This window comes from Peromyscus eremicus, chromosome 5, assembly GCF_949786415.1.
Source record: "Peromyscus eremicus chromosome 5, PerEre_H2_v1, whole genome shotgun sequence".
NCBI lineage: Eukaryota > Metazoa > Chordata > Mammalia > Rodentia > Cricetidae > Peromyscus > Peromyscus eremicus.
In genome coordinates this window covers 129,534,318-129,605,748 of record NC_081420.1, presented here as the reverse complement: position 1 = coordinate 129,605,748, position 71,431 = coordinate 129,534,318, and the positions used below count along the sequence as shown (strand labels likewise).

The 71,431-nt window shown below is 45.9% G+C and overlaps 1 protein-coding gene across 2 annotated transcripts; it reads left to right on the top strand.

Moving 5' to 3' along the window:
• Positions 1-36,741: 36,741 nt before the first annotated feature.
• On the top strand, positions 36,742-71,149 carry Brd7 (bromodomain containing 7). Of its 2 annotated transcripts, XM_059264521.1 has the most exons (17): positions 36,742-36,890; positions 37,082-37,290; positions 41,769-41,898; positions 42,175-42,232; positions 45,899-46,043; positions 50,269-50,379; positions 58,292-58,476; positions 59,216-59,339; positions 60,036-60,111; positions 61,424-61,531; positions 62,097-62,232; positions 64,507-64,618; positions 66,796-66,855; positions 69,170-69,281; positions 69,535-69,678; positions 70,425-70,568; positions 70,916-71,149. In XM_059264521.1, the coding sequence occupies exons 1-17, from the start codon at positions 36,842-36,844 to the stop codon at positions 70,969-70,971; spliced, it is 1,959 nt and encodes a 652-aa protein (XP_059120504.1). In that variant the 5' UTR covers positions 36,742-36,841; the 3' UTR covers positions 70,972-71,149. The 2 variants fall into 2 exon arrangements, with proteins under 2 accessions (XP_059120504.1, XP_059120505.1); XM_059264522.1 differs by lacking the exons at positions 36,742-36,890; positions 37,082-37,290 and adding an exon at positions 38,439-38,527.
• Positions 71,150-71,431: the final 282 nt, after the last annotated feature.

Genomic DNA, 71,431 nt, shown 5'->3' with positions numbered 1-71,431 from the left:
CATGTGAGGAAGAGGAAATCTCCTTCTTCCCTACCCCTCAGTGTTGGTGGGAGCCCAGGAAGGGCTAAAAGCACAAGCATAGGGCCGGGCACAGAACCAGGGTAGTGACAGCTGTTCAAATGCCCTGAGTATACAGAACCTTACATTTCACTGGGAGGTGTCTCAACCAGACAGCCTCGTGATGAGAAAAGTCATATTCAGAGACTGAAAGAGAAAGAGGCAGAGAGCGAACAGGGGCCCTTTGTGGGTCTCTGCCCTCTGCATCAATAATGCGGGGAGAAAGGCACTCATGGCACTGCTAGCAGACTATGTGAGCACTCTGTGACTGATGGACGGTATTCAGTGATGCTGGGTACCCGGTGAGTCAGTACAGGGGCCCAAAGACCTGCAGGTGCGTCTTTTCTCTTTGTAAATAAAGTTTTTATTGGAACAAGCTATGCATATTCGTTCGCACGTAACCTATGGCTGCCACTATGCAACAACCGCAAATCTAAGAAGTTGTCACCGAAGTTGTATGGTCCATGAAACCAGCAATATTTTACAGAAAGTGTGCTGGGGCTGGAAAGTTGGCTCAGCGGTTAAGAACATTTGCTATTCTCACAGCGGGCCCAGGTTCAATTCCCAGTACCCAAATGGCAGATCACAACCATCTGTAACTCCAGTCCCAGGGGATCTGAAGCCGTTTTCTGACCTTCATGGGAATTAGGCATAGTACACATACATATACACAGGCAAAACATTCATACACATAGATAGATAGATAGATAGATAGATAGATAGATAGATAGATAGATAATAAATGAGAGAAAAAGAAAAGAACAAAAGAAATAGAGACAAAGGAAGGAAGGAAGGAAGGAAGGAAGAAAGAAAGAAAGAAAGAAAGAAAGAAAGAAAGAAAGAAAGAAAGAAAGAAAGAAAGAAAGAAAGAAAGAAAGTGTTGATCTTTAATCCGGGACATGCTTCCAGGAGAGAATTCCTTCCACTGGCCTGCAAAAGGGGTGCTTGTGGCTGCATTGTGGACAAGTCATTAGTGTTTGGGGGATCAGTAACTTCAATGTAAGCAACGCATCCCGTGGGATACAGTTTGTGGCCCAGAACCAGCTGCACACATAGCAAGCAGCACGTGTGGCTGGACAGCACTGGGCTGACAGAGCAAAAGGAACTGCTGGAGTGGGCGGAGCCTTCACTCCATGCCAGTCAGTCCTCTGAAGACTGTTCAAGTGTTAACTCTGTGTTACTTACCTTCCTCATTGTACAGCCTGAGGGAAGAAAGATTTCCTGTGGCTCATGGCTGGAATCCAGATTGGAAGGCCTGGTGGTTCTGCCTTCGGTGGTAGGAGCATGTGCCAGTGACTGTTCACAAACCAGCATACCAGGAAGCAGCAGGCAGACAGAACCAGAAGCCCTTTAAGGGTCCTGCCTAGCGGCTGCTTCTGCCAACTAAGCCCTGCTCATAATGGCGCCACAGCAGCCTAAAACAGTGTCAACTTCTGGGGAGAGGTGTCGGACAATCATTCAAAACAGGAAGATTCCAATCATAACCAACTCACTTAGGCTTCTCATTTAGCCAACTCTATGAAGTAAGAAAAAAATTTCCCCCAAAACATGGGGAAACTGAGGCACCAAGCCTAAGTAACTTCTAGCAAGTGGCAGAGCTGGAGTTTTGACCTCAGATGAGACCTCAACCTGTGTAACCTCTTAACTGTTATCCCCAACACAATCCAGTTGATGGGCTCCAGGGTCCCCTGCAGATACTGAGCTCCAGAACCTTGCACTTATAGCTCTTGCATATCCTCCCATGGGCTTCGAATGATCTTTGGATTATTTATAATACACTGTGTAAACAGTTGTCTGTTCAAATACAAACATCAAACACTTTGAGATGGGCTAGAACTAAAGCAGGGACCATGGAAGAATGTTGGTTAGTGGCTTGCTCCCCATGACTTGCTCAGCCTACTTTCTTATACAACTCAGGACCACCTGCCCAGGGGTAGCACCACCCAGAGTGGGCTGGGTCCTCCAACATCAGTCTTTGATCAAGAAAGTGATACCACTCCCCACTCTTTTTCAAATTCAACTTCTTTTTTTTTTTTACTAATTGTTATTGCATGCATACATGTACATACATTATATATTTCTAAAGATAACCTACTTGACCCACAAAAAGTTAGTGTGTTGTTTCTCTTTTTTGTTGTTGTTTTGTTGTTGTTGTTTTTGTTTATGTGTCTTTTTAGGCATGAGTGCTCTGTCTGCATGTATGTCTGCATGCCAGAAGAGGGCATCAAATCTCATTAGAGATGGTGTGAGCCACCATGTGGTTGTTGAGAATTGAACTCAGAACCTCTGGAAGAATAGCCAGTGTGCTTAACCACTGAGCCGTCTCTCCAGCCCCATAATGTGTTATTTCTTGAGAGCAATAAATACATCAGCGTTTGTGTTGCAGGGTGTGTGGAGTAATGAGATGCTGGATCTTGGGTATTTTGGTCCTGGGTTTCTTACTTTGTTTAAGGGCTTTCTGACAACATATTGGCAGATATCATCTTCTTTAAAGAGACGGAAAAGCTTCCAGATTCTCCTTGCTCTTTTAGGCCCCAACTGCTGAGACACAGTAGTATCTGTCAATACAGGAATATCCTTCTCTCCTTATTTACTTATTTATTACAGTAACTGTTGGAGCCCACTAGGTTTCCTAGTGGCTGTACCCAGCAGGATTGTATGGGAGGTTGATTGGACCACAGGCATGGGTACCAGGTGACAGTAATTAGCAAGGGGGAGGTCTTTTGCTCCACCCCTTGGCATTGTTATAAATAGACCTTTGGACTAAAGTTCTGGGCCGCTGGATAAGGATCCAGGCCCACCCGAGTCTGTCCTGTGTTTTCTCTCTGTTTCTCTCCTCTATGTTTCTAACTAAGTCTCTTATCCCTCATCCCTCAAGAGTTCCTGGGGTAAATAATAGTGGGAGCTGGTCCCCCACAAATAACCAAGTTAAGAACACTCAGATTGGCATCCATGATGCATCTGTGAACAAACTTCCTCTCTGCAATTCTCCTTGGCCTATAACAAGAGCACCCCTTTCTCAACACCAGTCCAAACACCTTGCTTTGTGGAAAAACTTTCTTTGCGATCCAGACTACGGAAACCTGCCATTTTTTCACCCACAGCATCAGCAGCTGCTTCTGTGGCCATGAGCTTCTCATAGAAAGTACGAAGCTTATGTTCATCATCCACTTCAATGAGTTTCTGACAGCTGGTGGCTGGGAGAAAGATATTCAGTTTCATCTTGACACAGCCAACTGCCTAGGAGGCACCACAAAGAAAAAAAGAGTCATTTTTCATTTTTATTTTTTAATGCATGTGGGTGTGTTGTCTGCATGTATGTATGTATGTGCACCATATGCATGCAGTGCCCAAGGAATCCAGAAGAGGGCACCAGATGCCCTGGAACCAGAGTACAGATGGTTGTGAAAGCTGTGTGAGTGCTGAGATTCAATTCCAGCAGCAGCTGGCTCTTCACTGTGGAGCTATCTCTCCACAGTGTTTTGTTTTGTTTTGTTTTGTTTTGTTTTGTTTTGTTTTTAAATGCCATAAGTGGTTGGTTGAGTCCGTAGTCATGGAACTCCTGACTTAGAAAGGACCAGCTGTCCCTTTCTGTATACAAAAAGGTAAGTGGTCTATGTATTTTACCACAATCAAAAATAATACATACAGGGTGAAGATGTAATCCAATTGGTGTGGGCGGCCAGCTCCAACCTTTTACAGGCTTCCTATGAGGAGGAGAGAGGAATAAGGTATTTGTAGATAGAAAGACAGCAGAGATGAGACAGACAGAAACACAGATAGCTTCGGGAGGACCTGGATCAAAGTCCATCATCCCCTTCTAGCTCTTCAAAAGAGCTTTTAATAACAATGCCAAGGGGCAGGGCAAAAGACCTCCCCCCCCTTGCTAGATCAAAGTGCACCACACAGCCAAGTGTAGACCCTTCCAACCACCTGGTAACCACGCCCATGGTCAAATCATGCCCTTATGCAGCCCTGCTGGGTAAAGCAAGCTCAGATCTCACTAGGAAACCTCTGTGGGCCTCCACGGATTGGTAGAGCACTTGCTTGACATACAGAAAGCCAGGGGTTCAATTCTTAACACTCCATAAAACCAGATGTGGCAGCAAACATCTGTTATTTCAGTACTCAGGAAGTAGAGGCAGGAGGATCAGAAGTTGGAGGTTGTGACTGGGTACGTGGCAAGTTTGAGGTCAACATGGGCTATTTGAGATTCTGAAATAAATAAACAAATAAACACTCATTCACATCTATGTTCAAAGCCACGTTGTGCATTTAAGGCTGTTCCTCTAATGCATTGGAGGGCTGGGAGAATGGGGGAAGAAGCAAGGGGTGTATTTGAAATGCAGACAAATGGCAAGGAACCAAGAGGGTGGCAAACTAGTCTGTGCACCCGAGTGTCATATTCTTCAACTTCAAAAATCTTCATGGCTCAGCCCAGTGTCAGGGTGCTTGCCTAGCATGTGAGAGGCCCTGGGTTTGAACCCCAACACTGTAAAAAAATAAAGAAAAAAAATGAAATTGTGTACAATTTAACACGGCTAGTCAGGTGAAACCAGCCCATCCATAAAATCATTTTAAAATAAAAAAAGAATCTTAAAGAAAATTCTGGCATGCTAAGTCCAACGCGGGGGTCCAGCCCAAGGTTGACCCCAGCATGGCTGGCTTCATGACTGGTCTTCTCTGCTCTCCTGCAGCCAGCAGCTCTGTAGGTATCCCTGCAGCTGCCGGAAGTGCCAGCCTGGGGCTGGCACCATGGGCCCAGCCGGGCACCACAGGCTGGCCGCCTTATCACACCAGGCAGAAGAAGCAGCGTGGGGCCTGCCACGGGCCCTCCCGTGGCCGCAGCGGGGCAGCTGGCTTTTCTTCCCCCTGACCATCTTTGAGCTGGAGATCAGACACAGGGAAAGATTAAAACAAATATGAATTTAATCAAGGGATTCTGCTGTCCTGGGGTGGAAACAGGAGCCTGCTGACATAAAGAGGGGCCGGAACGCTAGGGAGCCGGAGTGGAATCAAAGCCGCTTGCTTACCACTAACCGCTCAGATGATCCATATCATAACAACAAAAAAGAAAAACAATTATTTATTCTTTTTGATGTTGCAGCTCAGCAGCAACTTGCTTTTTGAAGAGAGCAAGGTCAGAACCAAGTTATTGTTTTTGCCTGAAACTTTGACAGGGACTCTGAGTTCTTCTGTGTGACTCTCGGACAAGAGATGAGAGAGACTTGCAGACGCGTTTCTTCCAGGCCACGGAGCAGCTCCTTTATTCCCCCTCCTGCCCTCCCTCCTCCTGGCCATTTCTCTCTCCCTTCTCTTCCTCAAGGACCTGAGGGCACAAAGGCCACCAAGCAGGAGTTCTTCCTCCTCTGGATCGGAGTTCTCTGGTTCACGCCTATGAGCGGACTGGGGAAAGTCTTTTAGCCCTCTGATACACTCCCCAAACATTGGCAATGCAGCTCAGGTATGAGGTGTTCCGTGACTGGTGTGTAGCACAAACACCATCAGTCGTGACTCGGACCTGTGAGTTTATCCTTCACCAGAAAGACACGATTAATCATCCAGGCCCATCCCAGCAAGCACAGGCCATGCCCGGGGCTTCAGGAGAACATGGGATTCAAGAGCACCTGCTCCATGGAAGTCACATTTAAGCTAATCTGCGTAGATACAACAGAATTAGCCAGGGGAAGAAGTATGTTGGAACAGAGGGAAGAGACCGCACACCAGCATCGAGGTAAGAGAGCTCAGGTTCAAAGAACCAGAGCAGTTTGATTCTGCAGGTGGGGAAGGCTGTTGGAATAGCAAACCCCTGAGATCTTCTACAGGTCCAGCTCCTGCAGGCTCTTATTGAGCCACAGGAGTCAAGTCCCTCTCCACAGCAACAGAGTCACAGCTAAGGCCTTTCAGCCAGGCGTCACTTGATCAAGGTGCTTCCTGAAGTCGGTAGAAGCTTCCTGAAGTCGGTAGAACCACAGAGAGCCAACGCTGGAAGTGAGAGACTGCACCAGCAGGGACCAGAGACGTGTCGGGATGCTAGAAATGAGAGGGAAACTGAGAAAGGTTCACACTGGAACAACATAGGCTCGTGTGCCACGGGGCGCGAGCAGAGTAGAGAGGCCAGAGCCTACCTCCACACCTGAGAACAGCCATGCAGGAGAAGTAGCCAAGGATGGGAGGAATGGTCATCTCACAGATGGGAGCACAGGGTTCCGGCTCAGGAGACAGGGGCCAGATATGCAGATATGCAGGTTCCTTTCTGCCTTTAGCGCCTGCTTGCTGGTTTTGGTTTTTTATAGTCTTTGATTCTTCACCCAGCTATTAAAACTGATAAGCCCTTCAAGCTGTACTATATTTAGGGGTTAGAAGATGGGACAAAAGCCACCACTGATAGGACATCTAGCTCAAAAGCCAAAAGGGCTGACATACTGTGTGACACAGATTTTTTTTTTTCAATTCTTTTTTGTTCTTGTTTCTTTAGCAAAACACCTGAGACTGGGTAATTTATAAACCACAGAGATTCACAGGCTTGATGTCTGAATCTGGAAAGGGCCTTCTTACCACACATTGACATGGCATTGATTACAGCATGAGAGAGAGAGAGAGAGAGAGAGAGAGAGAGAGAGAGAGAGAGAGAGAGAGTGTCAGTCCACTTTGGCTTCTCTTCCTCTTCCCATAAAGGCAGTCCATCTTGTGGTGTGCCTTTTCACCCTCATTGAATCCAAATCACCTCCAAGGACCTACTTCCAAAGACCACTAACCCTAGGAAGTGAGGATTTGTTCACAACGTGGAGTCTGGGAGAAACACTGAAACCAGAGCAGGAATCCTAGAAGCAGGTCTTTGGGGAACAGGCCCAGAAGAAGTACAGGAGAGTGAGTCACAGGACGGCAGCTGAAGGTACCATCACTACCTCCATGAGAAGGTTAGTATATGGGTGAGACAGGTCCATCCCTACCGGGCCTCAGACATACCTGAGGGGCATCCTGCCTGGAAGATTTACTCACCGTTGCCTGGTGCTGGTGGCACATGCCTTTAATCCCAGCACTCGGGAGGCAGAGGCAGGCAGATCTTTGTGAGTTTGAGGCCAGCCTGGTCTACAGAGCGAGATCCAGGAAAGGCACCAAAACTACACAGAGAAACCCTGTCTCGAAAAACAAACAAACAAACAAACAAACAAACAAACAAACAAAGCCATTCCTGTTCCTGGCACATCAAGGCTGGTTATGCTCCTATGTCCCAAAATGAGTTCAACAACCATAGTTCTTCATGTTAGTGAGCCAGGACGCCAGAGGTAGGAGCAGGACGCAGGGGGGTCAGTGTCTGTGCGACACAGCAAGCCACCAGTAGGCAAGTTGTCAACTAGTGAGTGGAGTTGAGTTTTTAAAGAAAACAGAGCTGAGTGTGACAGTACACACCTGTGATCCCATCACACTGGAGGCTGAGGCAGGGTGCTCCTGAGTTCCAGCCTAAGCCACACAGAGATCCAGTCTCAAAAAATAAGCAAAGCGAAAGAGCAACAGAAAAGAACGTTTTCTCTGGAGCCCGTGGGAATTTCATCCTGCAAAGCCCATCATAATATGTCCCTTACCGCTACCCTTACATAACTGAGCAACCTGGAAGAAACCCCACAAACCTAGAGAGCAGAAAAATGGCATCGGAGTGCTAAAGAGGCTTTCTCACCTCACAGGAAGGCAGACCTGGTGGAGACAGCTGTAAGGTGTTCAGAAGGAAGACCTTGCCTGCTGCTGGCGAAGTCCAGGGACCCCACCTCCTCCCACTCTGACCCAGCTTGCCAGCTAGCCCCCAGTGTCTTTGTCTGGCAGACACAGCCCTGGCCTGGGGAAGAGCCTCAGCCCCTGACATGGGGGCTCAGTGGGGATCTGCAGTCCAGCCCATGGGTGGAATGCATGGGTGTGCATCCCTTCCACTCCCCATCAGCACGAAGCCCCAGATGCTCACAGGTGATTGGCTCAATTAGCACACCCCTTCTGACCGCCTCCCTCCCTCCCCTTTCTTGCTTCCCAGGATGTGCCAAAGCCAGCTAATACCAGTGCATGGGAACCATCTCTGTGGACTGTCCCCGAAGACCCCTGTGCTAGAAGCCATTCTAAAGTACCTAGCCTTGAATATTCTGTTATAGCCACAGAAAACAGACTGTCATGTCCTACATCTCTCTTAATTCTTCACTCAACTAGCCTACATTAGTAGCTTAAAATCAAACATGGTGGGAACATTGTCATCATGAAAACGAGAAAACATTTATAAAGGGCTATTTCTCCACTTTACTAGCACATGTCTGTTCATCTTCCTAATCTCTTACCACTGTTGCCTGGCATTATCTACCAAATAAATTACCTTGTAGAGGGCCAATGGTCCAGACCTGTAATCCTGGCTATTTGGAAGGCTGAGGCAGGAGGGTCACCAATTCAAGGCCTTCCTGGGCTACGGAATGAGTCCGAGGCCAGGGTGTATAAATTAGTGAGACACTGTCTCTGAATAAAAACTAAAAATAGGGGGCTGGAGAGAGGGTCAGTAGTTAGGAGAACTTGCTGCAGGAGAGCTGAGGCCCCAAGTTCAGTTCCCAGCACCCAACCAGGCAGTTCACAAACATCTGTTACCTCAGCTCCAGAGGAGCCAATGTCCTCCTCCAGCCTCCACAGGCCCCTGCACATACATGCCCATGCACGCGGCACAGGCACAGGCACATGCACATAAACACACATACACACACACACACATACATACATGCACATGCACATACACACACACACACACACACACACACACACACACACACGGAAATAATAAAATAAATAGATTTCTATTTAAAGTGAAAGCAGGACTGGAATACAGCTCAGTTGTAGAGGTCATGCCAAGAACAGACAAGACACTAGCTTCAACCGTGGGCACCACAAAAATTAAAATCAAGTCATTAGTTACATTAAAATCCTTGCTCAGTTGTCAGCTCCTGAGGGTGACTAGCCCACCAGGGTGATGGCCCAGAGTCTAAGATTGTCCTCCCCCTACTCTCTAGCCTCTTTTCCCACCAATCGTGTCCTGGCCCTCATCCCTCCCTCGCACATTCCCAGCTCCCATCCACTTCCCAGTCCACCACTTCCTGGCACCTTCAGTGACAGCCTTTTATTTATACCTGTCATAGGGCTCCATCCTCAGAAGGGGTGGATGTCGGTCTAGTGGAGTTCTAGGAAGAACAAAACGTGATTAAAAAGACCAGACCTGACGGCTGGGAGGATGGCTCAGTCAGAAATTCAGCCAGGATGGAGCTTGCTACTAGTCAAGTCCTCAGGACCAACACAGCCTTTTGGAATATTTACTTCTTTCTCCCAACGTGGGGAACAGCCACCACTGGCACACTAGCTATGAGATTCTGGTAGAGTCCACACTCACTGCAAAAATGGCTTCTCTCATGTGCCCGCTAGCAAAATACTCCTTCTTTTGGATACTCCGGCTTAGCATGTCTTTCTACCATGGCTCTCCCTTTCCCCTTGTGGCTGTGACCCCCCCAAGACCTCATGAGTCTCAGGACCCTTAACAGCAAACTAGAGAAAGCTCAGTCCAGAGTCATTGCCTCGGGTGCCTGAACTGCCCAGGGAGAGGCCTAACTCACGAGTTTCAACAGTGGCCTCGGGCCTGGGTCTCACCTCTTATCAATCACAGTTTTCATCTGTAGACTCTATTGAGCCTTACAAGAGCCCCAGAGGCCCCGGCCTCCTTCCTGTCAGGCCCATACCCGCTAGAACATAGAATTCCTTTTCTATAGCTCACCTGACAAAAACAGCTGGCCTGACTGCCATGGTCCAAGTAGACACATGACCACTGCAATAAGCACTGAGCTGGAAGGATGGATCTACGGTCAGCTCGTTCTAGGGTCGTAAGCCACACTCTTTGTAGGTGTGAAGTCCGTCCCACTCAAACAAAGCACATAGACTGAGGTAGAAGAAAGGGGTTCATCAAGGAAAATGGAGTGATTCCTCCAAGAAGCAAGCTCAGATATACAACCAACTCCTGTGAGTTGGAGATTCCCATCTCCAAGACCACCATCCCAAATCACACCACCATGGTTTCACCTGACCTGCACATCAGCCTCCCCATCTTAACCATCTTCTAAAGAGCCCTGACTCACTTCAACTTTGAAACAAAACAAAGCTGGGCTTGAGAGATGGTCTGGTGGGTAAAGGTGCTTATAGCATAAGCCTGGCCACTGGATTTGGTCCTCAAAACCCACACAGAGATGGGAGGAGAGAACCAAAACTCCACGGAATTGCCCTCTGACCTCCACACACGTCATATACATGCACACATAAACACACACAAAACGTTAAAAAATAATAATAATAATAAAAGTACCTCTGTGGTACCTATTGTCCAGCCCATAAAAGCCAAGGTACAAGAAACTCAATAGCCTCGTGCTCTGATACTGCCATTATTCACCTGCCCAACTCACCTCTCATCACTCAGTTGACTGGCATTTCAGCTAGGCAAGCCTGGCTACTGCTCTTCCCACACAGTTTCTCTAGTCTCTCTTTGGAGGGCATCTCTAGCCAGAGTTCCACCATTTCCTGAGAATGCCCGCCTCTCCATTATCTATTCCACATGCCAGGAGCCAGCTCAACACAGTGACTACACCCTCAGGAAGACTTGGTGCCACTGCAGCCACACCAACAACACTTCAGTGCAGCAGGTCCCGTGGCTGAGGCCACTCTCTCGTGGTGCAGCTCGTCCGAGACTGTGAGCTTCTAGGTAAGAAAGAATTGTAAACGTGATTAAAATGAGTGAGCCTTGGTCCCCAAGCCAGTCTCTTTGTAGATGAGGACCCTTTGAACTGCAAGCATCTCAACCGGGTCCTCTTTAATGCAAAGGTGTTTGGATATGCCAAGGGCAGGAACAGAGGCCCGACTCCTTCCCCACTAGCCCACTCTTCACCCCTCCCCCATCTTATTTCACTTTCTTCATAGACAATGGTCTCATTTGTTCCTACTGTCAACGCTTCCTTCACAAAGCTGGAGAAGGTGGCATTGCATCTCTGTAGACCAGACAGACCTTGAACTCCAGATGCTCCTGACTCTGCACTGAGTGCTGGAATGACGGGCGTGCACCCCCCCCCCACACACACACCAGCTGGAAGTATATCTTTTCCAATACTCTGGCACAAAAATTCTGGGAAGATTCGCTTGGTGTGGGGTCACAGATCTTCCTGAGCCAATCACTGTGGGCTGAGGAATAGAGTCACGTGGCCACAGTAGGCTCAGCCCCACTTTAGAACTGCAGGAAGTCCGTAAAATTGGGGTGTGTGGCCAGAGGACAAGGAAGAGTGAGAAGGAAAGAGTCTTTTACTGGAGGACCCTCCCAACACTCAAGCCTGGCCTGGGGCCAGGCTCTCTGGCCCATCGTCAGTCCTGTTCCAGCTAACATTGCAGGCTGAAAGCTCCACACTGCACACCACTGACCACAGCCAAAGTAACTCTAGCTGTTAGGTACCTATTCAAGATACTGCTATGCAACACGTTTATTCCCATGACAACCCTCAAGGAACAGGAAATTATCAGTCCCTTTTCATGGATGAGGAAAATGCAGTACAAAGAAAGGGTAATTCATTTGTTCAAAGTTCCCAGATAAGAAGCTGAGGAGCCGGGATTCAAACCTCAGGAGGCATCGGCAGAACCTGAACCTCCCCACCGCACAGCACCGCTTTCAAGGCCCGCTTGATCAGGCCTATGAGCCCTGCAGAGGCAGCAGAGCATTGGCAATGTGCCTCCCCACAGGGTTACACCCTCCTCCCTGAAGTCTCCCCCACTCAAACAGCCCAGAGCTGTGACAAACTGGTGAGATCTGACCTCTGCCCCCAGGGAAGGGCCATGGGGTCCTCTGCTTCTCGGCACCACAGCTCCCTCACTCAGCCATGGGTGCACAAAAAGATGAGGTACCTGAAGAGTTAAATCATGGAAAGCAGGCAGTGGGCCCATGACCTTGGCACCCTGCAAAGTGGCGAGTGGAGGAGGGTGCCAGACCCCTCCATCTCCCTCTCCTGCAGGACATGAACCTTCCTCTGACCACACTTTACACAAAAGCTCCCCACACTCAGCATCTGAATCCTCCAGTGCATTTCTTACTATGTCCCTGACCAGCTGTGTGGCCTTGGTTAACCCTTTCCCAGCTGGAGACTCGGACTAAGTATCCATCCTACAGCCCTGTGGGGAAGAACTTCTCAGTCCTGGGATTGGTGGTCCTCACCAGCTTCCAGACCAGTGGAGCCCTGACAAGGATGCTCAGGGGCCAGTCTTGTCCACCCGACTTCCTCAGGAAGCCCTCATCCTGTCCAGTTCCACCTCTCCTGCCTGCCTGCCCATCAGACCTTAGCTTTCTGGTTCCCTCCAATCCTTGCCATCCACAGGAATTCCCATGACTTCAATGAAGTGGGAAGAGGCGGACACAGGAGGGGCACCCTGAGCTTTCCCAGGTTTCTTAGGCCTGCCGTTTTGGTTTTAAGACATTACTGTATCGGGAGCTGGAGAGATGGCTCAGCAGTTAAGAGCACAGGCTGCTCTTGCAGAGGACCTGGCTTTGATTCTTGGTGCCCACACGGTGGCTCACAACCTTTTAGAACTCCAACCCCAGGGGATTTGACACCCCCTTCTGGTTCCTTCCAGGTACTGCATGCACATGGTGTACAGGCATACATGCAGACAAAACGCCCATACATGTTAAATAAATAAATGAAACTTTATTTAGAAAAGAAAAAAAAAAAAGACATTACCTAACCCAGATTGACAACCAGTAACTAAAACTAATGGTTTTCCTCCTCTTCTCCTCGTACCCAAGAACAAGAGGGAGGGCTGGAGCTACAGGTCAGACAATTCCGCCCTGGGCCTCTAGACAAGCACCTGGAAACCCTAAAGCCAGCAGAACGAGATCCATCCACATCCAGCTCACCTGCGACAGGGTATTGGCAGTCCCCAGAGGGCACTCGGGCCCTAGCGTGGCAGAGAGGCACAAGGCACATTATTCCTAGCCGGCATCCAATGTCAGTCACGTTGCCTGGTACCCCACCCTGTTCCCGAAAACCAAAGGCGCCCCTTCCAGAGAAGAAAGGAGACAGCCTCTTCATTAATAGCGCTGGCGGCAAGGTAAGGCCGGCCGCCCGCCCCAAGCCCGCGCCCCTAATTAATGCCACGCGCCTTTCATCCCCACGCACACACGCGGGAAGTTTATTGTTGTGTTTCGGCCTTTCTTCAGTCTCCTCTGCCTTTCATGCAAGGGGAAGGGTGCTGAGGGGTCAAAGCTTCCTCCCCCAGCGCCTCTCCCTGCTTCAGTCCTTTAGAAAAACACCCAAAGCCATAATTTGTCTTAGAATTTCTTTTGAAACAGCTACAAGAAAGACTAACGACTGCTCTTTTCCCTCTGTTTCTGATTCCAACCATCCCTTTATCTGGCTTTCATTAGAGCCTGGGCCGCGCCTCTTTTGTGGGAGAGACTTGAGGGAGCCGAGGCAGTTTCCCGCCGCTGTGATGTTGCTAAAGATTAAAAAGGAGCTTTGAAGCTGCACCCGCTCTGCCTGCGCCCCCTCGGAACAGGACCTCAGAAAGACCCGCGCCATCTGGCAAACCTGACATAAAGACAAAATAAAGTGATTGAAACAGTCTCTTCAAAGCCACAATGGCAGATTTGTTGATTTGGGCGTTATCTTTCATGCGAGGCCCTCAGAAGTCACCAGAACACCTAGGTAATCTCGGGCAGGCCTGACTGGAGTGGATGGAGCCTTCCAGGCTGAAGCTTGACGAGCGGACTGGCTGTAGCTGGTGGGGGCTGAGGGACGGACTGATGGCCACTGGAGGTGGCTTTGAATGAAATCACTCGACAACTGACTCTAGAGGTCTGCTCGCGGGGATTCCTCCCCACCTGTGTCCCCTCGGGAGGAGCACCTGACGCCAGCAGAAGTAGAGCCCAGGCAGGAAGCTGATGCAGGGACGTCCTGAGCAGGTGGGGAGTGGTGAGAGATGAAAGGCCTCTGCCCTGGTGGCAGCTGACAGTCTATTAGCAATGCCATGGCACTGTGCTCAGTGACCATCCTGGCTGGGCAGGTGCCTGTCTGCTGGGTCCCTCTGGAGTCCAGCAAACGTCCTGCAGAGGCACCACTGACGTCATTCGCAGACACTCTGGCTGGAATCTGGCTCCCTGTGTGCCCTAGCCTGGGCTCCTTCAAAGGAGAAGTCGCTGTCGTGATCAGACATGTTAGTTAATATTGTGTTAGGTGGCAGTGTAGGACCTTCAGCTCTCGGTCTCGGATCGAGAGTGTTTGGTTGAGCTAGTGTGGTGGTGGACACCCGTGAGGCCAGCACTTCAGAGGAGGAGTTAGAAGAACTAAGAGTTCAAGGTCAGCTACATACCTAGCCTGGAGTACATAAGACTCTGTCTCCAAAAAAATAAAAATAAAATTAATTTAATTTAAAAAAAAAAACTGTCTTGGACAGCAGTCTGGAGAGGACAACATAAAAGCCAGCTAAATAGACCCTCCTGCACTGCGTTTCAGGCCAGGAGTTTGGGGTCACCATCCACATATCCATCACCCGCGTAACTTCTAGTGAGAAAATGCCAGGGGTGGAATGGGAAGAAGTAGGGCTCCATAAGCACTACTTAAGGGGCTCAGGTGAAGTCTGGGGAGCAGAACAGATGGCCCCCCTTTCCTCACCTGACTACCTCAGCTGATTTGTCTGTCTCCACATGGGACACCTGATTCAACCTCTGGCTTTGTTTTAAGGCCTTGCCAGGCAAACATGTGCACAGCGTAAAAGGTTAAGGTCTGGAGGCCTCCAATCCTTCTTCCTGGTTCCTTCAAACCTGGGGTTCGGGCAGATGCTGATGAACTCAGTAAAAAATGAATTGCAATCTACCGTGTTTTTAGCAAAATTGTCAATTTACAAAAATCTGACCACTGCTCAGCCTCCGGTAATCTATTGAAGACCTACTGCACACTCCCACACAGGCAAAAGTGATGCCTGTCTGTCCTCGGATCCCAGGCACAGAAAAGACGCACAGAGGGAAGCACACCAGCAGGCGGCGCTGGTGAGTCGCTTCTGCATTCAGAACAGAGACACATACACAGGCCCTAGGGGCAACTTTGCCTCCCCACTCCGGCCAGAAGCACCGCTGCCTCAGCCGCAGCCCTCCCCGCTCCCTCGTCCTCTCCAGAGAAAGCGTCTCATCACAGGTGGCCCACACCACCCTTCCTTCCTCTCAGAAGCACAGCTGGCTTGGTCTAGGGTTTGGGGAGGGGCTCACAACACATTTCCTGGCGTGAGATTAGGGACTTATCTGTCTCCTCCCAAAAGGAAGAGAGAGTCATCTCCCCTGAGAGACAGCACGGCTAAAGAGAACAGGCAGAATCGGCTCCCGACTCGCCAGTTCCTTCAGAGAACCTTCCAAATGTATAATCCGCCCTCCTTTGCTGGCTTTCATATCTTCACTGTCTGATGAACTCCTACACACCCTTGAAAACCCACGTCTAATGACCCTCCTCTGAAGCCCTTCTGAGCATCCTTCTCTCTCAGCTCCCATGCCACATCTCCGTTTGTCTTCGGTGCCTCTGAAATAAAGATTATAATATTTTTCCAGAAAAAGTATGAAAGTTGGAAGTCAGAAAACTTAGACCAGATGTCAGCTCCCCTAGCCATCAGCTGTGACATTTGAGCATGTCACTTAGCCGGCTTGGTCCCTAGTTTCCTCACTTGTGAGTAGAGAAAATAAAATTTGTCCTCCTGGGTTGTTTTGGAGACTAAATGAGGTAATATTGGGCAGGGGAGACGGGTCAGTGGGCAAAGAGTACTGGCTGCTCTTGCAGAGGACCGAGGTTCAGTTCCCACCCCTCATACTGCTCACAACTGTCTCTAACTCAAGTTACTGGAGCTCCCACGCCCTTTTCTGGCCTCTGCGGGTGCCAGGAACACACAGGCAGATAAAACATCCGTACACATCGGTTAAATAAGGTAGTACGTGTAAAAGAGCCTGAAATGGTAGCTTACACATAGTGGGACTCCAGGAATGTGAACTCCACTCCTTCCTTTAAGGAACATGAGTACCTTAAAGACAGAACCCAGGTCTCACTCACTCAGTCACTTCAGTAGTCCATCCAGCCTGGGCCCCCCGGAGCTCTGGGGTCTGAGCTCCGAGCCACCAGCTAGGTTACACAGTAGGTCACAGTAGACAGTGTCCCAGTGCCAAGCCATCCCTCAGATGGCTCTTTCTCATGCAGCCTCAGCACCTGCTTGGACTGGCACTGTCCCTATGGCCCCATGACTCCCGAGGGGGTTGGCAAAAGTCAGTCTTCACAACCCCTAGTAGAGCATCTGGCCAGAACAAAGAAAGATGGGGCCGACAAGTCGTCTCCAGGGCCTGTGACCAGGATTTGCTTTGGAAGCAGATGACAACGTCTCTCTGGATCCCACTGAGTGTGCTATCCTTCAGGCATCTTTCCTGTGCCTAGCGTCTGAGGACAGGCAGACACTACATTTTTCTGTGTGGGAGCACACAGTAGGTGTTCAGAGCTGAACCTTCCACCCCCTGGGGTGGTCAGCAAACTTCTCCCTGAGTTAAGCTTCTGTTTTTCTCAGTTTGCTTACCTGAGAGAAAGACCTGAGGGGGGGGGGGGTGTTTGTTTTGCTCAGTTTCAGCACTTTTGACTCGTAGTTGGCTCCATGGATGTTAGTCTAAGTAGATTTACGGTAGCAGAAGGACAGCAGTAAATCTGAGGGCAGACAGGAGGCAGAGAGCAGGAGAAGGTCCAGGGACAAGACACATCCTTCAGAGACGTGCCCCAGCTCTCCACTTCCTCCACCAGGCCCCAGGTCCCAGTCTGCTATGAACTAGTACATAGATTATCCATTGAGGATATGAGCATCCTCACAACATCTCTCAGCATCAGCAGCAACTGAGGACCAAGCCTTTGGAGAGGGCATTTCATATCCAATCTAAACCAGCATCCTTCAGGAAGCAGAGCCTCATCTGAACACTGGAGAAGACAGAGAGGGACCACTATCCACTCTTTGGGAGCTCCCAATCTGCTGGAGACAATGCTCAGTTCATCCCTGGAGAACATGACACAGGCACGACACAAATAGAAGACACAGGCACATCATTCTCAGTCTTGAAACCTAACAGCCCTGGAGATAGGACTGTAGCTCATGAATAGAGTATTTGCCTAGCATGCTGAAGGCCCTGGGTTCAATCCCCAGTATGACATTTTTAAGAAAAACGAAACTAAGGCTCTTGCTTTATTTAAACCCAAAGCTGAAATGTTTTTAATTTGAAAGAAAGAAAGAAAGCAGGGAGGGAGGGAGGAAGGGAAGAAACTGCTGATTTGATGGAAGTGTCGTGTTTTCCAGGTTGAAGAAAGTTCCAGTCTGACAGCAGACAGCAAGTTCATCCCTGACAGTGTTAACTTGTGGCTCGAAGGGGAAGACATAGTTTCTGACTCTGGCCCAGTCTCTCACTATGTGATAGAATTGCTCCTATCACAGAGGACTCCTCCTCTGATGGAAGAGGTAGCCTGTACTCATACGTGAGTGTGTATAGGAAAGCAATCCATCCCACATCCCTCTGAGAAGCTAGGTGTGCAGCATCTGTGTGAGCTCAGAGAGATGTGCCATCCTAAGCCACACGCTGGACACAGGTGACCCAGGATCACGCTCCTCTCGGGCTCCCAGCCAAGTCTTCTCACTAGAGAATCAAACCAGAGGAGCTGGCCTGGGGCCTCATCCCTGGCATCTCATGCCAGCCTGGCCAGGGGAGGCTTTCTCACGATCAGGGACATCTGGGCTGGCGCAGCTCCCAGAGGCCACTGACATGAAAAGCAAGGGGCTTGGCGGAAACACCATCTGCACATCATAAAGCTGCTGGTAGTTCCCAGGGGCTGCCTCCAGCTGCGCTGGGCTGCCAGGATAGAGGAGGGGGCAGGGTGAGAACAAGGGTGACCAGAGCGGGGCAGGAGGAAACTCCCCCACCTGGCATCCCGGCACCTTGACAGCCAGTGCACCAGGTTTGTCTCTCTGTGGCCACAGGGACGACACTGGGAGTTTCCTGTCCCAGAAGGTGATTTGGTCATGGCAGGCAGTGAGCAGTAGTGTGGCCTGGCACTCTGTCCTAGACTGCACTTCTTGATTCGACTCCTAGACCATTCCTAGGGTGAAAGGATTGATTTCTTCAGTGGTCACGTATGTGCAGATACATCTGAATGACTGCAGGCTTGCCACGAGGATCAAAAGTAACACAAGCATGGAGTGCACTTAACATCGGAGCATTGGTTATACTCCGGGGAACCTCATTACCAAAGAGGGCACATGGATGTAAAGGGGGTGCTCCATCAATGTGGGCTCTTATTACCCCCCTTGCTGCTGTCTTGTCCCATCCTGAAGCTGCCAGCAAGCTAGCTCACAGAGCACCCGTCTGTGATGGGCAATGGGAAGTGGATAAGGGATGTTGAGGCTATCTCACTGGACCTGCTGTCAATCACCAGCCACCGCACCAAGGCTACATACAGCTGGTCAGGCAAGAGGCTGGACCTGGCTCAAGGTAAGCTCATCCCTTGGCAGTTGAGCAGACCCCATCAGGTTCTTTGTGGAGAACTTGAGTGGGGGTCAGAGCATTTGAACTGATGGTTCTGAAGAAGCAGAGAACAGAGCCAGGAGGAGGAGGAAGCTGCCTCCATTCCTCTTTGGGCTCCCACGTGAGTTCTATGTGGGACAAAGCTGTACCTGAGAAATGAGTCTGGCCAAGAAGCATAAAGCCAAACACATGTCCCTTACACCCACGGCCAATCATATTCACATACAGGAACTCTTTCTCTTCCTTTACATCCCAGCAACTGAACCACAGCTGAACAACTTCCAAAATAGAGAACCCCAAGGGAGAGTGACTGGCGTGAGGCTCAGAAGCTCAGAGCATGCTGACTAGCTGTGGACAAAGGGATTTCTGGAGGGGTGGGGGTGGCGGCGGGGTGGGGGTGGCGGCTGTGGGAGAAAAGGCACAGGTGCGCAGCAATTGCGATTCTATTGAGCATCTGAGCAGAGGTGTGTGGTCCTTAGAGAGCGTCAAAATCCCACCACCTGCCACCTCTGGCTTTGCTCTCCCAGCCTGGCTCGATTCCCCCAAGTGTTTTACTCCTGACAGCTAATGAGAGGGGGTAATCACATAACCACAGACAACAAAAGGAGTCCCATGTCTTTGTCAGGGCTCCCCTCTGGAAGTCCTGAGTCAAGGACTGGAATACAAGCAGTACACCCCCCTGGGAAACGATGACAGAACATCAGTAGGATGAAGATGTAGGCCAGAGAAGATCTGGTGCCAGCGAGGGGTGGTATAGAGTATGCAGTCTCTGTGGGTGCAAAGTCTAACCCCACCAAGAATCTGGGAGGTCCAAGGCAGAAGATGTGTCTCAGAGGAATTGAGGTGCTCACCACCACCCTCTTTAACTGAGGGGAACCCCAAGGCCTGGACTAAGAATTCCTTAGATTTTTCAACCCTAGGCATCCTTACACGCTCTTCAACGGCCCTGGCTGCTCCCCTGTCGCACACATGGACAGAGCAGGCTCCAGTTGCCTGCAGGCGCCCTCAGGCAGAGACCAAGGCTGAGCAGCTGGAAACTGAGTCAGCATGAATGCAAATGGAAGGTGTCAAGGGGCTGCAACGGAGCCCGATCAGCAGCTGCCACACAGAGCAAAACCTCCTCCTATCTGTTCAGCCCTGGGCTAACCTCTGAGGCCAGAGGATGTGATATGTGTGGACGGACTTGCTCATGGAGCAGGATGGGAGAGCGAGATGATGGGAGGATGTGATGGCCCGGGTGTGCTCCTGCAGCCCACCCTGCAGCGGGGAGGAGGTGGGCAGCTCCAGAAGAAAAAGACACGCAATGACCACTCCTTAGCCACAAGCTTCTCAAGTCACTGGCAGGTGGGAGGATTGGGTTTGACTGGACAAAAACCCTTCCGGGGCTGCGTCTGTACCTCAGCAGTGTACCTCAGTGGTGGAGCATTTGTCTAGCATTTGGGAAGCCCAGGGCTGGGTCCCCAGCACTGCAAAAAACGAAATCAGATCCCTTCAACCAACCCCTTCAGCTGCCACTTGTCCTAATCAGAATTAGAAGGAATTATCAATGGGTCTCAACCTTTCTAACGCTGCAACCCTTTAATGCAATTCCTTATGTTGTGAAATTATTTTCCTTGCTACTTCATAACTGTAATTTGCTACTGTTGGGAATCGTAATGTAGATATCTGGTTTCAATGGTCTTAAGTGATCCCTGTGAAAGGGTCATCCGGCCCCAGGGGTCGAGACCTACACGTTGAGAACTGCTGGATGAAGTCTTAACATTGTACCAGGATCTGAGGGCACAAAGGAAAAGGTACCATTTCTGTTCTCTGGAAGATGAGGGCGGCGTGTTCTCTAGAAGTTGACATGGTCATGACAACCATTTCTATTCTCATTCTACCCAGGCTGTGGGTGAGATGGTGCTGACTGCAGAATGTACCCAGAAAAACGATAAGTTGCTAATGAAATACTGTTACACTGTAGATTACAAAATTCATCCTAATTTTAGAGTTATGAAATGTAAAAAAAAGATGTATTTTAGAACGTATGGATTATAGCCATACTGTTATAGTTTATATAAAAAAAATTCCGTAGGCATCGTTACATTTTTTGCTCATGGCAAACTCGCTGGAAGTTATATTGCACCAGCTGGCATGTCACTGCATGCAGCTGCATCAATAATCTGCCTGAGGTCACTGAGCTCCTAGGTGGACAGAGGGGAGCTCAACATCACAGAGCCGTGACTTCACTGTGTACCTCTGCCTAGCTCCGCTTCTCCTAATCCCCTTGAACCAACTCGGAACTCTTCCACATCTGTCCTTCTCCCAGCTGCAAACAAGAAGCCCACTAAGCACCCTGCTCACTGCCCCTGCATGCCACAGGCACCTATGTGAGATATTTCTTGTCCTGAGAAACCTCTTCCTTCTAGGAAAGGCATCTCCTTTTTAACCACAAAAGAGTACAAGTGACTCCTTCCCTTCTACCCTCCCTCAAGGCCACAGTCACCTGAGTCTTCATCAGGGATTTGAGAGGGGCTAGGCACACAGTCCCGAAAGTACCTTCACTTAGGCCTGTTTAATAATGGTTAACATGATAATCTTCTCACATATATGCCTAACCAATCCCAAGCTGAGAATCCCACCCATGTGTATGTGTCTGATGTGTATGTGTGTGTGTGTGTGTGTGTGTGTGTGTGTGTGTGTGTGTGTGTGTGTGTATACTGAGCTCTCCCTGGACCTCTTTTACTTTTTCTTTTTTAAAAAAGAGATTTTTAGCCCGGTGGTGGTGGCAGCGCACACCTTTAGTCCCAGCACTCAGGAGGCAGAGGCAGGCAGATCTCTGTGAGATTGAGGCCAGCCTGGTCTACAGAGTGAGATCCAGGACAGGCACCAAAACTACACAGAAAAACCCTGTCTCGAAAAACAAACAACAAGAGAGAGAGAGAGAGAGAGAGAGAGAGAGAGAGAGAGAGAGAGAGAGAGAGAGAGAGAGATTTTACCATTTATTTTTTGTCATGCAGTATGTGGGGAGGTATGTGCGTGTGAGTCCAGGTGCCCACAGAGACCAGAAGATCAGATTCCCGGAAACTCGAGTTACAGGTGATTGTGAACCACCCAATATGGGTGCTGGGGACTGAACTACAGTTCTCTGTAAGAGCAGCAAGCGTTCTGGCTGTGGTGGTCTCGTTGGCCAGACCTCAGTCACATGGCTACTCCTGGACCAGTCAGTCGTAGGCAGTTTTGCTGCCCTTACTGACTGACTGTGGCGGAGGAAGAGAGGACAGTGCTGGATGCACAGAGCACCAGTGTCAGGTGGGACCCCTAGAGCGGGGAGCAGAACGGACAAACTGATACAGCTCAAGTGTCTGGAGCAGGGACCAGAAAAACAGACACAGTTCAGGCAGCTAGAGCAGAGTCCATACTGCAATGTGCTGTTTAAAAACAAAGCAAAACAGGAGCAGCTGATGATGTAGCCCACTGGTAGATCACTTGCTTAGCTTATACAAGGCCTGGCTTCCATGCCCAGTGCTGCAATCAATCAATCAATCAATCAATCAATAAGAAAGGAGAAGTAAAGACAGCAGAACAAGGCAAGAGCGTACAATGCTGAGGAGCCAAAGGGACATACTTGAGCAGGTTGCAAGGATGCCTTCCTGAGATAGTGAAAGATGGGAAGGAGCTGGAATTGCAGAGGGAGGAAGCAGCACTCCAGAGCCTGGGAACAGCATACATAAAGGCCTGTTGTCAAGGCAGGCTTGTTCAAAAGACTAAGATTAGGCAGAGTAAGTCGAATCATGGATGATAAGTCAAGCCTATTATGAAATAAGATGTTGTCGGGGAGCCAGGCATGTGGCCAGGACATCCAGAGCTTTGTGAACTGTGGGAAGAGGTAGAGCTTGGCCTGAGTAAGATGGGAGATCCCAGAAGAGTGAACAGGCAGTGGTGTGGTCTTCTCTGATGAATGAATGTTTCCAGGCCACTCTGACTGTGGTGGACAGAGTACATGGACAGTGGGAGAGAGTAGACCCCCTCTTTTCAATGGTGTAGTGGCTCTTACCAAGCCAACACCAAGGGTAGACAGAGACAGGTACGATTCCGTCCTCATGGGGCATCAGGGACACCTTTAGGGAGGGAAAAGTTGGACTGCTGAGCGAGAAGCAGCCGCCACTTCCCCCTCAAAGATTTTTCCTCCTGAGAAGTGGGGAGATTTGGTTTTCCCTTCTCTTTTCTTTCTTATTTTTTTCCCCTTCTTTGACAGTTAATTATGATTGTCATCTTGGCTGGGTTAAGAAACGCCCCAGGGATTATTAGAGCAGAGTGTCATGAGAGTGTTTCCAGGGAGATCAGATCACAAAGATTTGGACCTAACTGGTGATGGGTCCTGTGATGGATTCAAAATCTGACGGTGTCCTTGGGAGGTAGTGGAAGAAAGGAGGAGGAGCCCAGCTAGAGGAAATAGGTCACTGGGGCCAGTCCTGGCGGCTCTATCTTGCCCTTTCCGGTCTCCCCTTCTCTCTACTTCCTGCCTTCCATGAAGATGTTCTTCCACCATAGGCTCTTGCCAAGCACACAGGTTCAAGTGACCAGGAAGTGAACCGTCTGAGACTGTGAACTGAAAACCTTGCTTCTCTCAGGTGTTTGCTCACAGAAGCAAACATCATCTCAGAACAGAACATGAAAGAGCCTCAGAAGCTAGAAGGAAGCCCCTATTCATCTGAGCCTTCCCACATGCACATGTGTAGGGCAAAACAATTCTAACAAGCCACCCACAGTCACAAGTGCCAATAACCCAATGATTTTGCCCAACTTGGCCGAAGTAGATCTGGCTGAGCCAAAATAGATTTGAGTTGACAATGTCAGCAACTTCAATTCTGGTCTTCTGGGCCTCAAAAAGTCACAGGGGAGAAGGGAGGAAAATGCCTCCCTGCTTCACTTATGATGCCACACTCACGGTGCCACACTCACAGTACAGCCTCTCTATGGCTCTTTACTGGTGACCTATCTCATGAAGAGCACTAGTCAATATTCTGTCTCATATGGTCCAGGCTGACCTCAAACTCATTCTATAGTTGAGGATGACCCTGAACTTATGACTGCTGCATCTACCTCTTGCGCTCTGAGATTATAGGTGGGCACTACCTTACCCAGTTTGTGTGGTGCTGGGGATCAAACCCAGGGCTTCATGTATTCTGGGCAGACACTCCATGAACTAAGTTACACCCCAGCCCATGAGTTAACATTCAATAAGCGTGTGGCATTTCTTACACAAACTGGGTTTCTAGTTAGCAAAGAACTCACCTGTCAGCCTTTATTTGAGTAGCACCAGCCAGGTACCCACGGGTCTCTCTCCTCTCAGGATAGATGTCCCATTGTTCCCATGAAGATCATCTAAAGATCATCCCCTTGGGCAGACACAGAACCGAGTTTAGAAACTGTTTTGGTTGTTGCTGTGGGATGTTCTGTATGGCAAATGTGTTGCTGATTAGTCAATAAATAAAACACTGATTGGCCATTGGCTAGGCAGGAAGTATAGGCGGGACAAGGAGGAGAATAAAGTTGGGAAGTGGAAGGCTGAGTCAGAGAGACACTGCCAGCCACCACGATGACAAACAGCATATGAAGATGCTGGTAAGCCACGAGCCATGTGGCAAGGTATAGATTAATGGAAATGGATTAATTAAGCTGTAAGAACAGTTAGCAAGAAGCCTGCCATGGCCATACAGTTTGTAACCAATATAAGTCTCTGTGTTTACTTGGTTGGGTCTGAGCGGCTGTGGGACTGGCAGATGAGAGAGATTTGTCCTGACTGTGGGCCAAGCAGGAAAACTCTAGCTACAGGTTGTGTTTGTGTTTGGCTGTGCTGTCTACTCAGCATCCATTCTCCAACCTTGAGAGGTCAGCACCCCATGTTTTCCTGTGAAGACCATGTCGTTTAGGTGGCACTTGCCTCCCCCAGGTTCTGGGACCTGTGATTTAGGTTTGGCTTAGACCTGGATAATGCGGGGATCTAACAAGGCAACTCCACGTAGCTTATCTGGTAGTTAAAAGGAGGTTTATTTGGAGTAACTTACAACCAGTAAAGGGATTGGTTATAGGATCCAGAAAAGGTGGGGTGCAGTCCAATGTGGTTCTCTGGAGAACTCTGAAACTCTGGCTTGGTCTGCAATCCAGCATCCAGGATCACAAGGAGCCAAGAGCACCAGCACATAAGGATCTCGGGTCTTAAGGGCTCCCATCTAGGCCACGCCCCAGGGGCAGGTCATAGGTAGGTGTGGCACTTACTTGCTGCCTCACTAGGGGCAGTGCTTCAAGGTCAAAGTTGAAACAGCTACCCACTACACTGGATTCTATTGCTACCACTCTGGCCACTCTGCTAACCCCACTATTGCCTCTTAGTGGTGATTGGTTCTAGGAAACCATATGACCTTAATCAACCCCATGAGACAACCCCATGACTTTTGATGGCCTTTTGGGAAAAGAAACACTTGTTTCTCTGGACTGGGATTCATGAGGAGGTCACTGGAGTTGGACTGATGCTAGAACAATTGAAGAAGTGGGTTTAACAAGTAGAGAATCTTGTGATATTAGCTAAGCTGCTGGATACAGCCCTAACCAAAGCTCACATCACCAAGGATGAGTTTCTGTCACATGGGGGCCAAGCAATACCAGGATAAGAACCAGGTAGGTAGGTAAGTAGGTAGATAGGTAATTTGTTGGCTGGTTCAAGAAATGAACTTAGGCCAGGGAGAAGGGCTAGTAGGGAAAGGCATTTGCCACCAAGCCTGATGACTTGAACTCAATCTCTGGGATTCACAGGTAGAGAGAACTAACTTCTGTACATTGTCCTCTGACATTCACACAGCATAAATAAATAAATGTCATTTTGTTGTTGTTGTTTTTCAAGACAGGGTTTCTTTGTGTAACATTCCTGGCTGTTCTGGAACTCACTTTGTAGACTGGGCTGGTCTCGAACTCACTGAGATCCTCCTACCTTTGCCTCTGAGTGCTGAGATTAAAGGCATGCACCACCACTACCTGCTATAAATGTCATTTTTTAAAAAGAGAAAGAAAGGACCTCACCACGTAGCCCAGAACCGCTTTGAATTTTTGATTCTCTAGTCTCAAGTGCTGGTATTGTGTGTATGTACCACTGCACCTAGCTATCATCATTCTTTTAATAATCAGAAGTATTTAAAAATAAACGAAAAGGCCTCTTGGCTGCTCTCCATCTTTCCTTGAGCTTGTGAGTAAAAACAAACTCATCTGAGACTGTCTGCCCTTCAGAGTTCCCCTGTGGGTGTCCAGTTGCTCTGACTTAACAGAAAGACTCTCCTGATCTTGTTCAAGAAAACAGAGTCTAGGAGTGACCTAATGCTCTAGAATGTTAGTTCTCAAACTTTCATACCTATGTGTGCATTGCTATGGGATCTTGTTGAAAACCTGACTCCAGTTCCACAGCTCTGAAGTGGGCCCTGCTATTACCCAGTTCTCAGGGTGTGCAGACAGACCTGCCCACGGCTTTAGGCCTGTCCACAGAAGCCAGGCTCTAGAATATTCCATAAAGGAGCATTATGGATATATTGCCAAGGTAGGAAGAGGAGAATCACTACTAAATTCTAGTGTGGGAAAACAATTGGAAAGTCTCTGGAATGACATATTCCAAATATTACAGAAAGTGGTGAGGTTCTGAGCAATTTAAATGTCCTCCCTCTTTCTTGTCTTTATTTTCAAATCTATAAGGAGCATGTACTGCTTAGGAGGAAGTTTAAATCTGGCCCAGTTTGAATTAGAAATGTCCCTAGGTCATGTTTTGAATGAATGTTCTTCAGCTGGTAGAACTTTCCTTGGAGGGTATGAAAATCTTTAGGAGGTGAGGTCTGGCTGAGGGAAGGAGGTCATTAGGGGTGGGATTTTTTTTTTATTTTTTTTATTTTTTGGTTTTTCAAGACAGTGTTTCTCTGTGTAATTTTAGTGCCTGTCCTGGATCTCACTCTGTAGACCAGGCTGGCCTCGAACTCACAGAGATCTGCCTGACTCTGCCTCCGAGTGCTGGGATCAAAGGCGTGCACCACCACCGCCTGGCATGGAGGTGGGATTTGAAGGTTCCTGTCTTGAGTGTTCTCGTTCTCTCTCTCTCTCTCTCTCTCTCTCTCTCTCTCTCTCTCTCTCTCTCTCTCTCTCTCTGTGTGTGTGTGTGTGTGTGTGTGTGTGTGTGTGTGTGTGTGTTGAGCTCCCTGTCTCTCATTTTGAGCTCTCTGCCTTCCTCCTTCTCTCCCTCCTAACTTCCCTCTGTCTTTCTGCCACGCAGTGAACCACCTCCACCACAGGCTCCCGTGGACCACCTCCACCACAGGCTCCCGTGGACCACCTCCACCACAGGCTCCCGTGGACCACCTCCACCACAGGCTCCCGTGGACCACCTCCACCACAGGCTCCCGTGGACCACCTCCACCACAGGCTCCCGTGGACCACCTCCACCACAGGCTCCCGTGGACCACCTCCACCACAGGCTCCCGTGGACCACCTCCACCACAGGCTCCCGTGGACCACCTCCACCACAGGCTCCCGTGGACCACCTCCACCACAGGCTCCCGTGGACCACCTCCACCACAGGCTCCCGTGGACCACCTCCTCCACAGGCTCCCGTGGACCACCTCCACCACAGGCTCCCGTGGACCACCTCCACCACAGGCTCCCGTGGACCACCTCCACCACAGGCTCCCGTGGACCACCTCCACCACAGGCTCCCGTGGACCACCTCCACCACAGGCTCCCGTGGACCACCTCCACCACAGGCTCGCGTGGACCACCTCCACCACAGGCTCCCGTGGACCACCTCCACCACAGGCTCCCGTGGACCACCTCCACCACAGGCTCCCGTGGACTACCTCCATCACAGGCTCCCGTGGACTACCTCCACCACAGGCTCCCGTGGACCACCTCCACCACAGGCTCCCGTGGACCACCTCCATCACAGGCTCCCACTGCCATGCTTCCCACTATGATGGACTAAACCCCCACGAAACCATGAGCTACAAACTCCTCCCTCAAGCCCTTTCTTTCAGATATTATGGTCCAGCAATGTGAATGTCACCAATACAAAATCTAAATAGTTAAATCAAGGAAAAAATCTAAAATACACACAATTTTCTCTTCTGAGACTGGGTCACGGCAGTCCAAGCATTCCTCAGTCTTGCTGTGTAGCCAAGGATGAAGTTGAACTCCATACTATTGGAGTTTTCTCACTTTACACAATGAAGTCCACCCTGTACCCGCTAGCTTCAAAGCCCTCAGACCCTGCCTCTGCTTTTCTTTCCCAGACCTCCTCTCACCCAGCCTCCTGCCTCAGTGCCCTGGCATGCATGATTCTGTTTGCTTAGACCAGCCCTGAAGACTGGTCCTGCGCTCTGAGTTCTCTTCATGCTCCTAACTGATCTTCCTCGGCTTCCCAGGATGACACCTTGTCCTTCTCTGACCTGTTAGCCTTGAAGCTCTCTATGGCCCCTTCTCTGGTCACTCTCCTCTCTTCTCCTCCAGTCTCATTCCCTCCTGAGGTCCCGAATTATCTCTATGCCAGCCTATCTGCACAGCGGGCCTCTCCTCCAAGCATCACCTCTAGGATCATTCCTGTACCCCACCAAACGCCCCGTCCTTTATGACTCAATTATCCCATCAGACCAAGCCATACTCCCTAGCCCCTTCCCTTCAGGACTGCACCAGCAACATGGGTCCCTCCGCCACGTCTCCAAAGCACCATTTCTTACATTGTGAAGCTGGACATGCATCCCCGTGCCCATCTTTGTTTTCTACGAAACCACATACCCGAGCCATGCCTCCCGAGGCTCTGTCCAGCCCAGTCTGGCCCCTTGCACTGACCTCCTCACACTCTTGCTCCAAGCCTGGCCTCCTTCCTGCCTTGACTTTGCAGAAGGACATAGCCAGTAACCGGGAGTGTTGCCTGCTCAAGGGAGGGTCCGTAGCCACCACCAAAGTTCTGGGACAACTGAGCGGACTCTGTTGATGACCCAGGGCAGACCTCACTGTCTGACTGGGGCTATGAGAAACCAGGCCTGCCCCTTGAGGTGAAGTTTATTCTCTGCACCCCATCCCTGTGCCACCTTGGGGCCTAGCCAAGCTGAACCCACCTCCCTCTGTGTTAGCCTGCCTCTCTCACTCCCCTTTGATTTTCTCCCGGACCTCATTTCCTCTAACCCTCCCAACCCTCTTCACGTCAAGGAGGGCTTCCTCGGGAGACCTTGCTGGAACCCCAGGCTGAGACAAAGCCCCATCCTAACTGCTCTGTGTTCTTCGTAAGAGCGGGGACAGCTGCAGCTCACTGGTGACCAATGCCATCACTCATGAGGCACATGTCTCCCTCCCGGGTTTGCCAACGCCATGAAGCCAAAGCCATTCTACTTCTCCCAGCATCCTCCTCGTTCCTAGGGGCACCTGGGAGATAGGCAGTGAACACTAGGTGGGTGCACGGGACAAAGGGGAGGGAGAGAGGAAGTCCTTGTGTTGCCTTTCATAGTGGGTCCAGGGCTCCATATTTATCTCTGTCTTGGCGGGGACTGAGGCTGGCTGTGGCCTTCAGGTTGGCAGCAAGGAGTGTTTGTGTGCAGGCTCGTGGCACAACCCCACCCCCAAGCAGCCCCCGTAAGACCACACAGTAGAGGTGGCACAGGATCCCCATGTAGACAGCTGCCACCTACTGCCTTCTCTCTGAGCACTAAGAAGCAGGAGGCTTGGCTGTTCCACCAGTGACTGAAAACCCTGGAAGCTGCAGGGCCAACTGGAAAGTCACCACACATCACCTCAGACTGGTGCATTTCCAAAGAGATGCTTGTTAACCGGCCTCAGCCCCTAAGCCTCAGGGTCTCTCCCAGCAGAGATGGCAGGCTGGCACCAAGAAGACCCTGACACACCTACCCTATCAAAATAGGACACATACTTAGCTATTTCCTGGGCTCTGGAAAATGCTACCTTTCTCCCTCTCTGGGAGATAGGACTCCCTAAAAAAAAAGTATGCAGGAAAACCAGGCCTTCCCCACCCATCCTACTCCCTTACATCTGGAAAGGGCCAAGAACGCTCACTCCTCTTTTTGCCCGTTCTCAGGCTGGTCACACACAAGTGTGTCACTCACTCCTCAGATGAGCAAACTGAGGTGAGACCAAAGAGAGGAGACACAGCTAGGAACGGGAACTCCCAAGCTCTAGAGCTCCTCACCTGCCCTCCTGCCACAAGAGCAAGCTTTAAGGAGCAAGGCAGAGGTGAGGACAGGGCCACATTGTGCAGAGCTTCGGGTCCGCAGGAAAACTCAGGAGGACTCCATAGGATCTCCCAGAACCAGGCCAAGGAGTTCAGTCCTAGCTACAGGAGACGGAGGCCAGAGTCTATCCCAGGATCAGGTGGCCAGGACAGCAGATGTGGCCTGAAGTGTGCCCTCCATGGGAGCACAACAGCTGAAGCCCTCAGGCCAGCCTCCACACAGCAACTCTTCCCCCAGGGGCAGGGCACAGGGTGGAGGCTGAGCTGGGCAGATTTTCTGGGAATGCCACGCCCCCCAGTGGCCACCTGCACAGTGCCTCTCCCCTTCACAGGCTCCCTTCCTAAGATGCTCATAGCCCGTTACCCCCAGAAAAGACCCCAGGCAAGGAAAGAGGGAGGGGTTCATAATCACAACATGGGGATGTTCGTTCGTTCATTCATTCATTCATTCATTCATTTATTAACAAAGATGGCCTGTTTTCCACCCAGTTCTGCAGAAGGTACAGGGTCCCTGTCCTGAAGGTCCTCATCCTCAGGATGTTGAAAGTCCAATGGAGCAGAGACAGTGTGCCAGAAGCAAGTGAGGAGAGGAGGCCAGTGTGGAGGGACTGGAGGAGGAGGAGCAAAGAGGTTGGAGAGACAATGGGGTAGAAGTAAGTGAGGAGGCCAGCGTGGAGGGGCTGAGATGATGGGGTGGGGTGGGGGGTAGAGAGACAATGGAGCAGTTCAGGCCCTAAGAGCCCAGATGTGGATCTGGAATTGACTGGGACAGAAATAATGACACAGCACTGACGCCCCCTGAATTACATTTTGAAAGGACCACAAATATCTAAAACGTAATGTTAGCGGTGATATTTCCCAAGCATTCTCTATATATTAGGCATTGTCCGTGGTGCACTGGCCTCGTTTTCCTTCATCCTTACACCCACCACATTGCTGTGGCAAGCCTGGCCACTTCGCCTTTGTTGGAGGAGACAGAGAGGTCCAGAGTCGGGGAGCATCGGATGTACCCAAGGTCACACAGGACTGGGAAGGATGAAGCCTCGACTTGGGCCAGCTCTCTCCCTCCCCAGAGCTACTGTAGGATCTCCCTGACCCAAGACTCATTTCTAACTCCTCATCTAAGTAACTGCTGCTCAGTATATTCTTCCAGGGCTGGGGATGAAACCCGGGCCTTGTGCATACCAGACACTCTACTGCTGAGCTACAGCCCCAGTCCTGCTCACTAATGTTGTCACTGTCACAGAAAGGTATTCTCAGCCCTACGGAGGAGACCTGTAGGCAGGTCCATCTAGATGGCTTTCAGGAGGTACTGCCGATATTGTGTCCACCTTCAGCAAGATGGACATAAGTACTGCCCTCCTGTGTGTGTGACAAACTTTTCCTGGGGAGACATAGCACACATAGATAGGAAACCCATGACAGATCGGTACTGTTATCACAAAAGCCCAATTTGGTAAACCAGTAAGTTTTATTGGGATGACTTACAGGAATATGGATGAGGAGAAGAGATGACCCAGAGACAGCTGCATCATCAGAGCCCACCCCAGCACGGGTGAGAGCGCACAAAGCTGGGACTCTGGAGCCCACTGCACAGCCTGCATGCAGCTCCAAGGGTTGGAGAGCGTCCTTCCCAGGTGACACAGTCGGTCTAAACCTCTTCTAGGCATCTGAGCTGGTTTCTGTTTCCTCCTGGCAGCTGGGCTGGTCTCGGAGTCTGAGAGTCTTCTCAGCTTAGCTTCTCTTCTCTGGGAAGGACTCTCAGCTTTGTTTTCTCTGGCAGGGCGGGGCCTAGTGAATCTGATCAATCGCAGGAACTTCCTGAAGCTTTTTTGAGTTGTTGGCCTTGCTGTTTAAAGAGCTTCCCTGCAAGGTGGGATGTTTTGATTTTGGAGGAAACCGTTACACCAGATCCTGGAGCCGCAAGAAAACTGGGCACAACCTCTGGGCTGACCGTGGGGGCACAGTAGATGCTCTACAGAGTCAAAGCAGTGACTGGGAATCTGGCCAGCTCAGACCACCTGGGTAAAGAAGGCAACACTCAGCCTCCATGTTGGATCACAGAGGCCAGCCAGCTGCAAAGGAACAGCCAAGGCCAGAGATGGAAGCTGGGGCTAGGAGATTAATGAAAGCCTGGGGCTGGCCTGAGCCCCTCCCAGAACTGTCCCCTTGCTCTTCTGTAAGGTAGTACTTGGAAACGGTGAAGTTGCCTTCTCCCTGTCTCCAGAAAGCTTCCGTTTCAGGCAGATCAGAATCATGGGCACCATGAGATGTCACCAGAGCTGACTTCCTGCCATCACAGAATGATTCCAGCGAGGAAAACAGTCCCCTTCTCTCAGCACAGGTCCCTTGGTCCATTTTCCTTCTCTACAGGGCCCACAAAAGTCTGTCGATAGCACTACACCTCGCACCCCTCACACTGTCTCCCGCTGCCCCTTAGCAGGTGTACACCAGCATATGCATCCTCTTCCCAGCCTTGCTTGCGGCTGACTACTGCAAACGTGCAGAGCCCCAGCTGACCCTGTCTGCAAAGACCTGTGTGGCATACAGCTTAGGAAGTGGGATTGGGGAGCTGGAGAGATGGCTTAGCGGTTAAGAGCACTGATGCTCTTCCAGAGGATCCGGGTTCAATCCCCAGCACCCACATGGCAGCTCACAACTGTCTGTAACTCCATCCAGGGGCTCCATCAAACAGACATATACACAGGCAAAACACCAATGCACATAAAATAAAAAAAAAAAATCAATAAAAAAAAGGAAGTGGGATTTGGGAGAAAGCAGACACAACTCAAGTCTCAGGCAAATAAATTATGTGACCTGCAATAAGCCACCTGACTTCTCCAGGCCTCAGTTTCTCCACCTGTTAAATAGAGATGAAATACTCTTCCTCCTGCTAGGTCAGACTACGAGTGGGAGAGAACCATGTGTACAACAATTTCGAGCATCTCCCATGTACCGTGACAATGTTCTTTTCATTCGTTTTGCAGATCTAGAGCAGGCATGGAGCTTCCCTATTGGGGATATTACTTTAGCTGCCTGCTACATAGCAAGTTATCCCTAACCTAGTGGCTTGAGAAAATATAAGCGTCACCTCCCAGTTTCCTTGCATCCTGAGCTGTGTCCTGTGCTTCTGGATCTGTCCAAGACTATGATTGGGATAATGGCCAGGGCTGAGGTTTTTTTTTTTTTTGGTTTTTCGAGACAGGGTTTCTCTGTGTAGCTTTGCGCCTTTCCTGGAACTCACTTGGTAGCCCAGGCTGGCCTCGAACTCACAGAGATCCGCCTGGCTCTGCCTCCCGAGTGCTGGGATTAAAGGCGTGCGCCACCACCGCCCGGCCCAGGGCTGAGGTTTTATCTGAATGATCTAAGCAGGAAAATTCAGTTTGACACACAACACAAGTGGTATGTGCCAGGTACAGGGTTTAAGCTAGGAATTCTAAAATGAATGCCTTGGGGTTCTGTCTTGTAGAATTTTTGTGTGTGTGTGTGTGAGCAGTGATTTCTGCTTTGTGCTCTTATTTTCCCAACTGTGAACTGGGGAGGATTGTTCTCAGAAGAGGAAGCTACTAACCCCGCAGTATAAATGAGGCAAGCAGGTCCTCTTCCACCACCACAGGGGGCAGAGAGGGAGGGGGAGGGGAGGAGAGAGGCCTCTAAGAAACATGGTGGTTGACTTGCATATGTTCCCAGAGAATAGAGCCATCCCTGACCTGGGAGAGCATGGAGAGTGCAGAGCAAGCAGGAAAGCTGAATCCAGCCTGGAGGAGGAGGCATGCCAGAGGTGTGCTGGCAGAGACTCATCTTCACAAAGAAAGAGCTGCCTAGCAGCTGGGGAGCCTGAGCTCTCTTTAGAGGGTCCTGGGGGCTTGACTTCACTGTATCAGAGTCCCCTTGCCCACACAATGCCCAGTTTTCCAACCTGTGACTTCCACCTCACAGATGCCAAAGAGGCTATGGCTATAAAGTAACAGAGTCCGATTTGGCTTTTGTGAAAATGCAGCTGTCTTCACCAGAGCTGGGAGAGTCACCTTCCAGCCCCAGACCCTCTTCCTTTTGGCAATAAGACCGGACTTGGTACCTAGGCTGGATCAGTCTCCTGTTCCCTACAAAACCATGTCTCAAGTGAGCCCACCAGAGTCCTTCCCTGGGATTTCTTTTTTCTGGGTGAAGCTAAGATCTCTTCCCCAGCTGTCAGGACACATCAAGATCCTAGAGACAGCTGGTGGCCATGTTTCCAACTGTATGGGGTAGGGGTGGGCAGAAGCTCGAGAAGAGGGGGACAACAGCACCCAATTCTTCTTTACCACCCTCCCCTGTCAGTCGAGTGGATCAATAAATGCTTGACATCATTCCGGCTGGGTTTTCTATCACTTGCCAACAGAAGGGTCCTAAAATATCAGCCCATCATCTCACCACTGGAATTCCAGACCAAGCTACAGGGCTAGGGGTGTAGCTCAGCAGTAGAGTGTTGTTTGTTTTTACTCTTTTGGGGGGGCCCGCCACCCAGCTCCCAAATAAATCACACACGGAGGCTTATTCTTAATTATAAATTCTTGGCTTATTTCTTGCCAGCTTTCCCTAACTTTAAATTATTCCATCTACTTTTTGCCTCTGGGCTTTTCCCATTTCTTACTTCAGTAAATCTTACTTACTCTTACTCCGTGACTTACTGTGTAGCTGTGTAGCTGGCCCCTGATGTCCTCCTCCTTCTCTGGCTACTTTTTTTTTTTCTCCTCCCAGATTTCTCCTTCTATATATTCTCTCTGCCTGCCAGCCCCACCTATCCTTTCTCCTGCCCTGCTATTGGCCATTCAGTTCTTTATTTAGACCATCAAGTGTTTTAGACAGGCACAGTAACACAGCTTTACAGACTTAAACAAATGCAACATAAACAAAAGTAACACACCTTAAAATAATATCCTACAGCAGTAAAACATTTACTTAAAATGCACAAAGCTGGGGTCCTATCCCTAGCAGACCATGCACAAAGGTAAATAGACCTTGGGAGAGATCATCTAGGATTCCAAGTTGAGTTTTTTTAAATTTATGTGTGTATATATGCATGTATGTGTATGCACTGAATACATGGAGGTGTCCAAAGAGCTGGAAGAGAGTATCAGGCCACCTGGAACTGGACTTACAGGCACTGTGGGCTGCTGGATGTGGGTACTGGGAACTGAACCCAGGTCTTCTACAAGAGCAGCAAGTGGTCTTAACTCATCACCATCTCTACAGTCCCAGATGCAGCTTCCCACAGTAGAAATGATTGCTTTCAGATTCCTTTTTGAGGAAAAAAAATGGAATTATAAGCTTATTACAGAACATATAGGGCACTATAAGGTTAAAAGTGCAGTAAAGACGTCTTTCACTGTGTGCACTAATGAAAAGGATTTTGACTCCAATTCAGGCCTGAATTCGAATCTATATCTTCCCTACCTCACCTCTCTGGGCCTCCACTTCCTCATCTATAAAATGTGAATACAAATACTACCTGCCCTTCATATTTTGTAAAGTTATCTCTCTCTCTCACACACACACATACACACAACACTGACACAGCTTTGTTATGCCTGGACATGCAAAAGCAAACACTATTTTTAGATTACTTCTCACTATGTAGCCCTGGCTAGTCCAGAATTCAGTCTTCCTGACTCAATCTGAGTGCTGGGATTACAGTCATACACTACCACACCCAGCACAAGGAGAGCTTAACATGGCATATCTGGGAAATGCCAGTGGACGAAACTGTCAGTGAGCCACCGCCCAGCAGGGCTGGGCATGCAGAGATAAGCGAACAGGAAGGGCATTGACAGGAGAGAAGCAGTCAAGGGCTACAGAGTAGCTGCCAGTGGGCACCTCCCCAGGGGGTCAACGGCATCACCTTTTCCGACTTAAGTGCTAGCTAATTTCTAGATTTTTATCTTTCTTTCCTTTCCAGTTACTTTAGTATACAAGTTGTTTTTTTAAACAACAGAGAAAAGCATAAAACTAAAAGAATCCACCCCCATTGGGTTCTGGTCACCCAAGATAGTCAAATTAAGCCGTGCTGTGTGTTTCCAGCCTTCGATTGCAGATGACACCTTCACCTCAGGGCTCACATTTAAAAGCACTGCTCCACGCTTGGTGGGTTTTATTTAATTAACACCTTAGGGGATGTATCCCATCATCAGTAAGGCTTTGTTTTCCTTCCTTCCTTCCTTCCTTCCTTCTTTCCTTCCCTCCCTCCCTTCCTCCTTCCCTCTTTCTTTCTTCCTTCCTTCCTTTCTTTCTACATTTATTTATTTGCATAAGGGATGCGTGTCGATATACACGTACCACAGTACATTAGAGGTGTCAAAGGACAACTTTTCAGAAGTCGATTCTCCTTCTATAGTGTGGGTCTCAGAGATTAAAAGAAGATCGGTGGGCATGGCAGAATAAATGTTTCTTGCGTTTTCCAGATCCGGTACAGATGGAGTTCAATAATATCGTTAAAGAGAAGAAACAAAAGCAAAGGAAAGTGAAAAGGAGTCAGGAATGTGGGGAAGCAGGGATGGAAAAAAAGAAAGTCCGAGAGACAGGCTCCGCCTCCGAGCCCGCCCCCAGACGAGGCCCCGCCCTCGACCGCAGGCTGCAGCGCCGCCTCCGGCCGCCAGGGGCCGCCACAGCGCGGCAGCCTGCACCCGGCGCGCTCCGCGGCCCCTCTCTCCCGCCGGTGCGCCGGCCTCTCGCCCTCCCGCCCCGGCTCTCGCGCCTCGGCCGCGTCTCGCGCGTGGTCTTCTCGTGAGGGGGCCTCGCGCCGCTGGGCGCGTGCCGTCCCCCTGCCTCGCGGCGCGGGGTCTCGCGGGCCCCGCTCCCGCCCTCCGCTCGCCTGGCCCGGACCGGAAGCGGCGCCGCACGGCCTGGGCCTGGCGCGGGGGGCGGGCTCTGGGGCCCGGTCGGACATGGGCAAGAAGCACAAGAAGCACAAGTCGGACCGCCACTTCTACGAGGGTGAGGAGCGGCCGGCCTGCCCGCCGAGCCGCGCCGCCCCTGCCCGCAAGGCCCCGACCCGCAGAGATCCCCCGGCGGGGCGGCGTTCGACCCGGGCCCGCCGGCCCCGGCGGGTGTTCGTGGGGCGCTGGGAGGTGGGGCGCCCGCCCTCGGCCTGCCCCCCGTCAGCCCGCGCCCTGCTGTTGTTTCAGAGTACGTGGAGAAGCCCCTGAAGCTCGTCCTCAAAGTGGGCGGGAGCGAAGTCACTGAGCTCTCCACGGGCAGCTCCGGGCACGACTCGAGCCTCTTCGAAGACAGAAGCGACCATGACAAACACAAGGACAGAAAACGGAAAAAGAGGAAGAAAGGAGAGAAGCAGACTCCGGGGGAAGAGAAGGGGAGGAAACGGAGAAGAGTCAAGGTAAAGGTGGCTTCGTTGCTTATGGCCCCGTCAACAGCTCCCAGCCTCCTTGTCCTCGGTCCCGGGGGGACACCAGGGCGCCTGGGGAGTCTGGTTTTGTGGAGATGTATGACAGACTAGAAGCCTGAATCACCTGGGAGCTCAGCGAGTCTTGCCTTAATAATACTCCTGAGCACTTGTGCTGTCCCCACACATCACATAAGCAGCTGAGCCCTGGTCTTTAGGAGCTGCTTCAAAGGATGCTTTTATAATTATTTTGGAAGGATAAGAAGTCGTTCCCCGGAAAGCCATGGAGGTTTGGCCGACCTAGCCGTCTTTCAGAAGTGAATGGGATCCACGGGTGTTCAGATGTTGTTCTGAACTAAGTATTTTAATACCAAATTGAGCCGCGACGAGATGGCACGTGCCTGTAATCCCGGCCCTCAGGAGACTGAGGCCTGTGCTGCTTAATGCAACTGCCTCCAAAAAAAAAAAAAAAGTCAAGTTTGAGTCTGTTGAAGAGAATGATTAGAAGCCTGAAATACCTATAAACCAAGAGTAAAAACAAACAACCATTTTCACTTAATAAGAAAGAATTAGTAGCTGATGTCTTGATATACAAAGTAGGCTGAATAGTAAGAACTTCCTTCGCAAAGGTGAGCCCCTCCATATCTGGAATTGTCCTAGAATTCTGCACAAAGTTTTATCTGCCTCTAAGTGACTAACTAAAATTGATTGGTGTATCTTGAAAGTGATACTTTCCGTGGTTTGGTTCTAGAATTCTTTTGCTGTGTATAGCCAAAGTGCTTTATTCCCTGTCAGTAAACACATTGGTGAGTAACCAAGCCTTAGAGATTGGCTCTTGAACATGTCTTAGATTATCCAGGGGAAGGAAATGTCTAAAATGGATTTCTTTCTGACGAGGTTTTTATTGCCTTTAGGTAGACTATGACAATAGTCACGGTCTTTGGTCAGACTGACATTTTCTTTTCCTAAATTACAAAAACCACAGAAGCATAGTCTTTTTGTTTTAACTGAGAGCTTTGGAAGTGAACATGTTGTAAATTGTTTTACCTGTGAGCTTAACAAGTCTTGTCTTGACTATATTCTTGGGCACTTGGACATCAGGCAAGCAGCTGGCCTAGAACTCAGAATAGTGTGGTCATTCTGTTTTCATCCTCCCTATTGCTAGGGTTGTGGATGCCTGCCACCACCCCTGGTTAGAAACCTAAGAAGAAGGATGTACAGGTAGATTTTGGTAAGCCTTCCACATTTAGAAATGTTTGCCCTTGGGTAGAATTCTCATTCAGATTCAGAGTTTGAGTCAATATAGAAATTTAAATTGAAAAGTATTTTCTCTCAGAATTTTGAAATGTAGCACGTGTGTGTGCATGGTGCATGCAGGTCCTTGTGGAGCCCGGAAGAGGATGTATCACACCCCTTGGAGCTGGAGACCCAGGCCATTGTGAGCTGTGCAATACAGGAACCAAACTTGGGTCCTCTGGAGGGACGAGGGCTCTTCATTATTGACCGCCTTTCCATTCCCCTTCTCTCGGAATCTTAAAAGCATTTTAAAATTAAACAGATTTCAGATGTTGTCTGGCTGTCGTTCAGAAGTTGGTCTGCTGCATTCTAATTGGTAGTTCTTAGTGTGTGACCAGTATTTGCTTTCGTGGGATTTTTGGGATTGACCCCCTTTGTTGTGATTGTTCAAACATTTCACAATGGATACTTGTACCTTCAATTCTGAGGCATTTGCTAAAGTATCTGTGGTCATTTTCTTCCCTCCATTTCCTCTTCCTTTAGAACCTCTGCCACGTAGATCTTGGACTCCTAGGTTGAAACTCTCGTTTGCCTATTTTTTCTCTTTGTTTTTTTGAGACAGGGTTTAATCTGTGTACTTTTGGTGCCTGTCCTAGATCTCGCTCTGTAGACCAGGCTGGCCTCGAACTCACAGAGATCCGCCTGGCTCTGCCTCCCAAGTGCTAGGATTAAAGGCGTGCGTCAACCACTGCCTGGCTAGTTTTTTGTATTCTTTAAGGGAGAACTCAACTTTATCTTCTGAGCCTGAGAATGTACATATAAAAGTTTCCAGGTTACCTGGGTATTTCTGGTATAGGGGGTCATTTTGAGGATCACTGATACAAAGCTTTCTGTCTATTCTCAGGCTCTACTTTGTACCATCATTAACTCTGGGGACCCTGACTAGCCACCTCTGTTTTAACAGGGCCTTCAGATGATTCTGATGCACATGTCAGCTTAAGAACCATAATAGGAAGCCAGGCCTGGTAGCACACACCTTTAATCCCAGCACTGGGGAGGCAGAGGAAGGCAGACTCTTGTTCAAGGCCAGCCTGTTCTACATAGTGAGTTCCATGGCAGCCAGGACTGTCTTGAAAAACCAAAAAAGAAAAAAAAAAAAAAAGAAAGAAAGAACCATTTTATGTATTTCTCTATATATCATGTTGTGAAGTTTCTCTAGACTATATATGGAGAAAGGAGTAGCTGAGAATGGGGTGAAAGCTTCTGCAAGCTTTGTAAGGTAATTGTAATTGCTCTCCTAATTGTACCTACTCAACTACCTGGAACACAGTGGTTCTCAGCCTGTGGGTCACAACCCCTTTGGGTCAACTGACCTTTTCACAGGTCACCTAAGACCATTGGAAAACAGATATTTGCGTTATGATTCATAATAGTAGCAAAATTACATTATGAAGTAGCAGGAAAGTAATAGTTGTGGGTCACTACACCATGAGGCACTGTAATAAAGAGTCACAGAATTAGGACGGTTGAGAACCAGTGATTGAAAGGTATTAGAGTCTTACTTCTCTACATTTTTATTAAATGCTGCTGCCCATTAGAGGTAGAAAAAGGCGTTGAATCTCCTGGATCTGGAGTTGTGAGCCACCCGTGAATCAAAGCCAGGTCCTCTGGAAGCAATCAGTCTTCTTAACTGCTAAGGTATCTTTCTAGCCCTGTCTTCTAGTTTTTAAGATTATAATTCCTGAATCTTAGGGAGCCTGAGCTAGTTTTCATATCCCTTCTGTGAATCTCCTGTGATGTCCTTTTTCTTTTGGTTCTTATTCTTTTTCTATGATTTTGTAAATGTTTTGTATCTATTCTTGCTCTCCCTTTTATGATTTTTTATGTTTTAAGTACTTCACCCCAGTCTATAGCTAGATATTTTAGCTTGGATTAATTATTGGATTTATTGAGGCACTAAAATTTATAAGTTAAATTTCGAATTTCGACTGGAGAGACTATTAAGAGCACTTGTTCTTCTAAGGGACCTGAGTTCTGTTCCTAGTACCCATATCAGGTAGCTCACAACCACCTGTAACTCCAGTTCCAGAATATCTAATTCCCTCATTGGCCTTCATGGGCACTGTATGCATTTGATGTACATATATATACCCAGGCATACATGTATATATAAAATAAATAAGTCTTTATGTCAGATTTATCGAATTTGTCCTTTAAGAATCAATCTTTCTGTGTTTCACTTAAGGAAAAATTTCCCTACTCTTGGGCCTCCAAGAACAGTTTATGTGACGTTCTGAAGGTTTGCTTTGTACAGTTAAGTCTTTGGAGTTGGCTGTGTTAGGTTGGTGTATGGATTTAGAATCCATTCTGTTCTGCTTGTCTGTCTCTGCGTCCACATTGTCTTTACAGTCACACTGTGCAAATGATTAGTGCCATGAAGGCTTACTATCATGTATAGCCTTTGCTTCCTTGCTTGTTTGGTTGCTAGTGGTGCTGGGAATCGAACCTAACCAAGCCCTCTCAGCTGGTAAGCAAGTGCTTTACCAGGGATCTACATCCTTGGTTCCTCATGATCTCACTATGACCTTTTCAAAACTGTTCTGCTTTTAATCATTCACTCTTTAAGAAAAAGTATATAATTGGTTTGCAGATTTAATGAAAAACTGATTTACAGTTTGAGTGGCATTACACTGAATTTGAAGACTTTGAATAGAACTGACTGACTTCATGGATGTCAAGTCTTCTGTTTATTGGGTCACTAATGTTTCATGGTTTTTCCCAGAAGGTTATGGGAGTCTTTTAGGTTTGCTCTGACATATTATTATATTGTGTGTGTGTGAATAGTATTATTTATCTAATCCGTTATTTCTGGCATAGAGAAATGCAGTTCTTGGCCGGGCGGTGGTGGCACACACCTTTAATCCCAGCACTCGGGAGGCAGAGCCAGGCGGATCTCTGTGAGTTTGAGGCCAGCCTGGTCTCCAAAGCGAGTTCCAGGAAAGGTGCAAAGCTACACAGAGAAACCCTGTCTCGAAAAACCAAAAAAAAAATGCAGTTTTTTTCCTTGATGAACATGTTCTCTTTGTCCAGTAGATGGCAGCAAAATACACTAAGATTTCTTAATTTAGAATTTTTCTTTTCAGTAGTACCTTTTTCCCTTCAAAACTAAAATGATATGTATTTAAAGATGTTGATTATGAAATACTTACTAAATTTCTTTCCTTTGCTCTCTTTAGGAGGATAAAAAGAAACGAGATCGAGACCGTGTGGAGAGTGAGGCAGAAAAAGATCTCCATTGCCATGCCCCTATGAGATTAGACTCTCCTCCCGAGAAGCCTCTCACAAGCTCTCTAGCCAGACAAGAAGGTTGGAGTTACTCTGAGCTGTCTGTCTTGAGTGAGGAGGGAAAGGGACTGAGCATTAGCTTCTGAGTTATAACTAAAAGACTTGTCCAGTTTATTCTAAGTTCTCTATGTCTCTTGCTACATAAGAGCTCTGAGTTAGCCTCAGTGTTGACTTGGTATTCTCAGCCTTTAATACTTTTGTGAGAAATGGAATTCCTGTGTGAGATGTTTGAAACATAGATAGAAAACTGAAGTGCTAGATTATGCCTTTTTAACACACATTTCCTGTTTGCTTTAGAAGTAGAACAGACACCCCTTCAGGAAGCTTTGAATCAACTCATGAGACAATTGCAGAGGTAAATGTTTTCCAGCTTTCTTTAAGATGGTAATTCAAAGGGTAAACAGAGAGATCCAAACCGTGTCTTTGTTTTGGTTATCTAAAGTCATTGAATGGCCTAAACCCAAGCTCACTTGATTTTAAAGTAGACAGTAAGTACCTTGCCTGGCAACAGAAGTAGTCCCGAGAGGGTGACACATACTCTACTTGGTTTGTTTTAACTGGCAACTGTAAGGGTGTTAGGAAATGTCTAGTTCTCGTGTTAAAACTTGAAACTAGGAATAACAATACAGATACCCCCCACCCCCACCCGTAGTGCAGGACAGTCTTTTCTGTGTGTTTGTGCAGCACCTAGGCCCTGTGTTCAGCAATTATTAAGTCTGAAAGTTAAAATGAAGTACTGTAAGTTTTATGCCCCTTATTTGAGTATGTTGTTTTAGAGACAGGCTGTCAGAATCTGAGGCTAACCTGGAATTCACCATCCTCCTGCCTCAAACCTCCTGAATGCTGGGATTGTAGGTGTATGCCACCATGCCTGTCTTTATGTTCCTTTTAAGTGTAGTGATTGTTGTCTAAAATATTCTGGTAGGTAGAGTAAACCAATTTAAGTTCAAAAAAGAAAAGAGCTCAGCTGTAACTAAAATTGTTATTTTGATGCATCTTTTTACTCTAAATTTGAATTCCAACTCAAAGATATTTATATTACTTAAGAAGATTGACAGTTGTGGGGCTTGCATTCTAATAGGGAACCTTTTTCCTAGCTGTATTACCTGTTACCTGCAGAACACATCCTTTTTTTAGCCAAAGTCTGATATAGTTTGTAGTCTCAACATCTGTCTGGCTTTTCAATGAAAATCAGCAGTTAATAGCCTCTTTGAGTTTTTTGAGACAAGTAGCTCTGGCTGGCCCAGAACTCACAGAGATCTGCCTACTTCTGCCTCCCGAGTGCTGGGATTAAAGGCATGTGCTATTGTACCAGGCTTTGGTTAGCCTCTTTTTAGGTGTTGGACTAGCTAAGGAAATGGTATATCTAATCTTTGCATTTGAGTAAATCATCTGCTTGTCAGTCCAGCAGAGAAGAGTCAGGTATTGCTGTTGTATCCCAGTTGGGTGCTGTGACTATAAAGTGTCTTGCCTTTTGTAACAAAAGAGCAGAATATTTGCCGATAATATCACCCTAAAAAATAAAGTCTACTTCAGGAAATATTTAAAGTCAGAGAAACTGACATTGATCAGAGCATTTTGAGGATGAACCACATTCTGGGACTAGCCTTAGTTATTAGATGATTCTTCATCCTTGAGGCTCAGAACTAAACCTGATTTTTAAAAAATGTATTTGATCGGGGCTGGAGAGATGGCTCAGAGGTTAAGAACACTGGCTGTTCTTCCAGAGGTCCTGAGTTCAATTCCCAGCACCCATATGGTGGCTCACAACCATCTGTAAAGAAATCTGGCTCCCTCTTCTGGCCCGCAGGAATACATGCAAACAGAACACTGTATACATAATAAATAAATATTTAAAAAAAATAAAAAAAAAAATGTATTTGATCAATCTGGTGGTACCATTTTTGGTTAGAAAACAAGGTGGTCTCTATATTAAAATGATTGATTTAGATTTATAGCCCATACATACTATTCTTTTCTCTCTCTTTTTGATTTTTCAAGATAAGGTTTCTCTGTGTAACCCAGGCTGTCCTGGAATTCTGCCTGTAGGCCAGGCTGGCCTCGAACTCAGAGATCCTCCTGCCTCTGCCTCTATAGTGCTGAGATTAAAGGCTTGTGCCACCACCGCCCAGCTACAAATTATTCTTACTCCTGAGTTTCTGTCATCATCTATCAGTGAGAAAACCACCAGTTTGATATGCCAGTTCTGTCAGTGGGCCTGGCAAGATAATAAACAGGTTTTAAAAATGTTGCTGTAACTTATGTTTTTAATCACTTACTATGGCTGTTATTTGAAGTTAAAAAAAAAAATCTGATATGCCAAGGTTGCAGAGTAATAGTCAGTTTAATGACCTAATCTTATAAAGAAGGGCTTAAATTTTTTCTATTTGTAATCTCTTTTCACTCAAGAAATTTTTATGTAGTCTCAAATGTATAGGAACAAAAGGTAGGTAAATAGGTCAAACATGCAAGCATAAAAATCCATGGAATTTATTTAGTTTTTTTAGTTTTTTTAAAATAGGGTCTCTACACAGCCCTAACTGTCCTGGAACTCATTATGTAGGTCAGGCTGACCTGGAACTTAAAAGAAATCCTCCTGTCTCTGCCTCTACCTTCAACCATGTTGGTCCTGGAGATTGAACTCAGGTGTTCAGTATCTAGTCAAGAAACAGTACCCCTCCTTCCATTGTATTTATACAGCATTCATAGGCCCTGCTCTGTGATGAGATGCTCTGATGGTTAGAGTCCTTGAAGGCACTATGTGCACATGTCAATATTACCCTTTGCATTAGGTTAGCACGTCCTCCTCCATTTGCCTCTCACGTTGTGTGCTCTGACCTCTTCGAGCCTGAGCATCTGCAGCTGGATGAAACAGGCAGGCCAGGACCTATAGGCTATGGCTCCAAGGCTGGCAGAACAGGAGGGTCACACAGACTGCCTCCAGTCCCTTTCTGGAGGGGACAACAGACCAGCCAAAGAGATGCTGTGGCAGAGTGAACACAAGCAGGCTGTCCTTGTGCCCAGTCCCAACCCTGCCCCATATCCCATCAGTTCCTACCACAACCTAATAGGAACTTTTTTAAAAAAGATTTTTATTTATTATATATATAATGTTCTGCCTGCATGCCAGAAAAGGGTACCAGATCTCATTATAGATGGTTGTGAGCCACCATGTGGTTGCTGGGAATTGAACTTGGACCTCTAGAAGAGTAGCCAGTGCTCTTAACCTATGAGTCAAAAGTTCCCCAATAGGAACTTTTTTAATGTCTTTGGAAGGGGGGCTCCACAAGTATGTAATAGAAAGTGATTGGGAAAGTATTCTTTTATGGACCAGGAGTGCAAACCTATTAGGTACAGAACCAGAAAGAAAGGTTGCAGGTATGTATAATAGTATATGCAGGTATGTATATAGTTAAACCAGGCTGAGTCACTGGATACTTAATCTAGATTACTCATAGAAGCTACTGATAATTAGATGGCTTCTCTAAAAGGGAGGTTCTGTGTCTTAAGAGTACTGCTGATGCTGGGCGGTGGTGGCGCATGCCTTTAATCCCAGCACTCGGGAGGCAGAGCCAGGCGGATCTCTGAGTTCGAGGCCAGCCTGGACTACCAAGTGAGTTCCAGGAGAGGCACAAAGCTACACAGAGAAACCCTGTCTCGAAAAACCAAAAAAAAAAAAAAAAAAAAGTACTGCTGATGGTACTCGCCCTTAATCCCAGTACTTGGGAGGCAGAGGCAGATAGACCTCTTGAGTTCGAGGCCAGCCTGGTCTACAGAGTGAGTTCCAGGATAGCCAAAGCTACGCAGTGAGACTAGGGGTGGGGGTGGGAAGGAGGGTGTCACTGTTTAAAGTATTTGACTCTTACTAAGTTAGTTGGTTTTGAAAATCATTTCTTCAGTTTTTAATGAAAAGCATGTATAAATTTTTTCTGTACATGAGAGTTTATTATTCTGACTTTGGCTCTGTAACAGTAGGTTGTGGTGGACATAATATAACATTACCTTTTATGTGTGTACGCAGGAAAGACCCAAGTGCTTTCTTTTCATTTCCTGTGACGGATTTTATTGCTCCTGGCTACTCCATGATAATTAAACACCCAATGGATTTTAGTACCATGAAAGAAAAGATCAAGAATAATGACTACCAATCCATAGAAGAACTAAAGGTAATTGTAATTAGTAGTTGCATTTTGTTTTATGATAGGATCTTATTTAGCCCAGCCTGGCCTTGAACTGATCCTCCTGCCTCCACTTAGCAAGAATAGGATTATAGATGGGTGCCACCAGATGTAGTTCATTAGCTATTTATTAGAGAAGTAGACTAAAGTATAATGCATTTGAATGGAGAGTCAAACTCTTGGATCCTGTGTAAAATAGAAAATCGTGTTAAGGGCTGGAGAGATGGCTCAGAGGTTAAAGAGCACAGGCTGCTCTTCCAGAGGTCCAGAGTTCCAGAGTTCAATTCCCAGCAACCACATGATGGCTCACAACCATCTATAATGAGATCTGGTGCCCTCTTCTGGCATGCAGGCATACATGCAAGCAGAACACTCTATATATAATAAATAAATCTTTTAAAAAAAAAAAAAAAAAAAAAAAAGAAAATCGTGTTAAAAATCTGCAAATATGTGTTAGATTCCCAAGATCACCATGGTGGAGGAGAGAACATACTCCACAGAGTTATCCTCTGATTTCTACATGTGCTGTAGTGGGTGATGACGTGTGTGTGTGTGTGTGTGTGTGTGTGTGTGTGTGTGTAAATACACAAAATAGGTAAATGGGATTTTTAAAATTGTATTTAGTTGCCAGTCATGGTAGTGCACATCTTTAATCCCAGCACTAGGGAGGCAGAGGCAAATGGATCTCTGTGACTTTAAGGCCTGCCTACATAATGAGTTCCAGGACAGCTGGGGCTATGTAGAGACCCTGCCTCAAAAATAAATATTATTGGGGGGAGGGAGGGCGGGGCTTAGTAATCTGCAAATCTGTGCCACCAAGATGACTAAGCAGATGAAGACACTTGCTACACAGGCCTGGTGACCTGAAGTCAATTTCTAGAATACACAGAAAGGTAGAAGGAGAGAACTAAGTTCATAAAGCTGTCTTCTCAACTCCAGTGCACATGGATCATGCAAATACACAATTATTTCAAAATCTGGTATTTAGTCTTTTTTGTTTGTTTTTGTTTTTCAAGACAGATTTCTCTATGTAGCCCTGGCTGTCCTGAAACTCACTCTGTAGATCAGACTGACCTTGAACTCAACAGAATCCACTTGCCTCTGCCTCCTGAGTGCTGGGATTAAAGGCGTGTGCTGCTGCCCCACTGCCATCACCCAGCAATCTGATATTTAGTCTTTATTTTTAACTTCATTTTAAAATAATTTTTTTTTTTTTTAAAGATTTAACTATTTATTAAAAGCGCCAGAGATGGTTGAGAGCCACCATGTGGTTGCTGGGAGTTGAACTCAGGACCTCTGGAAGAACAGTCAGTGCTCTTAACCACTGAGCCATCTCTTACTTATTTTGAGTGTCCAAAGTCTGTATTTTTCTACTTCAGAAACTCTTGGGCTGCCAGAGTGGATCAACGGGTACTTGCACACAGACCTTGATTGCTAAGGTCGCATAAGGGATCAGGAGAGGACCTACCCCCAGAGTTGTCCTGTCAAACATGTACACATAAACACATTATTTTATTAATAAATTAAATTAAAACATCAAAGGAAAGTTTAATTGTATTTTCCAGTTTGATGAAAGTGAATTGTTCCCTGAATTTACTCTGGCTGAGTTTACTCTCAACTTTTGAAGAGAAGAGGGCTGAGAGTGCATGGCTTAATGGTAGAGGAGAGCTCTTACCTCACATACCCAAGGCCCTGGGTGTGACCCCAGTGTGCGGGAGGAAGAGAGAATAAAGATGACATGTAGGGAATCTAGGGAGGTTGGGTAGAAGGTTCAGTGGCTAAAACACTTGCTAAACAAGCATGAGGACTTTGAGTTTAAATCACTAACACCTACATAAAGCAGGTAACTGTTTACTTCAGCATTTTGTGGGAGGGGCCTGTGTGGAAAGGGCTTGTTGGCCAGCTAGTCTAGTGGAAATATTGAGCTCCCAGTTTAGCGAGAGAGCCTGTCTCAAAAACTAAGGTGAGAGAGAAAGACAGTGATGTCTACCTATGACCTACACACAGAAACCCCACCCCCACCCCCACCCCCACCCCAAACAGTCTAGAAGCTACCAGGACAGTATGTGTGTTTCTTGTTTTAATTTTTTTTCCTCTTCAAATAATCTGAGTATATGTTCATTTCAGAGATGTGCTTTCATGTTAATCTTGTAAATTAACCTTATGTGATTAAAGTTTGCATTAGACCACACACACACTTAACCTGGCTTCGGTAATTTACCTTATTTTTTGGGCAGGGGGGTCCCACATAGTAGTGTTCAACCAACCTAAAAGATGGACACTAATCAGTTGCAAAAGGAAATGGAACAATAAACACCTTTATTTAGTCCTTTTCTCTTTTAATTCACATGTTAATCAACTAAAATTTATACAGACTACCAGCATAGAATTCTCTTCAGTTTTAGTTTGAATGTATAGGTAATAATGAACTTAGTTGAAAAACCTGGATTCCACCATCTTACCTAAATAGACATTTTTTTTTCTGACATATTTTCTTTTTTCTTAAAGATTTTTAATTAAAGGTTTTTTTTACTTAAAGATACAGTGTTCTGCCAGCATGTATGCCTGCAGGTCAGAAGAGGGTGCCAGATCTCATTACAGATGATTGTTAGCCACCATGTGGTTGCTGAGAATTGAACTCAGGACCTTTGGAAAAACAGTCAGTGTTCTTAACCGCTGAGCCATCTCTCCAGCCCCGACATATTTTCATCTAGTGAAAATTTGTCTGAAAGTTTATTTGAGACTTTATTACTCAGTAGAAAAGAGTTTTACAGTTGTGGGTTTGTTTGTTATTGGTCTTTCTCTTGTGGTCACAGGAGAGAGCAGAAATTTGTCCCCATAGTATGTTTTAAGTAAGTCAAAGCTTTTCAGCACTTAAATGGGGCATTTTAGCCCTCTGGAGTTTTCCACAGGAAGAAAAGTGTGCAAAAAGATTGAGCTTTTTGAGTGGCCAAGTGCCATCACACAAAGTACAGTAATGCCGGCTTACCACATGACAGCTAAAATTTAAGAAATCTGAAAGTCACCTTGGGCTGGTTCCTAGGTTTAAGCCCCAACACCACAAAGAAAATAAAAATTAATTACTTTAACAGACAAGACATAGAATCATTAAAGTGATCTGCTGCCAATTCATAAACTCCTGATTCTCTTGTCAGATCAGCCAACTGCTTGTTTCCTGAGGGTACATAGTGTCTAGTGTCTCACTCACTGCATTCCTCCCTAGCTCACCTAAGATTCTGGGAGGTCCAGAATTTAGGAAAGTCCTTGACGAGAGCTGAGTATCCACATACACTTCATTCTATTTTAACTTGATAGCAAACTTACTCTGGACATGGAATCTGCTTATAAATTTTTAAAAGAACTTAGTCTATCTGCCTGTTTTTATTTTGTTGAAGTGTTCTAAACTGTCATCACTATAACAGTGAGATCTGAGTGGTTTGGGTTGGGATTTGGAGGTTTGTGGGGTGTTTCCATTTTAATAGTAAGGCAGTGGCATGATCATACATGATTACAGATGTGAAAATGTCTCCCCAGGAAAAAGCACAGGGCTCATGCTTCAGCACATACACATCTTTGAAATGTAATGTAAGCCCCAAGTACAGTTCTGATAATTTAGCTCCTCCAGTTACATGTTGTATGGTTTATTTCACGTTGACATGATTTTATAATATCTGAAAATTATGTTTAATTTATGGAAGTGTCTATAAACACTTTTAACATAGTGTAAATATTTCAACATTTTTACTCAGTTTATTTGCATTTAATAGAAAAAAGTTATAATTTAGCTCTGGTCCCAGTTTTTAATTAAAATTTGAAATGAAATATTTAACTCATAAATACAAACTTAAAATTTGTCTTAAAAACTGAGGGTAATATTTGTAATAATATGAACTACCCAGCTTGGATTATTAAATTTGAGATAAAAATATTTTCTCAAATTTTTGTGTTTTTGCCTGTACTGAAAAAACTTTAAGTTTATATTCTAGATTGAAAATTAATACATAGATACTAAAATGCTTAAGAATTTATAAACAAATTAACAGGTATCTATTTTATTAGTCTTAAATTGTTGTTGTAGTTATTTAATAAATGGTGACAGAAAAAGATGTCTTTTGTTTTTGTTTTTCAAATTTTTACAGGGCCTATATGATTTCAGATAAAGAATTAAGAGTTTGATTCTAATGCATTTTTCCTCTTGATACTCTCTTTGTAGGATAACTTCAAGCTAATGTGTACTAATGCAATGATTTACAACAAGCCAGAGACCATTTACTATAAAGCTGCAAAGAAGCTATTGCACTCAGGGATGAAAATTCTTAGTCAGGTAAAGAAACTCTATCACAAAGTAATGACTACTATAAAATCTATATATCTTTGCTAAAGTGATACTTTCCTCATTGGCAAATCATATTAAAGTAGTGAGAACTTAGGAGAAAATTTCTATCAAGAAAAGGTAGGAACTGTCAAATGTGAATGGACTAGATATTGTTAATGTAATTCTTCACTGTATTTATTGTATATACTTTTTCTTATATTTGTTACTTTTTTAATTTTAAACAAAGGGGAAATGTGGTTGATATATTGTACACCCCAATAAACTTATCTGGGGGTCAGATAGCCACTATATTAAACATAGGTTTAGGCAGTGGTGGCACACATCTTTAATCCTAGCATTCGGGAGGCAGAGCTCTGTCAGGATCTCTGTGAGTTCAAAGCCACACTGGAAACAGCCAGGCATGGTGACACACGCCTGTAATCCCAGAAAATGATGGCAGGAAGCAGAAAGGTATATAAGGCGTGAGGACCAGGAACTCGTTTCTTTTTAAGCTTTTAGGCTTTTAGCAGCAGTTCAGCTGTGATCCATTTGGATGAGGACACAGAGGCTTCCAGTTTGAGGAAGATCAGCTGAGGAATTGGCGAGGTGAGGTTAGCTGTGGCTTGTTCTGCTTCTCTGATCTTTCAGAATTCACCCCCCCCCCAAAAAAAAAAGAAAAGATAGGAAGATGCTCACATTTCTTTTTATTTTTTCTTTTTTGTTGTTGTTGTTTTTATTTTTGTTTTTGAGATAGAGTTTCTCTGTGTAGCCCTGGCTGTCCCTGAACTCCCTCTGTAGACCAGACTGGCCTCGAACTCATAGAGATCCACCTGCCTCTGCTTCCTGGTGCTGGGATAAAAGAGGTGCACTACCACTGCCTGGCCAGTCATTTCTTTTTCAAAAGTTATACTGTTAGGTGTGCACACATGCATCTGCTCACCTGCATGCCACAGCATGTGTGTGGAAGTCAGAGAACAGCTTGTAGGGAGGCAGTTCTCTCTTGATACGTGGGTCCTGAAGATTTAAACTCAGATTGTCAAACTTGGTGGCAAGTGTCTAACTTTCTGAGCCATTTCATAAGCCTTTTTGTTGTTAAGACAAGATTTTCTGTAGCCAAGGCTAGCCCTGAATGGACCATTCAGCCAAGGATGATAGTCCTCCTACCTCCACCTCCTAAGTACTGAAATATAGGCATATGCTACCACTCCCAATTTTATTCAGTGCTGCAACTCAAACCTGGGGCTTTGTGCATGTGTAGGCAAACACTCTATCAACTGAGCTACTCCACGGTCCCTTCTTGTAATTATTTCCCTAAAGGCTCTTGGATAGACTTAGTTTGCAGTAGGAGAAACAGTGGCCTGAATTTCAGAATAAAATTGGATGAAGTATGAGGCCTTTTTGGAGAAAAGTGCTTCCTTTAGTGATGGAATCTAGTGTTCTGATCAGCCCTGTGCCTCCTAATGAAGTACAGGGCTTGTAGTGGTAAGAAACTAAATATACAAATGAGAAAAAATTTGGAATTTTTCAAAGCTCCCTCTGTGCAAGAACAGTCTCTTCCTTGAAGGGTGATAATCAGTGCAAAATAAAGAATGTAAGCCATCATCCAGCTGCAGGAAAAAGTTTAAACTGCTGCACATAGATTGTGGCAACCAAGTATGTGAGTCTCACCCATTAAAAAAGAGAGTCTTAATCTGTGGTCTCCAAAGTGACTTCTAGCATGATGTTTCTAATTCCAGAGAAGAGCTAAAATAGGGAAGAGACTGGAAAGAATATTCAGCTGTGGGAGGGACTGTACAAAGAACTGAGTTTAATATGACAGAGACACATGTAGAAGGAGAAAGGAATCAGAGTGAAGAGCTTCAGCTCAGGCTCAGGGCAAGTAAAGGATGGCAGAAATTAGTCATGTATTAGGTTTTCTGAATTTGTCTGCTGAGCACCTGTATTAAATTTCTACAGTTGAAGACAGCTTTGGTGTGCAGCTGTCTGGGTGTCTGTATGCTTGGCACTGAGAAATTCGTGGATCAACCTACCTAGGAAAAGGAAAACATTTGAATTGGTGGCCATTCTTGGATTCCTAATGTTTAGACATCATTTCCTAAACTCACCTATGTTTAGCCAAATTTGTAAAGGAGAATGTAAAATGTTTGTTTCATTCTTGCAGAGAGACTCTCAGAATCTAGAATCAAACCATATTCCACATTTAAATATCCACATCTGCTTGTTGTAAAAGTATATTGAGCAAATACAGTCTTCATTTATCCCAAAATAAGTATGACAGTGGGAGAGGGGAGGCAAGTGTGTGTGTTTTGTTGTTTTGTGACAAGGTCTCACTATGTAGTTCTGGCTGTCCTGGAACTTGCTCTATAGACCAGGATGGCTTTGAATTCACAGAGATCTGCCTGCCTCTGCCTCTGCCTCTGCCTCTGCCTGCCTCTGCCTCTGCCTCCTGAGGGCTGGAATTAAAAGTATATGCCACCACCACACCTAATGCGTAATGGATTTTCAATGAAAAGTCTAGTGATGTTTTCTTTTCTTTTTAATCAATTCTGATTTGCCACTATTTTATCTTAATACTGTAGTCAGCATAACAAGCAAAATACTTTAATGTCTTGTAAAGTTTACTGGGACAAGTAAACTTGACCCCCTTTCCACTTCTCTCTCCTTGTCTTGTTTTTTAAAGATGTCTTGGAGCGGTAACCCTCTGGTCTTCTAGCCTCCTTTTTGACTTTAGATGGAAGGGATCCTTACAACGGTGATTCATAAATCTTTAAACTTTCTGAGTTAACACTACTTAGTCTAGCAGTGTAGACTCCCAAGAAAGTCTACACGCCTTTCCATGAATGGTATCTTTTCAGAGGCAGATCTTATGAGTAGTCATTGAAAAAATGGTAACAGTCGTCACTTTTTCCATTACACTCAATATTAGTACTTAGTACATGTGTTATTTTTATAAAAGAACTGATGGCCAGGAATGGGGTTATCATCTCAACACTTGGGAGATGAAAGGATCAGGAGTTTGGGGACAGTGTGGGTTACACAGTGATGTTCTTGTCTCTTAAAACAGCAAAGAAAGCAAAGGACAGATCATCGTAAATACTTGAGTAGAATGCTACATTCTGGTACACATAGTAGTGCAGTGGCCTTGGAATCAGACTAATGATATGCCTAGTTGTACTGCTGCTTAGCAGCTGGGTGACATATAGGTAGGGTTGTGGCTTAACTCAGAGCTGTCTGGTACAGAGGAAAGCACTCTGTCAAGTGTTGGGACTCTAAGGCAAATGGTGTCTTGAGCCCAGGATTTAGTGAGACTTATCTTGGAAGGGAGGGAGGCTATATTAAGCAGCATGTCTCCCCCCCCCTTCCAAAATGCATTACTTTCATAGTAAAATTAAACTTTTTCCTGTGACATTTCTAAATTTAGAATTTTTTTTATACTTTAGTAGTATGTACATTATGTTTAACAATATCCCTAAATGTTTTTATTGTAGTTTGTGCTTTACAAAATAATGGGATGGAAATTTAAAAATTACTGAGAATTTTGTAATCTGAGCCTGTTTGTCTAGCTGTTTATTAAGTGGCTACAGTGTCAGCCTATTGTTAGTACTATGGGTCCACAGATAAATAGACATGACCTAAGTGATGTATACAATGAATAGCCAAATTCACTACTTTTCAGAAGTATGGAGTAAAATAGCACATTTTTTTTTAAAGATTTATTTATTTATTTATTATGTATACAGTGTTCTGTCTGCATGTATCCCTGCAGGCCAGAAGAGGGCACCAGATCTCATGATAGATGGTTGTGAGCCACCATGTGGTTGCTGGGAATTGAACTCAGGACCTCTGGAAGAGCAGCCAGTCCTCTTAACCTCTGAGCCATCTCTCCAGCCCTAGCACATTTTTTAAAATAGCATACTAGGTGGGATTTTGTTGTTGTTGTTGTTTTAATAATAATGTTCAGTTTGGCACTGATTCAGAGAAACTGTCAAATACTAGTGCAAACTGATTAAATTTTCCTGGGAGAAAGTTTGACAGTAAATATCTCTTCACTCTCCACTGCAGGAATTTGCCCTGAAGGAATAAGTAAGAGGCTCCTAAAGAGATTTATTGACAGTGTTTAGTGGAAATTTGAATTTAAATGTCTAGTCATATGTTTTTTAGTTAAATAACTGTATTTATTATACATTGTAATTATTAGCATTCTAAAGACTATAATGACATGGAGGATAAATGCTTATAGTTTACTAATAAATAATCTATTAACTTGTTTACCAAATACTGAGTGTGCAGTTTACTACAAGTATACCATGTTCAGAAGAAAGAGTTGAAATGATAACTACTGGCACTGCTGCTCTCTGGAAGATAGGGAACACATTTGTACTTGGCCTTTATCATGTCTTCATTTACTTATAGTCTGGTAAATCATTTCATAGTTTTACAATTATTTTAAAAACTGTCTTAATTAGGGTTTCTGTTGCTGTAGAGAGACACCATGATCACAGCAACTCATAAAGGAAAGCATTAATTGGGGCTGGCTTACAGTTCAGAGGTTTAGTCCATTATCATTGTGGTGGGAAGCATGATGGCATATAAGCAGACATGGTGCTGGAGAAGTGCGAGTTCTACATCTGGAACCACAGGCAGTAGGAAGAGACTACTACACTGGGTGTGGCTTGAGCATCTGAGATCTAAAGCCCGCCTCCAGTGACACACTTCCTCCAATAAGGCCACATCTCCCAATAGTGCAACTCCCTATTTGAGCCTATGGGGGCCATTTTTATTCGAACTACCACATTTCACTCGCTGGTCCCCACAGACTTGTAGCCATAACATAATGCAAAATGCATTTAGTCCAACTTCAAAAGTCCCCATAGTCTATAACAGTCTTAGACTTGTTTAAAAGTCCAAAGTCTCTTCTGAGATTCATGCAGTCTTTTAACTACAATTCCCTATAAAATAAAAATTTTTAAAAATCACATATTTCCAACATATAGTGGCACAGGATATACATAACTGTTCCGGAAGGAAGGAAAGAAAACATAATGAGGAACTACTGGACCAAAGCAAAACTGAAAACCAGCTGAGCAAACTCCATACTCTGCACCTCATTGTGTGATGTCAAAGTGCTCTTCAGATCTCCAACTCCTTTCAGCTTTGTTGACTGTAACACATTTCTTTTTCTTGGGCTGGTTCCTCTGTTAACAGTTCCCTGTTAGCATCTCTCCTCAGGAGGTATTCCCCAGCTCTGGCATCCCCAATATTTTGGGGTCTCCAAGGCAATCCAGACTTCACCTTCACAGCTTCCCATAGTGGCCTGTAGGTCTCTGTGCAGGGATGCCCCTGATACATGCCTGGTTTCAGCGAGGGAGGTTTCATAACCCTTCTATCCTTGACTCTAAAGCCTGAACCGTATGGCCAAAGCTGCCAAGTTCTGCTACTTCCTGGGACTGAAACATATCCCCCCTTGTTCAACTACATTTTCATGAGCTTTCTGGTTTTGATGGTTTTCTTCAGTGCCTAAGCTTGGCTGTCCTGGAACTTTCTTTGTAGACCAAGCTGACTTCAAACACAGATCCTCCAGCCTCTGCTTCTGAGTACTTGGATTAAAGGCGTGCACCACCACACCAGGCCCTAAGCTGTTCTTTTCACAAGTTGGAGGTTTAGCTGGCTGGGATCCTGCCCTGAGGGTCTTACCACTCCCCTTTCCATTTAGCATCAGGATTTCCTTTAATCTGTTTGCCTCCTTGAACACAGGATTTAGCTCCATTCCATTTTCTGGTGCGCCTTTTCTCCTTAAACTGTCCATTTTATATTTTTCCTTGCCCAGCTTGCTCCTTTTCTTTATAAATCTTCGTAAGAATGAACACTAATAAGTACATAACAGTCAATACTAGGCTGTTTTGAAATTTCCTCTGCCAATGCCATTAATCCAAAACACTTCAATTTAGCCTCAGGCAGACTTTTCGGACAAAGGCAAAAAGCAGCCACATTCTTAGCCAAAATGCCACACAAATGATCTCCAGGCCACATACAAATATTCTCTGAACCCTCTTGAGCCACCCTCAGTACCACCATCCTCCCCGTTCCTGTTAGGATGGCCCACTCAGCTTCGCATAAACTGCGTTGCTGGTTTTTTGTTTTTTTGTTTTTTGTTTTTTTTGTTTTCGAGACAAGATTTTTCTATGTAGCCCTAGTTGTCCTGGGACTCGATTTGTAGTCCAGGCTGACCTCGAACTCTCAGAGGTCCTCCCTCTGCCTCCCAAGTGCTGGGATTAAAGGTGTGCCACACCACACCCATCTTTAACTACTTTTCTAGTCCTAAATCCACAAGCAATCCTCCAGACAAAAGCACGGTCAGGCTTATGCTGACTCCAATCCTTGGTACGCCAGTCCTTGGTATACCAATTCCTGTCTTAGTTAAGGTTTCTATTGCTATGAAGAGATACCATGACCACAGCAACTCTTGTAAAGGAAAACACTGAATTGGGGCTGGCTTACAGTTCAGAGGTTTAGTCTATTATCATGATGGGAAACATGGTGGCATGCAGACAGACATGGTGCTGGAGAAGGAGCTGAGAGTTCTACATCTGGAACTGCAGGCAGCAGGAAGAGACTGCTACACTGGGCTGGCCTGAGCACCCGAGACCTCAAAGACCTCCCCCACTCCCTCCCAGTGACACATTTCTTCCAACAAGACCATACCTCCCAATAGTGCCACTCCCTGTGGGTCTTTGGGGGCCATTTTTATTCAAACTACCACAAAGGCCAAGTAAGGGGCTGAAGACAGCTCAGTTGGCTGAGTACTTTACAGAGCATGCATGAAGCCCTAGGTTGAATTTCCAGTACGTACCACATAAAGGGGAGACAGGAACATCAGGATCTTCAGCTACATGATGAGTTTGGAGCCACCCTGAACTATTTGAGACCCTGTCTCGAAAACACAAAAATGTTCAGTAAAAACAGGAGTCATGCTCTTGGGGACTGTTGTCTGCACCCCCGATAATGCAATGAGAGGCGGCATTGTTTCTTTGGCCTTAGGGGTCACTCATTTCTGTTATTTGACTCCTAGTCCTTTCCAGTCTCTGTTATTGCATGAAAGCTTTCCATGCTGTTACAGTGCAGTACTCAGGAGGTTGTGTTTCAGTTTATCTAGTGGGAATTCTTAGAGTTAAAAGGCAGAGTAGTCTGTAGGAACAAATTTGTCCTTTTTATAACCCCAAACCTCAAACCCCTAATGGAATTTGTATAGCACATTATTGCACTGGAAAATTGAGCATATGCTTCACAAAATGGCTGTCTTTTCTGTTTAGTAAGCACATCATGCACTATGAAAAAGAAAGTATGCTAGCAACTACTTATTTCCCCTAATGCATGTTTCACACAGCAGAATGCTAGTCATTGGTGATCACCATAGGATTCTGGAATATTACCAAAAGATCCTTTGAGTGTTCCAGATTTTAAATCCTCGAGTCATTCTTAACCTTCAGGAGATAAGGCTGTCTGAATTCTTAGTCCCAATTCCTACTTTATCCACTGTTGACTTTCTCCTCTGCTTACATTGGAAACTAAGAGGTCTGAGTTAAGTGGACTCTGCTGTCCTGGTTCCTTTGGTGTACTTCCACTTTCTTTTCTTCCCTCCTTAATAATAAATACAGGCTCTGGGGACTGGAGAGATGGCCCAGTGGTTAAGAGCACTGGCTGCTCTTCCAGAGGACCCGGGTTCAATTCCCAGCAACCACATGGCTGCTCACAACTGTCTGTAATTCCAGTTCCAGGGGATCTGACACCCTCACACCAATGCACATAAAATAAAGTTTAAACAATATTCTTTAAAATAATAATAATAATAATAAATGCAGGCTCTCGTGGCAGAAAATGTATTGCTCAGTGGCAGGCAAACACTATTTTTTAATACTTTCAGGAGAGAATTCAGAGCCTGAAGCAGAGCATAGACTTCATGGCGGACTTACAGAAAACTCGGAAGCAGAAGGACAGAACAGATGCCTCTCAGAGTGGGGAGGACAGTGGCTGCTGGCAGCGACAGAGGGAAGACTCTGGAGACGCTGAGACACAAGCCTTCAGAAGCCCCACTAAGGACAATAAAAAGTAATGCACTTTGGAATATGAAGGTTAAACTTTTCCTTTTTTGTAAAGCCAGACAGGACTATTGGCTCAAGTTTGACTTGGGCAAACCAGTCCCCATACATCAGTGCTGCCTTTCTTGACATAAAAGTCTGCTTTCATAGTCTGATTTCCCTCTTGTCATACAGAGCACTGTGAAGAATTAACCAAACAGCTCACAGAACAGTTCCGAATCGACGTTTTTATTAGTTGTAAGACAGCAAATGAAGGAGATAGAGTGTCAGGGAGTTTGTTTCAGTAGAACTAGTGTATAGCTGGAATATAGTGTATTCTATACCTGCATTCCATAAAGTACATGGGCTGGCACTGAGGTGTGTACATGTCTTCCATTGAAAAGCTGCTGGTCCTGTTGTCTGGCCACTGATTACCCAGCACCTCACTGCCACCCATACGGAAAGTTAGAATTAACAGTTGGGATTTCTGCTCTCATAATGCAAAGAAAGTTTAAGTTGTATACTTCCTCTTCAAAATAATACCTGAATTAAAATTTATTTTCATGACTGTACTCAAAAAAAAAAAAAAAAAAAGTGTAATACAAGTAACACTAGGGCCCTTTGCCAGGTTGCTGGGGAGTGATGTTTTAATTGGTGACTGGAGGACAAGTGTCTCCACTTACTATATTCAGCTTTGGGATGCCTTTTAATAGTTTTCATCTTACTTATTTAGATCCTTCTTTATAACTTCGTGTTAATATGTGTCTCAGGAAAGACAAAGATGTGCTTGAAGACAAATGGAGAAGCAGCAACTTGGAGAGGGAACATGAGCAGATTGAACGAGTTGTCCAGGAGTCGGGGGGCAAGTTGACGAGGCGGCTGGCAAACAGTCAGGTGAGGGCCCTCCTTCCCTCCACCCCCTGGCCTGTGTCTCTGAGACCAGTAGCTTATTGGTTTCTCATGTACTTTTAATTTTGTTTCTGCCATTGACCATTCCATCCCTACCATATGCACAGAAGGGTCTATAAAGTATGACTATCCTGGTCTCTATTACTGGGGGTTTTCTTCGGGTGTAGGGGGGAAGTAACATTCTTTATTTTGTTTTTTGAGATGGGGCATCACTATGTAGCCCAGACTGGCCCTGAAGTCATGATCTAATTGTCTTAGCCTCTCAGAATGCTGGAACTACAGGTGTGCATTACCACACCTGGCAGCAGACTTAAACATTTTGAACTGACCCTATTAATTACATTGGTTTTACAACCAAGTAGAGTTATACATGTCTTTGGGTAAGTTTCCTGCCCCCCTCCCGTACCTCAGCCCCCAGCAGTTGTGAGTCTGTGGTATTCTGATAGTTTTTTTGTTTTATTTCGTTTTTTATAGTTTGGGAGAACTAGTGGCCCAGACAGCTTTTCAAAATTAGCTTTTCATCTTCATTTATCTAGCCCATCAATACCTGTGGACACAGATGGCTGTGAAAGTCAGTGTTCTGAATTTAATGATAAGCCTATGGTGTTCATTTGATGGCTATGCTCTGTATATATAGACTGTGTTAAACTTTACTCCACCTGATAACTTTGGTCGTTTCAGTGTGAATTTGAAAGAAGAAAACCAGATGGAACAACAACATTGGGACTTCTCCATCCTGTTGAGCCTGTTGTAGGAGGTAGGCTCAGTTTCAAGACTCTGTGTGAGCCTGGTACTGTTTGCAAAGAACAATAAACTGGTGTGTTAGTCTGACAGCTCACAGGAAAAGGACGTCTTATTACTGGGTACACAGTTTGAGAGGGTTCTGTCCATAGTTCTTGGCTTCATTGATTCTGAGCCTCTACTGAGGTAGAACAGGTGGTAGGAGTGTGCAGTGATAAATCCAACTGTTAGCCATCAAGAACTTATCTGGGTGCTGTGTTTCATGGAACAATGAGCTTAGCTTCTGCTTCTACTTACATTATTTCGTTTAATAAATAATGCATTTTCATACTGTCATGAGAAACATAGTAGGAAAGTAGAAATGGGTAATAACAGAATTCCTACATTTAGGAAGCAATGTCCACTAGTCATTGTTTGCTGTGGGCACGTCACTGTGTTTGGAACCCAGCATAAGTTAAACAAGGTGTATGAAGGGAGCAAATGAGACAAGTCCCTTACCCTAACACCCTGGAGGTTAGGGTCAAAGGAACACATGAAACATCATAGAAAGAGAGGTCTTCCAGAATTGAGTATTCCTTAAATACCTGTCTTCAATTGTAAGTGCCCCAAAGGACTAGTTCAACCATAATTGTAGCTAAGGGAGGTGTGGCTACCTAGCATTTGATAAGAAGAGTGGGCTTCCGTAAGGAGATGATGTTTAAGTTGATGCCATAAGTAAGTTAAGTGGTCAGGGAATAGCGGTGGGACCATGGCAAGAATCCTGGAAGCAAAGGAAGAACTTGATGCATTTGGAGACTAATCGGTGAGCCTACATTCAATGACCAGTAATAGGACTAGCTCAGTTGATAGACTGCTTGCCTGGCATGAGCAAAGCCATGCCCAGCACCATAGAAATTAGGTGTGGTGGCAAATATCTCTAATCCCAGCACAGGAAATGTGGAGGCAGAAAATCAAAAATTTAAGGTCATCCTTGGCTACACAGCAAGTTCAAGGTCAGCCTGGGCTACATGAGATCCTATCTCAAAATGCCTCAGTTTTCTTAAGTGTTGGATTATAGGTACATGCCAGTCTGTCAAGGGGACTATTTTGATAAAAATCTCACTTTTAGATAAAATGTAACATGATGATGGAGAATACACAAAGCAATGGAGTATACTGAAGAGGACCAGGTTTATAGTCTAAGCCACATACCTTTCTGAGTTCAAATTAGCTTAGCTTAGAAATGGGTAGAGTAAAATCTTCCCAACCTCCTTCATATCGCATTGATAACATCTCTGTGGATCACTGCCTTGTGTACCTCCTTCATTGTGCTGGGTTCTCTGTCCTAGAGCCAGGCTACTGCCCTGTAAGACTGGGAATGACGACTGGAAGACTGCAGTCTGGAGTGAACACCCTGCAGGGCTTCAAAGAAGATAAAAGGAACAGAGTAACCCCAGGTGAGTCTCCTACCTATTTAAGGGAGTTGGGAAAGGAAAGTGCAGTTATATTCATTGCTTCATTCACTGGCTTTCTTGATGGTATTTTTGCAATAGCAGTTCATCATCAGATTCAAAAGAAACTGAAAAATTGGCTATTAGTAATGCAGAGTTCCTTCCTCCTTCCTTTATGGTAATAACTCATTTGTGTTGATGCTCTGCGGTGCAGGTGGCCCTCTGTATCCAACTCCAACATACTCATACAAATCAATCAGAAGTAGGGCAGAGTAACACAGACTATCCTTATCTCTTGAACAATACAGTGTAACAGTTATTTATATCCCACTGGATTCTTCAAGTTGCCTAGATATGATTTGATGTGTAATGGAGGACATGTGTAAACTTCAGGCAAATATATCTGTGGGGACTACAGTCATTCCCCAAGTATACTGAGGAATAGCTGTGCCTGTTGGGAGTGTCTCTCAGATTTATATACAGGTCAGTGAAGTTAGAGAATGCAGTCTTTTAATAAAACCAACAAGTTTATTAATTTTAAATGATACAATAGTATTTAATTTTTTAACAGTATTATACTTGAATTATGGACCCTATAGTTCTTATGCCCCACATTACGACTCTACATTTGCCAATATCAGCAAAGATGATTCTGATTTAATCTATTCGACATATGGGGAAGACTCTGACCTTCCAAACAATTTCAGGTAAGCCGCCAGTTAGTACTCTGAACACGCTTTTTTCTGAAATATTAGTATTACGATGTGTGATTTGTAGGTAGACCTATAAAGTTATCCAAATGACAGAAAATGTGTTTGTAGTCTTTTAGAGAGAACATATCTTCTTGATACTGGTCTTTGTAGTATTTTCTAATAGAAATACCTTTTCTTTGTAGATTTATTATTTCTTTTATTAGCACTATTATTATGTATATGAGTGTTTTGCCTGCATGTATGCATGTGCCTGATGCTGGAGTTGGTCAGAAGAGGGTATCGGATCCCCGGGACTGGAGTTACAGACAGTTGTCGGCTGCTGAGTGGGTCAAATCCAGGTTCTCTGCTACAGCCACAAGTGCTCTTATCTACTAAGCCAATTCTCTGATCTCAGAAAGACCTTTTTGATTTGGTTTGGTTTTTGGTTTTTTAAGCAGGGTTTCTCTGTTTTGCTCTGTTCTTGGAACTCACTCTATAGACCAGGCTGTCCTCAAACTCAGATTTCTGCCTGCCTCTGCCTCCTGATTAAAGGTGTGCTCTACCACCAGCCAGCTACAGAAATACCTTTTTAAAGATGTTCCTGATACTCAAGTTTGGGATCTTCTTACATCAGAACCTGCTGCTATAACCCTTTTGTCAGTTATGTTTCAGACTTGGTCAGTTTAAGAACTCACAAAGCATTTTCCTAAGCTGCGAAAGGCCATGATGACTTAATTGCTAAAGCAGCCCGCATACAGGACAGATTGACTGTCATGTGCCAACCAAACCACTGTACTTACTCCCAGCCATTCCTTTTACATGTCTCAGGGGGTGGGTAACGTCTGTAGTCCTCCTCAGGATGCTGAGTACTTTTTATCTGATCAGCTTAATAAGATACTGTCCTAGTTTACCAGGACCATGGTGGCGGGGGGACGGGACGGGGACACGACAATATTGAACCTGAATTTTCTCTTCTTGGCACTGGTACCTTTTAACTTTCATTATGTTCAAGAATTTAATCCAGTAGATTAACCAGTCCCCTGGTTTTGGGGTTTTGTTATTGTTTGGGGTTTTGTTCATTTACATTTGGGGTGGAGGTGTTTAACTCTGATCACTCATGTGTTAGTGTGTGTGCTTGTGTTGTGTTTCTAGACGGGGTCCCTAAATTAAGAGACTGGCTCTGGTTTCAGATTGAGCAGTTCTTACCCTTAGACTGTGCAAAATGGGACACATTTGTTCTAGATTACTCATTGAGGCCGTCCACAAGTTAGCAGTGTGTGCCCACTGTGTCAGACATTCTTCCAGACACTGAGGATTCTATAACAGAACCATGCCCTCCTGTCAGATAGTGACAGAGCTTTGGAGCAAGACAAAGTTGCCCAAGCCGAGGTAATGCTGGGTTCAGGAAAGTGACAGGAGAGGGGACCAGCAGTGCTCCTTTCTGAAAGAAGGGCATCCTGGCTCTGAGTAGCTGAGCAGGGGACCTAAACTGAGAGTGTGCCTGACCCAGCCAAGAGCATAAGGAAGAGCTGTAAGGAGCAGAACAGGTAGAGGGGAAAGCAGTGGTCACAAGGGTCACTGTAGGAGGTTGCTCTGAGGACTTGGTGTTCTTGGTGGATCAGGAGCTGGTTGGTGGCACACAGAGTCGTGACCCAATCTGGCTTGTAATTCAGAAGGGACTACTTGGACAGGTATACAAAGCATGGGTTACAAGGGCAGAAACCAGGAATGAGCAGTAGACCAGGGAAGCAGCCATTGTGGTGTTGAGGGTTAGTAATTAGTAGGTTACTGCTTTTTAACAGGAGGGTAAGAGAAGCCAGGATGATAGCAGGGTTTTCAGACTTGCGGTCTACTAAAAGGGGGATGATTTTAGAACACCACTTGGGCAAAGTAGCTGATAGTTCAGTTTGGAGTATGGTAAGCTTGTGATACCTGTTTATGCAAACAAGGGTGTGATTTTTGAGGTTTTGGTACATAGGAAAATCCTGAGTTGAGTAAGATTATTAAGGAGAACTAGCAAGAAGCCCCAAGACTTAGTTGAGCCCCATTTTTGACAGCTTTGTTTTCTTTGGGGATCCTCAGGAACATTTCACTTTTGCTTCATTTTTTTGTGTTCATGATGGTAAGTTAATCACTGGTAAGTATGCAGGTACAATGTTGTTTGTGAACAGGACGTTTTATAGTATATATAAACCAAGGGCATCTAATGGGAAGAGTTGGCTGTGCTAGGGGACTAAGCCATGGATACTACTTCTATAGAAGTGATTTATCCCAACTCTTTTTTTCCAGCATTTCTGAGTTTTTGGCCACATGCCAAGATTACCCGTATGTTATGGCAGATAGTTTACTGGATGTTCTAACAAAAGGAGGACATTCCAGGAGTCTACAGGACTTGGATGTGGTAAGCACACTGCTAAAACAGCAGGCTGTTTATAAATGGCTTTGAAGCCCTAGACAGTCAATGTTAGGAGACCAAGGATTAACCAGTGTGACAGCTGAACTCCATTCCCCCTGAAAGGATGGCCTGCCGTGGGTGGAGGACAGTGAACAGAAAGGAATAAGTCAGCTACCAGGATCCGGGAGAGCTAGAACATGGCCATGCTCTACTAATTTTGGTAAGACTCAGAAGTAGGGTTCAGAAGTGAGCAGGTGCTGTGGAGCCTAATGAAATGAAAAGGAGTCTTGCTCCTGAGCTGGGAACAAAGCTGGCTGACAGGATGGGAAGTGTGCTTTTCCTTGTGTGTAGTCATAGCCCCACACTAGGAGCCTCAGAAAGGAAAACCTTCCCCACTGATTCTGTTGTGAAGAGTTTGTATCTGGAATCATTCAGTCCTGACTCAGGGACTAGACCCCGGAAACTTTCCTATTGATGTCTAGAATGTTCTGCTCACCAAATTAGAGGATCTTGGAAGTCTTTTTTTTTTTTTTTTTTTGAGACAGGGTTTCTCCGTGTAGTTTTGGTGCCTGTCCTAGATTTCGCTCTGTAGACCAGGCTGGCCTCGAACTCACAGAGATCTGTCTGCCTCCTGAGGGCTGGGATTAAAGACATATGCTACCGCCACCCAATGGAAGTCATTTTTTTTAATGTTTAGATTTATTTATTTTTATGTGTGTGAGCTGCCATGTGGGTGCTGGCCAGCAGACCCAGGCCCTCCTCAAGAACAAGTGCTCTTAGCTCCAGAAGTCATAACTCTTCATGGTGGCTATGACCCCAGTGCCTTATCCCCTGACTGCAACTGCACAGATGGTGATGGTCCCTTGGGTGATTTAGCAAGTAGAGTCAGTACCTCAGACTCAGTGGCTTCTGCTGCAAATTCCTACACATGAACTACTTTCCTTAGATCCTAAAAGATACCTTTTCATCTGTTCAGAGATTAAATGTACTTAATCCTTCCCCTTAGCTAATTAGAATTCGTAGTTACCTAAAATCAGATTGCTTTGATTTGGTGGCTATAGTAATGTATTTAAAATACGGTCTTTCTGCCCTTTGATCTAGCAGGCTCTCTTCTCAGAATTAATCCTACAAAGTAAAGCAAGGGCTGCGCGGGCAAAGGATATATGGCTTACAATTTTTAGAAATTGGAAATGGGCTAAATCAGAGTATAAACCTTCAAGAAAAGATAACACTTTTTTTGATGTCCATGATGTATTTTTTGTTTGTTTTTGGCTTTTTTTTTTTTTTTTTTTTTTTTTTTTTCAGAGACAGGGTTTCTCTGTGTAGCCCTGGCTGTCCTGGAACTCACTCTGTAGACCAGGCTGGTCTCAGAATCACAGAGATCCACCTGCCTCTGCCTCTCTAGTGCTAGGATTAAAAGAGTGTACACTACCACACCCAGCTAGATGTGTTTGTTTTTTTTTTTTAATGTGTGAATTATACTAATGTGCATACAGTCATGGGGGATCACCTACATTCTGTGGCATTTGTGTTTTATAGTAAGCCTCTGTTTCTTTAATGCCTATTAAACGCTAAAGTTTTTTCCTATCTCTCCTTGGAGTGTATACTTAGGTATTTATATACTATTTACCAAATATATTCTTGAATATATAATGGTGTTCTGGAAAAAAAATTTTTTTTGAGGCAGGGTCTGTGCAGCCCAAGCTAGCCTCATTATACTTCTGCCTCAGTCTCCAGTTGCTAGTTTATAGGCATGTACCACCACACTTGGCTGTGTATAATCAGACATGGATCTTAGCATCACTAGCAACTCACAAAGACTCAGAATGCTAATAATTATATTTATTAATTTTGGTTTAAAAAATATATTCTTGGGGCTGGAGAGAAGGCTCAGTGGTTAAGAACACTGGCTGCTCTTCCAGAGGACCCAGGTTCAGTTCCCAGCAACCACGTGGCGGCTCACAACTGTCTGTAACTCCAGTTCCAAGTGATTCAACACCTCACACTGACATACATGCAGGCAAAACACCAATGCACATAAAATTAAAATAAATAAATCATTTAAAATATGTATATGTATATTCTTATAATCTGCATACTTTTCTCTTGCCACGAAGTTTTCTATTTACCTTGATATTTGCATTTACTGCTTGCATAAACAGGTCTTTCCTTTATCCATACAGTCATCACCTGAAGATGAAGGCGGCCAGACCAGAGCCCTGGACACAGCAAGAGAAGCAGAGGTGCTTACATTCCATTCCTTAAATGGAGAATAAGTTAGGAGACCTAAATGATTAGGCATTATTTATTTTAAGATGACAGTACTACTTGGGGCTGGTGAGATGGCTCAGCAGGTAAAGATGCTAGTCATATGAGCCTGGGGATAGAGTTCAATCCTTGGAGTCTACATAAAGGTGGAAGAAGAGAAATGACTTCACACAGATTCTCTTCTGACTTCCAAAACACCATTGTGTGCCATGGCATGTGCATTACCCCCCCACACACACACCCATACACACCCACACACAAAATAACTATTTCTATAAAAATGTATTAATTGAGTATCATCTGGAATAAAAGGAAGTAATTTGGGGAGTTTAGAAGTAGCTCATGTCATAGACAAGCATTTAAAGAAGGGAGCCCAAAGGCATTACCACCGTGTAACTGCCCAGCATGCACCCTCAAGGTTGGGCGACTCATTGCTCTCAGGAGCAAGAACAGGCCTGGAAGATGCATACAGGACACATACTCAGTGAGCTCAGGGAACAGGTGAGAACCAAATGAGGAGTTCCTTATGTAGTGCTAAAAGGCTGAGATTTTCTCCTAGAAGATAGAAAGTGGGCTACTGTGATAAATTATGAAGAGAGAGACCATTAAAAAGCTGTGGGACTTGCTGGGCATAGTGATGCATGCCTATGCCTGTACTCAGGAGGCAAAGGTGAGCGGATCTCTTGAGTTCAAGGCCAGTCTGGTCTACAGAGTTGAGTCCCAGGGCTACAGGGCTATGTAGGGAGACCCTGGGGTGTGTGTGTGTGTGTGTGTGTGTGTGTGTGTGTGTGTGTGTGTGTGTGTTTTAAGGCTTGTGAGACTTGTCTTAACCAAAAATAACTTAGCTTATCAATAGAAAGAGAATCTGAACTTGGGAAATATACCAGAAGATTCCTCAACTATACAAAAGAGAGATATAATAAAAAATTGACAGAACCTGGTGGGTGAGATAGGTGATTATTAGCTCATGGAGGATGTGCAGGGAAAAGGACCTTTGAGAGAAAAGGCCCAGAGAGTTTCTGTTTTGATAGATGTGTTTGGGACATTGCTGGAGGTATGGGCCTGGAAGTCCAAAGTCGGGCTATGGTATGAATCTGACAGGTGTGATTCAAAATTGATTTTATTTTAGCCATACAAATGTGACTCTTCAGGGAGAGCATGGAAAAGGTTGAAGGATAGAACCTTGGAGAAATCCACAGTTGAATAATATATGAATCCCAAGAAAGGATGGATGGTTAGCAGAAATGGAGCAGGTTCAGCAAGATTGAAAGCTGTAGATAAGGCCAGTGAGGGGCCCTTGCGAGTGTCATTCATAACCTTAATCAGTGCATCTCAGTAAAATAATAAAGGCAAAGGGTAGACCTCAGTAGGTCACACAACTTGAGGACCCTGAGCTATATAGGGTGGTCTAAAATTGGACAGACTCAAGCCAAGCCTTAACTGAAGGAAAGAAAACTTGTGACGTGAGGTAAAGTAGATGGTACTTAGGTAGCCATGTCTTCCTCACAGAAAGCTGTTCCAACGAGATCTTGTGTTTAGTGAAAGGACAGGAAAGGAAGTCAGATAAAAAGACGGTTGGGCAGAGTTGTAGGAGTTGGCTGAAGTGCTGGATTACAGGCACTTTCTGCGCTGCACCCTCCTCAGCCCTGTGTAGGCAGCCGGGGCTTCAGACAGACAACACTTGGAGCGCGGTCAGCGCCCGAGTAAAAATGGAACCATGAACTTTTGGTTCTTGTTAATTGATGCATTCTTGAAAAGTTGTGTGGAAGTTATGGAAACTGTGAGTCTTAGGATTCCAAAAATAAAACTCTACTCTTACGACTTTGTTCCTCTCGTGCAGTACTGATGATCTAGCTTTAGGGCTTGAGGAAGACCCAGGGAGCTGCTAAAGCTATAGATCTCTAGAAATGCAGGTGGCAAGTGTGGAGTGGCTGGGCTGAAACAAGACCTTTGAAGGCATTGCCATCGTCACCAAGCACCTCAGTTTAGACAGTGACAGGCTCTTAGTACTTTGTCTTCAGAGTGGTTGACATACGAATCAAATGATGCAGATTGCATAAGCTGTCATGTCATTACAGAGAAGTGTGGATTTATGCATGCTTTCGGCCAGGGTTTGAGAACAACATTTTTAAAAGAGTTCTTGGAAGACATGATCAAAATTATGATTGTAAGGTGACTAGGTGGAATAACTTTGCTTGTAAGCGCAAGCTATCGTACTGATTTTTCCTTGGCACTGTCATGGTTTAGCAAGCTCCAATAATTAACTTTTTTTTTCCCCTGTTGAAGCAGATTACACAAATAGAGCCAACAGGGCGTCTGGAGTCCAGCAGTCAGGACAGGCTCATAGCACTACAAGCAGTGACAAACTGTGGTGCTCCAGCTGAAGCCTTTGACTCTGAAGGTAAGTGTCAGGGACCACAGACTCCTGGGGACTGTCCGACACAGGCAGTTCGACTTGCTGCCATGTCAACACCAGTTAACTAATTAACTAATGCTTACTACGGGAATGTCTTGGCCATCTGGGTTGAGATACTAGCGGAGTGTAACTGTACTATTGGTCTCAGTTGGAGTGGAAGCTAACCATAGCAGAGCCTGGGACCACAGATCAAACACAGGCTGCCTTTGTTTTCTTCAGTGTTGTCTTCTTACCACAGAGGCTGAGGTGTTCCAGAGGAAGCTTGATGAGACTACAAGATTGCTCAGGGAACTCCAGGAGGCACAGAATGAGCGGCTGAGCACCAGGCCTCCTCCCAATATGATCTGTCTCTTGGGTCCTTCTTACAGAGAAATGTACCTTGGTATGTTTGTCCCGTGATGGGAAGTAGAGCAGGGCTGGGTGCATGAAAGAAAGGCTTCCAGCAAGTGGCAGGTCTGGAAAGTACCTGCAGTGAATGCCAACCATGAATGTAGTAGTCTGCATTTACACATTGACAATTCTGTAGGCGTTTTCTTTCTTTAATTACCAGCAGTTAGGTAGATGGCCCAGTCGGCAAAGCGTTTGTCAGGAAAACATGAGGGCCAGAGTTCAGATTCCCAGCATGTGGAGGTGCAGTGGCATGCACCTCCAGCCTTAGTGAGAGGCTGGAAATGGGCAGATCCCTGGAGCGCACTGGCCGGTCTAGCCACGTCAGTGTACTTTAGGTTCAGTGAGAGACCCTGTCTCAAAAAATAAGATGGACAGTAACTGAAGAAGAGAACTCATGTTGACTCTCAGCCTTCACATGCACGCACACATGTAGGTGGCATACACTTAAAATTCCACCCCTTTGGGGGGCTGAAGCAGAAGGGTTTCTGTGAATCCAAGGCCAGCGAGGGCTACATAACAAGACTCATAAAAAATGTCTAAAGGGCCAGGCGGTGGTGGCGCACGCCTTTAATCCCAGCATTCGAGAGGCAGAGGCAGGTGGATCTCTGAGTTCAAGGCCAGTCTGGTCTATAGAGTGAGTTCCAGGACAGCCAGGGCTACTCAGGGAGTGTGGTGGGGACGGACTGTCTAAATGAACCACTTTGGTACCCTGAACTTTCTTCGCCCCATTTTTCCTAGCTGAACAAGTGACCAATAACCTTAAAGAGCTCACACAGCAAGTGACCCCGGGGGATGTTGTGAGCGTCCACGGAGTCCGTAAAGCAATGGGGATCTCTGTCCCTCCCCCCGCCGTGGGAAACAGCTTCGTAGATTTGACAGAAGGTAAGTGCCCTGTTTCTGTGGGTGGGAGATGCTTACGAATAAAAGGAAAATTGACCCTTTTTCCCTTAATATGAATTAAGAACCCTTGTCTGGTTTGATTTTGTTTCATATAATTTTTGAGATTAGCATTCTAAGTCATAGGTTTTATCATGGCTTTTTTTAGTTTTCTTTCCATCGTGTTTAAAGATTTGATACATTTGTCAAAAAGCTGCAGCAGTGACTTACCGCCAGGCTTCCCCTTATCTGTGAATGGGACATGGAGGGCTGGCAAGCAATGCGTCCACTGAACACCAGCTCCCCTTAGAACCCAGTGGGACAGAATGCTGAGTGCTGTCTTCCTCCTTCAGAGTGTGAAGAACCTAAGGAGACTCGTGCTGCTGAGTGTGGGCCTGACGGGAGCTGAAGTTGCCTGGTATTTGATTATACTGTGTACATACTTTTTTCATTCTGAACTTGGAGGTGCTTTTCAGAAGATATTAACTATTTGTAAATTGTGTTTTAATTAAGCTTTGGAACAGTTCCTTTCAGTGTTCCAGAGACTGGACTTGTATTAGGAAATAAAGCTGAACCTGGGACTGTGAGGCTTGCTGGTGTGTCGGCTAATTAATTGCCCCTTGACTTGGTCTGACTTGGGTCTAAGTATAGACGCCTGGAACACACACCAGCCTTTTTCATGATCATCTTTCAAAGGAGCAGGTCCTCAAAATAAATTAATTCCCCATTTTTCACATTTTCCACACTCATTAAAGAAATTACAAGCAGGTAGTTCTAAGATCTGCCTTACCAGAACTCATCTAAATAACATTCTGAAAGTAGTCTTGTGAGCAGGCCATCCTAGTGGCCTTTCAGACTGCCACTAGTGC

What these genes read in the sequence shown, in the direction of transcription:
- Brd7 (XM_059264521.1), top strand. Translation starts at nt 36,842, where the DNA reads ATGGGCAAGAAGCACAAGAAGCACAAGTCGGACCGCCACTTCTACGAG. An exon ending in GGATGAAAATTCTTAGTCAG is followed by an intron (nt 50,380 to 58,291) that starts GTAAAGAAACTC and finishes TAATACTTTCAG; the next exon opens with GAGAGAATTCAGAGCCTGAA. An exon ending in AAGGAACAGAGTAACCCCAG is followed by an intron (nt 61,532 to 62,096) that starts GTGAGTCTCCTA and finishes ATTTTTTAACAG; the next exon opens with TATTATACTTGAATTATGGA.